Source organism: Trichechus manatus, unplaced genomic scaffold, assembly GCF_000243295.1.
Source record: "Trichechus manatus latirostris isolate Lorelei unplaced genomic scaffold, TriManLat1.0 scaffold00202, whole genome shotgun sequence".
In the NCBI taxonomy this organism is placed as follows: domain Eukaryota; kingdom Metazoa; phylum Chordata; class Mammalia; order Sirenia; family Trichechidae; genus Trichechus; species Trichechus manatus.
In genome coordinates, this window is record NW_004444138.1 from 387,775 (window position 1) to 459,863 (window position 72,089).

Genomic DNA, 72,089 nt, shown 5'->3' on the forward strand with positions numbered 1-72,089 from the left:
ATCCTCCAGGAAGACTCCTCATTCCTCATCTGGGAGGAGGGAAAGACAGATCCAGGGCCCAAGGATAAGCATATAGGGGCCTCAGTTGCTTGCTGCTAGCAGTAAAGTTTGCAGATATTGGGGAATGGTCACAGACAACTGGGTAAGGGATACCAGGAGATCTGAGTGATTTGTAAACAGTGTCTACTACAGTATATCAGCCTTTCAAGGAAGCTATGAGGAATAAGGAGCCCTGGTGGCACAGTGGTTAACAGATCAGCTGCTAACCAAAAAGTTAGCAGTTTGAATCCAACAGCCACTCCTTGGAAACTCTATGGGGCAGTTCTACTCTGTCCCATGGTGTCACTATGAGTTGGAATTGACTCCATGGCAATGGGTTTCGGTTTCGGTTTTATGAAGAATAAGCAGTGAGGGCAGTGGCGGTTCAATAGTAGAATTCTCTCTTTCACGCGGGAGACCCTGGTTCAATTCTGGACCAATGCACTTCACGTACAGCCACAGTCTGTCAGTAGAGGCTTGTGTGTTGCTGAACAGGTTTCAGTGGAGCTTCCAGACTAAGATGGACATGAACACGAAAGGAAGGCCTGGGGATCTACTTACAGATATCAGCCAATGAAAACACTATGGATCCTAATGGTCCAATCTGCTACTGATCATGGGGATGGCACAGGACTGGACAGAGTTTCTGTTCCATTGTGCATTGGGTCACCATGGGTCAGGGGCTACCAACAACAGGAGAAGAAAGTTTCTGAAGGGGAAGGTTGTTGAGCACAAGAACAGATTAGTAATGAAGACGGGACTAAACTGGAGTGACAAGGAATCTACATGTGATTTTACCCTCAGGCAGGGGACTGGACCAGTTGACCTCTTAGAACTCTCACATGTCTACGAGTCTCCTTTTGTAAGTTTAGAATCCATTAGGAGTTTTTGGGTTCTATGTGGAAGGTCAACCACCAGAGAAGCTGATCCAAGAGAACATTGGCCAAGCCCACTTCCCAGTGGAGAACAAAATGGCTTAAAAAAGAGCGTGTGCAGCTTCCTGGACGTCCCATTGCTCTTACCAAAGAGCACTTTGGTGAGCTAAGTGAATGAGAAACAGATGGATTTAATTTCCCTTGAAATTAAGGGTGGGTGAGCCCAGCCACAGTTTGGAATTGCTGAATGTCTCAAACTATTTTTTTCAAGTGCTTTTGGTTCAGAAAAACTGAAACCATGGCTTTGCAAAGCACGTTTCCCTTCATTTGTATGAACCTTCGTGTATTTTAAAGGATACTTGATCTGCATATTTCAACTTATTTACACTTCACTTATCAAAATGTTTAATAAAATGTCCTGCAATTCTGAGCAATATTTCTTAACTTTTTTCAATTCTTTTTTTATTTAGGAAAAAGAAACAATGCAGAAGCCTGGAAAATTTGTACACCAGAAAATGTGGGTTCAGGTGAAAGTTCATACTTTTAGAGTCTTCTAGTCCCAGAATGACATACATGTTGGGTGCTCAGTCACAATGTACTAAAGGAATATAATCAAAAAAAAAAAACTCTTGAAAAGTGTGGGGAAAGGTGGGTAAATTCAGTAAAAATCAGTACTTGGGCAAGGCTGGAAAATACAACATAGTGTTGAACAGTTCCAGGTTATCTCATCTCTAATTATTAAGCAGTACATTCCTAGTAGCCGTAACACAGCATAGCAAAACTATAGCAACCTTGCACCATCTACCAGCATGATTCTCCACCATTCTCCATGTATCTCTTCGCTTTATAAGACGTGTGATAACGAGTTGCTTATAGAATGCTAGGAGAAGACTGATGACTACGGGGAAAGAGAATGAGGAGATGGTGGAAGAAATGTGCCTCAAGGGCGAGGGGAGCATGCAGCACCATCTTTGTTTTAGAGGATGGCTCAGACCACAGATTTATTTATGAGTCCTAAAGAGCTGTTTTCACTTAAAGCTCAGCTTTAGGTTCCAGGGAACCAAGTGAGACACAAAGGTGGGAGGGGCATTCATCCCACCCCTCATGGAACACAGTGTGTGTTGCGCTAGGAAACAGTTCTTGTTGAGCACCTAACAGGCTGCCTTCCCTTCATAGTGGCATTGCCAGAGAATGGAATAATGGATGCTGTCCAACAGGAGAAAGGAAGGAAATGGCAGACTCCTTTTTATCTATAAAATTTGTCTCAGGAGCCTGGGAGACAACCCCTGGAGATGCCACACCCACAACCAAAAAAAAAAAAAAAATCATAATTTGTGGTAGGGATTGTCTACAGGAAGCTATATATGTTACAATAACAGTTATGGATTAAATACATAGAAAGAAGGGAGGCTGTGGTGGTACAAAGCATTTGACAATTAGCCCCTACACCCTGCAGTGGTTTACTTTCATGGCCAACTAACAGCGCAGAAATTGGCTCACCAGGTTATGGTTGTCTTAGTCTGCAATTGCCTTTGCCATTTTATTTCTCCTAACTAGCCTGGATGGGAGAAGTATAGGGAAATATCACTGGATCAGAAGACCTGGGTTCTAGACTGTGACATCAAACTGGCTGCATGACTCCGGTCTAGTCATTCGACTCATCTAATGTTTTGATCTCCTCCCGCATGTCTCTTAACACTCAGATATTCTAAGATTTCATGACTTTGATTTTCAGGGTAGCCCTCAAACATGTAGCTGTCATTGCCCCATAGTCATATATTAATGTATCCATATATTAGCTAAAGAGGGAAAGAACACCCCAGAAAAGCTCTCTAGAAGAGCCTGGGACTAACACTACAAGCTAAACGAACTTCATTTGAAAGAAAACCAAACCGTTTATTCTCTTCCTCCAAAATAATATTAACAACAACAGCAATAGCTAACATTTTCTGGGCTCTAAATATGTGTCTTAAAGTATCTAAGGATTTCACACATTCTTTTAGTCTTTTCTATTCACCCCTTTGGTTAGAGAGGGAGTTTCACGTTAGGATTCTGGGGATGGTTGAACATACAACAGATGACACTGGACAAATGAGATTCGTATCAGTTTATTAGTCACATACACTCACAGCCTTGGGGAGGAGGACACCTCATGCCATGCCAGGCCACACATGGGTCACACTTGCGAAGAGAGTGAACAAGCAGGGGCTGTGGGAGGCAGGCATTGTAGTAACCAGAGGGTGAGGTGCCCCCTGGTTCTCACAGAGGATGTGATTGGCTTGTTTGAATAATTCCACAGGTTGGCAGGGAGCTGACACCCTCTATTCAGTGGTAAGCAGGAACTGCACCTGGTCCCTTTGATAAAGAGTGTTGGTTGGCTAGGAGGCCTTATCCTTAGGAGCTGAATAGGGAGGGGAACTTGCAGTTAGGCCATTAGAGGACCTCCCAATATTACCAGATGTCAAGTTAGCACATGATATTGAGTCTTAATTTTAGCTCTTATACTACACATATACTGTTATGTATTGAATTATGTCCCCCCAAAAATGTGTGTCAACTTGACTAGGCCATGATTTCCAGTATTTTGTGATTGTCCACCATTTTGTGATCTGATGTGATTATCCTATGCTTTGTAAATCCTAACCTCTATGATGCTAACGTGGCAGCATTAGAGGCAGTTGCATTATGAGGCAGGACTCAGTCTACAGGATCAGGTTGTATCTTGAGTCAATCTCTTGAGATATAAAAGAGAGAAGTGAGCAGAGAGACAGAAGGACCACCTACCACCAAGAATGAAGAACCGGGAGGGGAGTGCATCATTTGGACTCGGGTCCCTGCACTGAGAAGCTCCTAGACCACAGTTAGATTGATGACAAGGACCTTCTCCCAGAGCAGATAGAGAGAGAAAACTGTTCCCTGGAGTTGGCACCCTGAATTTGGACTTCTAGCCTCCTAAACTGTGAGAGAATAAACTTCTGTTTGTTAAAGGCATTCATTTGTGGTATTTCTATTATAGCAACACTAGATACCTAAGACATACACTGCATTACTTCATCATCAAAACCTATCTATGAAATATTATTATACCATTTTACAGATGATGAAATAGAGGCTTAATAAGGTAAGCAGCTTGCCCAGTGTTGCCCATTTGGTAGATGGCTGAGGTGGTAGTCAACCCCAGTTTTGTTAATTCCAGAGCCTGACTCGGTAAGTCATCATTTCCAGGGACAATTGGACAGTCCAGTCCTAGAAATGGATTTATTAGTAAAGAAGAAGCAGAAACACTTCCCACCACGCAGTAGCCAGAAAGCTCAATTTAAAAAAAGACAGTCTCTCTCTTCACCATTTGACCTTCTGAGTCCTCCCACAACCTTCCCCAAGGCAGCCAGGTTAATAATGTAGCCCCACTCACCACTAGCAGTGGGGGCTCTGCCTTAGATGTCCAACCTTGTACTTTAATCAATGGCCCCTGAAATGCCTACAAGCCCTGTTGCTCCAGACACGCTTCTGATTATACAGCCAGGAGGAAGAGAAACCATCCAAGCTCAACCAGCTCCCTGGTGCTTCAAAATCCTAAGGCCTGGGACTGCTCCAAATTAGTCATCCTTTTGCACTCACACGTGGAGCACTCCAAGGGGGCTTGGATTTATAGAATAAATTCCTTTGTACTGAAGGAAGCCCTAGATCTTGTCCAGTAGAACCCCTGCATTTCACAGTTAAAAAACTAAGGTTAGGTGGCATCCCAAGTTCACAAAGCCAGTTAGGGAAGAACCTGCTAGGGTCCCTTTCCTAATCCCTTTCCTACTCTCTCCTCCCATGCACAGCTCCACTATAAAGGTGGAAGAAGGCAGATGGTATCTGGCAGTTAAGATGACCATATGATTCAGTTCCAGGGTTTGTGTTATGAGGGAAGTCTGCTCGGAGAGCCTGGAGGGATTTATAGAAGGAAAGAGGCGTAAGATGAGACGGCCTCTCACTGCCCTAGCCACTCCTTGCGCCCAGCTCCTGTTATGGTCTGGGGAGGACAAGATGTTTGAAACTAGAGAAGGTGGCTTTCAACCATGAGGGAATCAGAGATGCTGACACAGTGAGGGGGCAGCCTGTGGCTGCTAAATCAACCCCTGAATAACCTTTCCCAATCTCCTTGTTCAGTAGCAATTAATACAAACTGTTTAAACCACATGTCTGTTCTTCTTTGCAGCCAAACACTGTCCTCTCAGAAGCAGTCACTGGAGTCAGACCATGCGTTCATGTCCAGCAGTGACACTCACTAGCATTGTGACCCAGGGCATTTAACTTTTTTCTGCCTCAGTTTCCTTTTCTGCAAAATGGGCAAACTGTGTTGAGTGCCTTATCGTGATGCTGAAAAGATTCAATGAGCAAGTATTTATAAAGAGTGTAAAAGATTTTCTAGCACACAGTAAACTGTTAGCTGGTGTTCTTTTCTTGTTCTGCCACTCTACCTTCGAAACAAGGACTCCCCAAGGCAGAACTCCTCAAAGCTTTTGACCCTGAGGATGAATCACATGGCGATCTTGTTTAAATGCGATTTTCGTTTAGAAGGTCTCTGATGGGCCTGGGACTCTGCGTTTCTGAATGCTCCCAGAGGATGTCCGGGGTGCTGGTACACAGGCTGCACTTTGGGAAGTGAGGCTGTAAGGCCCGCCAGGTCTGTTCCCTTCTTGTTCAGCCTTCTAGCTGGTGGATCCACTCTGACATCATACCCAGACCTTTTCATTTGACTCACGGGCTGTCATCCCTGCAGTTGGAATGTCCTTCCATCCCAGGACCACCACCATCAAACCTCAATGCCCACACTGCACCACGACTCCCAGTCTACTTCTTCAGGTCTCGGGATGGTCATTGTCAAAATCGACGTCGGCCTCAATGGGCCATAGTTTAGCCAAGTCACAGGGAGTTGGACTAAAAACAAGACACACATTTGGAGGCAATGTGGGTGTCTATGGGGACATAGTTCAAAGTGTGGCACAGTGGTTCATGCATTCCATGGTTCCTGAAGCTCCCAGGAGGACCTAGGGGACTCCCGGCAGGACCCTGATCTCCAGGACCATACATGTTGTATCAGCGCCTGGGATCAGCATCAATCAGTCCCTTTGCTCCATCACTGTGCCACCTGCTCAAAGCCTGCCCAGACCAGTTCACCAGGCTCACACACGGTACACCACTGTCAGCTACCTATGCCAGGCACCCTACTCCCACGCTTCCACCTATGGAGGAGCCCAGGGCTGCTGAGAGTCCACCCCCTTCAAATGCAGCCTGGACCCTCACAACACCTCTCATTCTCTCCCTCCTGCCTCAGCCCACCTGCCCACCCCTCCCTGCATGCCCCTGGCCCCACCCTTTTACTCTCCACCCTACTGCAATTCACCTCTTTCCTTCCAGATTTCCCCTTCCAACCTCCCTCATTGCCTTCTATGGGCCTCTGTTTTAGAGCATGCCAAATGCCTTGCCACTTCTTGTTTAAAACATGTTTCTTTCCCTCCCAATAACTGAGCTCCTTGAGGTCAGGAACCACCATTCACCTCTGAATCCCCCTCCACATTCATCCTCCTTGATCCTACCCCACTTAAACATGCCTCATACAGGCATGTGGGACCCAAGAGGCTAAAGAACAGAGGAACTCACTTGTGCTGCATATTTTTCCTTACTTAAGTCTTTGCCTCCATCAACCCTCTGATCCAGGTAGCCAGGTGACCAAGTACAAACTAAAATCTCAGACTTATTGCTCACTTCCACTATGCACAACACTCTGATAAGTGATTTACACGTGCTCGTTTAATTCTCAGAGCAACTATCGTGATTATTTTTATTCATATGATCCCATTTTACAGATGTAGAAACCGAGGCTCAGAGTGGTACTATAGATATTGCCCAAGATGGCACAGCCAGGAAGCAGTGGATCCAGGAGCCCAGCTGGTTTTTACTTCTGGAAAAGGGGTTCTGAGAAATATCAGCCCACCCCTGATTCTTGGCTGGCTTCTCCTGGTTAAAAGTAGAAGTTCTTGGTTAAAAGAGAGGAGATTACTTAAATCTCTGAGCTCAGTCTCCAGCTACCTCTGTGAATTTGCACTGCAAGATCCATGAGTTCATGCCAGTCTTCTAGGTTCTGTGATTTTAAATATGCTTGGCAGCAGCACCCAGTTACACGGTTTGCTATGCTTAGAGGTATCTACATATGCAAATCTTATGCAGTATATTCTTCTAGGGTTGCATTTTCTGTATGTAATTGAGAATGTATTTTAGATGATGTGTTGATCAGAGAACATGCTTTAGCTCAGGACTTGGCTAGGATAAAAAACAAGGCAGGGGCATTGGCAAGAACCAAATGTCAGAGGGCCAACTCCAGGGCCCATATTGTGCTGAAGGCCCCTAGACAGATACCAGAGTGGACAGGATGGCCAGAGGCCAGCCTAGGATCCAGGTCAGCCTCAGGTGGAAAGTCTGCACCAGTGGGAGCCCTCTTGGTCTGGTCTGCCATACAACAGTGTCCTGGAAACCAAGGTCTTGCTAGGAGGCCTCCAGGTGGCTTCTAAAATTCCTGCTACCATCAAGTAGATTCCAACTCATGGCAACCCTATGTGTGTCAGAGTAGAACTGTGCTCCATAGGGTTTTCAGTGACTGATTTTTCAGAAGTAGATCACCAGACCTTTCTTCCAAGGTGCCTCTGGGTGGACTCAAACCTACAACCTTTTGGTTAGTAGTCAAGAACATTAACCGTTTGCACCATCCAGGGACTTCCAGGTGGCTCCAGGAGTCTGGAAATGCATGAACCCCTGTATCCTTCTTTGAACTAAATCCCATATAGCCTCAAATACCTGTCTCATTGCAGTTCAGCTCCCTGTGACCTGGCTAAGCCATAGGCCATCGAGAGGAGGCAATGTTTTGCAAGGCCCTTAGTGCTAAGTAGGGCAACGCTCCTCAGAAATTTCTGCTGAAGTACCAATAACTGCAGGGGGGTGAACATGCAGCCCTGAGTTCTGGGGGTTAGCCTAAAACAGTCTCATAAGTAACAAGGAATGGCTTTGAAGTCTTGTCTTTATCTTAATAATTCATGAGAATTTTGCATTCCACTCCATAATGTAACTGTGTCTAGTTTATATTAAAGAGAAAAATAAACTTTAGGAAAAATGGATGACCTTGGAAGCTGTGCCACTGGCCCTCTGCGGCTTCCTGCTGTGGCCTCTGGTGCAGGGCTGTGCCCTTGGGTGTAAATGCCCCAGTTGGTAAGGCCTTACTCCACTGAGGAGTCACTGGCTAGTGCTGACAGCTGAGTGCTAGACTACTAGCTGAACGGCTGGCGGTTCTAATCACCCAGAGGCACCTCAGGAGACAGGCTTGACGATCCACTTCCAAAAGGTCACAGCCTTGAAAACCCTATGCTGCAGTTCTACTGTGCATACATGGGGACGCCAAGATAGAAAAACCGGGAGCTTCAACTTAAGCTACACGCACATAAGGTAAGCCCCAACTACAGGGTGGGATTTTGGGGGGAGTCCCTGTGTGGGGTAACCTGTTAAGGCACTCAGCTGCTAACTGAAAGGTTGGTGGTTCAAATCCACCCAGAGACTTCTCAGGAGAAATGGCCGGCAATCTACTTCACTCATTTAAAACTCTCTGGAGCACATTTCTATTCTGACACACATGGGGTCGCCATCCATGGCAACTGCTACTGATACTTGCACATACGTCTAATAAGCTGTTATGGATTAAATTTTGCAGAAATTGATATGTGGAAGTCCTAACCCCTGGACCTGTGAATGTGGTTTTGTTTAGAAATAAGGTTTTTCCTTTCTTAACAGTGTCATACCAGAGTGGTGTGGGTCCTAATCCCCTCTGAGGGGTATCTTATAAAAGGGGAGAACAGACAGGGAGATAGAGACACTTACAAAGGGAAGACACCATGTGAGGATCCACCCGCAAGCCAGAGAAAGCCAAAATGCTCAGGGCAACCAGAAGCTGAGAGACTAGGAAGGGTCTTCTCTTAGAGCCAACAGAAAGCGTAGTGTAACGGACACCCAGAATTCAGAGTCCTAGCCTCCAAAACTATCATTGTATGACTCTCTAAACACTGATGTAACCTATAGGGACAATTTGTAGGAAAAAAAATGCAAATTCTCAGGAAGCCATCCACGGGTACCAAAGAATGAAGGGAACCCCCTTGAGATCCTTTGTCCCAAGGTAGATGGGGGCATACTTTTTTTTTAATGTTTTGAGTTGACATTTAATAACTGAGAAAGTTCACATTAAAGTCTGATAATGGATGATTAGACAGCTCTGGGCCTGCAGTTCCTTGTGGCTCCATGGAGGTAAGGATCAGAGGCTGCCCCTCCTCTACCCCAAGCCCCATCAAGCCACCTCCCTCCTTCACAGAACCTGCCTGACCCTGTGGCACCAGCACTTGGGGCCACCAGGGAATTGCTGTGGACAGCAGCCTTTGACAGCAGAAAAGGACCACCTGGAGTCCATGCTAAGGTCCTTGGGTGGCGTAAACAGTTTGCACTCAACTACTAGTCTAAAGGTTGGTGGTTCAAAGCCACCCAGCAGTGTTGTGGAAGAAAAGCCTGGCTATCTGCTTCTGTAAAGATTACAGCCAAGAAAACCCTGTGGAGCAGTTCCACTCTGTAACACATGGGGTTCAGGACTTGAAGAGGCCGTGACTCAACAGCAAAGGGTTTGGTTTTTTGGTTTGGAGTCCAGTGTTAAAATGAAAATCATATTAAGCCAATAATAGAGATTTATTGAAATTTATTTAATATACGATTTGCAAATCGAGGTAACATTTCAACTAACCACCCATTGCTGTCAAATCAATTCCAACTCATAGTGACCACATAGGATAGAGTAGAACTGCCCCATAGGGTTTCCAAGGAGCAGCTGGTGGATTTGAACTGCTAACCTTTTGGTTAGCAGCCAAGCTCTTAACCACTACACCACCTCAAAAATGTTCCAAAGATGAGAAAAGCTCCGAAGACTCATACCCCACCCTATCAAAGTTGTCATGGAAATGGGGCCAGAACAGTGTTTTTATAATAATAATTTACCCTAGAACACAACTTCCAGTCAGACCCTGGAGTTTTTGCTTGTCTAAATTGACTGAACATAAATAATTCTTCAAGAGCCCAAACGCTAAGGCAAAGCATCTTCACTAAGCTACTCACAAAGGTGTTGTTTGACTTAATGTTAGGAAACCGGTTTCTTCAAAGCTCAAGGTTCAAAAGGACACCTAAGGACAAATAGCCTGGGTGAGTCACCCCAATTCCAGGGACCCCAGAAATCTGTATTCCAGGAGAAATGAAATGGTTTTTCACCAAGCTGTTCCTAATCTACCCTCCTTCCCCAGCCCCTCCTCCCTCCCCAGCTCTGTGGCTGCAGAGTGTAACAAAGTATTCAAAAAATCTGCAAATTCAGAGAGGCACTGGGGGCCCCAGGTGCAGAGGGGTGCAATGCTCACAGAGAGGGCTGTCTCCACTTCCTTTGGGAGTGAGTCCATGAAGGTGAATGAAGGTCAGAACCTGCTGTGGTCACAGGAGACACGGCCCCTGCACTGCCATCAGCATCCTCCACTAGGCCGGTGTTGGCTCCTTGGCAGTGATCAGCAGATGTCACAGGCAGTGGCCATCCCTGTAACAGAGGCCAAGCATGTAGTGGCTTTTCCAGCCCCCAACATTGTCTCCTGCAGGGAGAAGGAGGTTGACAGAACCACATGAGGATGATGATGGAAACCCTTGTGAATGAGCATCGGGACTCAACCTGACAACCCAGAAAAAGTCAGGAGGGTCAGGGGTGCCTTGGAGGGTCTCTAAGAATCCATAAGGGCTTAGGCAGGTGAGAAAAAGCTGTGACCCTACCTCAGTTTCCCAGTGCTGCTGTAACAGAAATACCACAAGTGGGCGGCTTTAAAGAACAGAAATGGGGCACATAAGCAGTTGAGAACCTCAGACTCAAAGTCCCAATGACCAAAAGAAAGGACTGTAACCTGTATGGACCAGTGACCAAAGGGTCAACCCCCACTTCCATACCTGCTCCCTTATGCAATCCTGTGACCTACATAAATCCCTGAAACCTTAACACAGTCAGAGGGAGAAAACAAGAACTTTCAGGAAATGCTGAGGTTGATAGTGGAACAAGGTCTTGAAATAAAATGTAAGTAGGTGAAAAATAAATGTATTTATATTGTATAGACACCTCAGTGTATGGATTGATCCATGCCTACAGGCCGCTACAAATGCCATTCCCCAGCCAGGAAAGTACATATCCTGGGAGGGACGTGTTAGTGTATTTTGAAAAAGAAAAATCTCCAGGTGATTCTGAGCCCCTCCCATGCAGGCCCACTGCTTTGCCAATTGGGCACAAAGCAAACCCCAAGGCTTTTGCTCGTTAGTAAGACAAATAGTAAGTAGGTTCCTTCTGGACCTGAAACATTGTGCAGGGCACCTGTAGGAAGACAAATGTATGGGGCCTGTCCTTACCTGTTCTAAGTAGTAAGGCACTTGATCAAAGCGAGGACAGCCCAAAGGAATTCTCAAGCTTGATTCTCCAGACACCCTAACTACTCACACTCCCCACACTCCTTGCACTCACCCCAGGCTAAACCTTCCTCCTTAGGGCTGCTAAAAAGTGATACTATTGATTGGTTTATTTTTTCAAAGGTAGGAAAAGTTACCCTGGTAGCTATAAGGGCAAGTAGTCACTCCTATTCCAATCTGAGCTTGTTAAGGATGTTTACCCGGTATAGGTGTTTGTGCCCTCACCCTTACCCCTTACCTCACCTGCCACATAAGACTCCCATCAGGAGTGACCCAACTTTTCTTCTTCCACTAGCTGGAAACCCATAAATAGTCAGGATCCAGACTATTAGAAAACAGATGTTGGGATTTTTATTTTATTTTTGGAGGTGGGAGTATTTAGTAAGTCTTTATTTCCCTCAATTCTTTTCCCAAACTCTTCTATTAGATAAGCCATTTCATCTTCCCCAGGCAGGAAGGAGTGCAGGGATGGGGGCTTAAGAGTTTTCATAGTGGGAAAAACCAAGTAAAAGCTTCTAATACTTCCCCCTATCCCTGGCCCTGAAAAAACTAGTAAATTAAAAAGACAAAAACAAAAGCATATGCCTGGGGAAATGGTAGAGCTTAGTGCCACAATTAAAATTTTTTAAAATAAGGAGTGATGCCACCATTTATATCCCCATTTGATCCATCAGTTTGATCCCTACAAAAAAAAAAAATGAGCCATGAGATCAAAGACATCAAAGACAATTCTGGTGAGAACTCAAAAGGAAGTAAGGAGAACTGTAACACTGGAGACGGCGCAGACAGAGAGAAGCAGTGGCAGAGAAATGGCGGCAGCAGAACCAGGAGATCAGTAAGAGATGGCGTGGGAGCCAACCAACAGAGCCAGAGAGCTGAGTACATTTGTGCAGGAAGCTTCCTGGCAGAGTGAGGTGCGCCTGGGCACTTATCAGCAGAGCTAAGTTTGTAGATCCACAGAGTGAGAGAGCTAAGTGCCTTCAGGCCAAGAGGCCAAGGAACCAGGAAGCAGAAGCTGAAGAGATAAGGAACGCCAGAAGCAGAGCTGTCTCAGTTTCAAAGGGTGGGGTCACAACCTCTCAGGTCTCAAAGTGTGGGGCCACAGCCTCCTAGGTTTCAAAGAGTCAAATCTTCACAAACTAGGTTCTGGAGTGTGGGGCTGCCTTTCACGAGTGCCAGTGGTATGGGGCCAGATCTGCTGCCCAAAGCAGAGGGGTTGGGATTCCATGCCCAAGGGGCAGAAGAATGGGGTCTTTCAGGGCTGAGGGGGTGGGGACGCCACTGAGATGGGCTAGGAGAATGGGGCCACCCAAAGCCGAGGGAGCAGAGTTGCCATTCCAGTTTTCCTGGAAGGCAGAGCTGAAGCCCAGGGCTGAGGGACCTCCACCCAGAATCCAGACAGCATGGCCAACACCCAGAGTCTGGAGGGCAGGGACACTGCCTAGATGGTCTCAGAGAACAGAGGATTATTTTCAAGCCTTAAGAGCTAATGTAAATGTTCTGCTGTGTTTTTAACTTGCTTAGTGTCCGTTATTCCTTTTTTCCCTCCAATTTCCCCCATTTGGAAATGGCTACCTTCTGTCTATTCCACCACTGTACTTTGGAAGCAGATAACTTGAATTCTAGATCTCACAGATAAAGAAGAATTTTGCTCCAGGTGGAACTTGGACTTGGAGTCAGTTTTAGACTTTTGGGATGATATGAGGAGATGAAAGTGTTTTACATGTGGAAAGGACATGAATTTTAGGGGGCCAAAGGGTGCAATGTTATGGATTGAATTGTGTCCCCCGAAAATGTGTGTCAACTTGGCTAAGCATGATTACCAGTATTGTGTGGTTGTCCTCCATTTTGTCATCTGATGTAATTTTCCTAACCTCTGTCTTGTAAACTCTAACCTCTATGATGTTAATTAGGCACGATTAGAGACAGTTATGTTAATGAGGCAGGAAACAATCTACAAAATTAGGTTAATCTCTTTTGAGATATAAAAGACAGAAGTGAGCAGAGAGGAGAGGGACCTCCTACCACCAAGAAAGAAGAGCCAGGAGTGGATCATGTCCTTTGGACCTGCGGTCCCTGCACTAAGAAACTCCTAGACTCAGGGGAAGATTGATGACAAGGACCTTCCCCCAGAGCCAACAGAAAGAGAAAGACTTCCCCTGGAGCTGGTGCCCTGAATTCAGACTTCTAGCCTCCTAAACTGTAAGGGAATAAATTTCTATTTGTTAAAGCTCTCCACTTGTGTTATTTCTGTTATAGAAGTGCTAGATAACTAAGACAGCATGTTAGTGCCCACCAAAAAGCATCTACCATGGAAGAGGCACGAAGTCACAAGTAGACAGAATGACTCAGCCAGTTGATCATCAGCCACCTCAATTGTGATACAGTGGGTCATGACAGAGTAGCAATGGTGGCAGGGTAGGAGGCTATGCAACAGTAGGGTTCCCACTCTCCAAGGCTTATCTAGCTACTATTGCTGCCGAATGTCCAACCTGTCAGTAACAGAGGTTAACAGTGAAACCCTATATAGACAATTCCTTGAGCTGACCAACCAGCCACTTTGTGGCCAGTTGACTACATTGGATCCATTCCCTCCTGGATGTATTTTGAAGGAATTTATTTTGAAGGAACAAACATATATAAACATATATTCCAAGTATGAGTGTTTCTATCCTGCCTACAAGCCTCAGTCAGCACCATTGTCTAAGGATTTACAGAATGTGTGGTCCATCAACAGAGAATTTCAAAACAAGGCAGTGGGGTCCACTGATCCCATCGCATACAGCACCCACTAAGAAGTCACTGACTCAATAAACAGTGAAATGGTCTCCTATAGGCACAGCTGAGGCACTAGATCACAGATCTAGTAAGGAGGGGGTGCATTATGCAGGATGTGGTACACCCTAAATAATGGTCATCATAGGGGGCTGAATCCCCAACAGGTATAATAAAAAGGTCTGAGAATCAGAGTTTGAAAGTAGAAGTAGCCTTGCTCACCGTCACTCCTAGCGACTCACTTGAGGAATTTGTGTTCATGTTCCTGCAATTTTAAAATGTCTGTCTAGAGATCCTTGTTTCCACGGGGGAAACATTTACACAGGGACACATCAAGGCTCTCATTAAAATTTAAGCTCTAGCTACTGCCCAGTTACTTCAGTCTCCTTGTGCCAAGAGACCAGCAGGCAAGGAGAAGGATAACAGACCTGACTTTAGGGAGTGGTAATGCTGCTGCCACACATGGACCTAGGAAAGAATACAGTTGGCATTTGGCTGATACACTGGGGCATGTCTTGGTGCTCCTATGTTGTTAGGTGCCTTCGAGTTGGTTCCAGCTCATAGCGACGCTATGTACAACAGAACTAAACACTGTGAGGTCCTGTGCCATCCTCACAATCATTGCTAAGCTTGAGCCCATTGTTGCAGCCACTGTGTCAATCCATCTCCCACGCCCAGTTTAAATTATTAATGTGAAAATACAGCAACTGAGGCCTAAGAAGGGCATGGTAGCTGTTATGAATTGAATTGTGTCCCCCAAAAATGCGTATTATAAATTCTAACCCCTATACCTGTGGATAGGAGCCATGGTGGCACAAGGGTTAAAGCACTTGGCTGCTAACTTAAAGGTCATCAGTTCAAACCCACCAGCCGCTCTGCTGGAGAAAGATATGGACATCTGCTTCTGTAAAGATTTACAGCCTTGGAAGCCCTGTGGGGCAGTTCTCCTCTGTCTTATAGGGTTGCTATGAGTCAGAATTAATTCACCGGCAGTGGGTTTTTTCGGTATACCTGTGGATATAATCCCATTTTGGAATAGGGTTTCCTTTGTAATGTTAATGAGGCCATATCAGAGGAGGATGTGCTTTAAGTCAATCACTTCTGAGATATAAAAGAGCAGATTAGGCACAGATGCAAGCAAGTACAGATGGGGGAAGATAGATGCCACACCACATGAAGATCACCAAGGAACCAAGGAGCAGAAGCTGAAAAAAGACAAGGACCTTCCCCCAGAGTCGATAGAGAGAAAAAGCCTTCCCTTAGGATCAGAATTTGGACTTCTAGCCTCCTAAACTGTGAAAAAATAAATTTCTGTTTGTTACAGCCACCCACTTGTGGTATTTCTCTATAGCAGCACCAGGTAACTAAGCTAGTAGCCAAGGGCTCAGACTCCTCAGAGATGAGGATCATGCCACAAGGCGAGCTGCCTACAGCAGCAGGGATGCTAGCCAAAGGTTAGACAATCTTGACTAAATGATGGAGAAAGGGAATGATACGTATTAGTTATGACTACAAGACCAACTGCAGCAATGGGAATGTTAATTCTTCTAACAACACTTCTAATATAGTTTTCCCAGGAAAAAAGCACCATATAGAATCCTGGAGAAATTTTTTTTCCAGATAGGGAAAACTTTATGAGATTCCTTTAGAGTTGGTGTGTTTATTCAATAAAATAGATAAAAGCTATTTTATTGAATCACATAACATTTATTCTAATTGTAGTCAATCCTCATCTTACAGAGTTTTGTATAGTTTTCTTAATTGTTACCAAGAAATAAACTTCTTAAAACTTATGATGAGAAAGTTAAAATGTTAAATTACAAATGTGCATTCTTTTAAGGTGTATGTGAACAAAGATGCGTGAAGGTCAATGGAAAACTAATACCCCTCATACCTGGCCATGTGTTCAAGCAACAAAGAAAGAAGAGAAAAGAGTTAAGTAAATAGAGGACCTAGATATATAATGGATGTCCTCTCATGTGGAAGGAAACATGAGGGCCACGCATTCTAGTTTTCCTGGTGTCATGGATTGAATTATGTCCCCTAAAAATTTGTGTCAACTTGGCTAGGCCATAATTTCCAGTATTGTGTGATTGGCCACTATTTTGTCATCTGATGTGATTTCCCTGTGTGTTGCAAATCCTACCTCTACAATATTAATGAGGCAGAATTAGAGGCAGTTATGTTAATGAGGCAGGACTCACTCTACAATATTAGGTTGTGTCTTAAGTCAGTCTCTTTGGAGATATAAAAGAGAGAAGCAAGTAGAGAGATGAGGGAGGGACCTCATACCACCAAGAAACAAGAGCCAGGAGAATAGCACATCCGTTGGACGTGGGGTCTCTATGCTGAGAAGCTCCTCGACCAGGGAGGATTGATGACAAGGACCTTCCCCTAGAGCCGACAGAGAAAGAAAGCCTTCCCCAGGAGCTGGCACCCTGAATTTGGACTTCTAGCCTCCTAGACTGTGAGAGAATAAATTTCTCTTTGTTAAAGCCATCCACTTGTGGTATTTCTGTAATAGCATCACTAGATAACTAAGACACCTTGGTAGATCCAAATTCCCAATATTCTGATGTGTTGTCCTCAGATAACTTGTCCTTTTGTGGAGGGCATGAGACACACACTCCTGTAACTACACATCTTCTTGCCCAGGCTGCCATGCCTTTAAAGCATAGAGGATGCAGTGTCCTCAGCTTCCTAACCAGGTGCTCCCGGTTGGCTTTTTCCCCAGCAATTCCCAGCAGACCTGGTTCCTGGCAGTTATTCCTTTGCTTGCTTCCAGGTCTGTTTTTGCCCAGAGCTGCAGATTCCCCACCACAAGTCTCCATTCTTTTTCCACAAGGACCTATCAGCTTTCATAAAGGAGGGTTTTCCCTGCCCACTCCCATTGCCTTTAAGTCATATCCAGTGCCCTTGCCAATGGGCTACCAGCCCACTCTGCTCACTGACCAACAACACTGTGTTGGCCTCTGAGGAAAAATGCCTCATGTGATCATGAAAACTTTAGCCAGAGGGCACATGTGGGCAGGGCCTAGATCAAAGGTTAAAGGCAACAAGCCCCAGGGTAGGGCAGAGCCAGAGCAGTGAAGTCATCAACAGACACTGCTCCTCCAGACATAGCCCTGGTAGAGCCCCAGGTGCCTCTGGAGTGACCCAGAGGTCCCATTCCCCTGATAGAATGAAGCTGAGAATCTCAGCCTTGGGCAAGTCAAGAAGCTTGATTGGACACTACTGAGGTTGGATTCTTCACCATTGTGTCTTGACCCTTGAGGTTAAACAAGCAGTTAAGCATGAAGTCTCACTCTCAGTTCTCATATGTTCTCCACCAAAAGGTTTGAAACCTGGTAGGGTTTCAGAAAAATGCACATCTTTATTTGTGGTTGCCATTTCTTCAATTAGCTACTGTCTGTGGAGTAATATTTTAACTCAGGAAAATCAGAGATCTCCCTCTCTTATTTGTTGTCCTATTCTAATGCTTAGCTCACTGCTGGCAGAGAGTAACTGCTAAAAAATATTGATGGAATGAATGATAAATCTGATTTGAAAGGGCATTTACTGAGATTTCTATTCTGTTCAACTCGGAACACATTGATTATTGGCCCTTTTGCTCTAACTTCTCAGTGCTTGAAAAGATTTCTTTGCACGGTGTTGTGGGTTGAATAGTGTCCCCCCAAAATTTGTCCACCCAGAACCTCAGAATATGGCCCCATTTGGAAATAGTCTTTTCAGATGTAATCAAATTAAGATGAAGTCATCCTGGATAAGAGTGGACCCTAAATCCAAAGACTAACACCCTTACAAGAAGAGAAATTTGAAGACACAGAAGAGACACAGAGAAAAATATCATGTGAAGACAGAGGCAGAGATTGGAGTTTTGCTGCCACAAGTCAAGGATCATTAAGGATCGCTGGCAAATACCAGAAGCTAGGAAGAGACACGGAACAGATTACTTTCTAGAACCTCAGAGGAAGCATCAGCCTACTGACACCTTGATTTCCAACTTTTGGCCTTCAGAACAGTGAAAGTATAGATTTACGTTGTTTTAAGCTATCCAAAAAAAAACCCAAAAAGCCAAACCCACTGTGGCTGAGTCAATTCTGACTCATAGTGACCCTACAGGAAAGAGTAGAGCTGCCCATTAGGGTTTCCAAGGAGTGGCTGCTGGATTTAACTGCCAACCTTTTGGTTAGCAGCCAAGCTGTTAACCACTGTGTCACCAGGGCTCCTTAAGTTACCCAGTTTGTGGTAATTTGTTATGGCAGCAGCAGGAAACTAAGACACAGGCCTTCATCACCACTTGAACAAAATATGACCATTACCCTGATCCTTTATCCCTTTGATCCCATGCAGTCATGCTCACCAACACTTCTAAATGAAAACCCTCCTCTAATCATAGTCAAGTAGACTAGAAGGATCTGAAAAGTCCACATTCTGGTGGGTGAACTTATTTCTACTGTGATCACAAAAGAACAAAGTCAAGATTATCCTAAATTTCTTGACTGGCTCCCCACTTGCTGATGGGACAGCTATGGAATATCTCCAAGAGCAGACATAGTCAAATCTTTTACCTCAGGAGAAAACTTTATCTCCTTATTACTGGGGTTATGTCTCCAAAGACGTTACTCATTAACCACTTAACTTTTTCTTACCTGTTCCTATGACATGAGTTGAATCTCCTCTATTACCTTCTCTTCCCCAGTTGATCTTCTAGTGGGATCAGGAACATACGGAGAGGTTCACCCCAGGAGTTTCTGGCCTGGCAGGGAGGGAACATTCCCTCCACAACCATCTTCTCTAACTCTTTCTCATTTCCCCCACCTCAACCTCCCCATAAAATGGAAACACAATTCAGGATTAAAAATCTCCTTGAAGCACTCAGGTTGCCTGTTACAACACTTGCTGGGTCCATTGTCACCAACCAATTTATAACCATATTTTTAATTGAAGAGTTTTGGTCTTGCATTGTCTTGAGATACACTGATTTCATACTTGCCTCCAAAGCATTATAAAGACAAGAAGAGGGGACATCTTCTGAGAATGGTAGGAACTGGGTGTTGACTAAAGAATCAGCCCTTTTAAGTTGACAGTCTAAATCACTTGGGCTATAAGATTGAACTTTTGTTCAGTCTTTCTCACTTCAAAATAATCAAATAGTCCCCTCCTCCACTTCAGTGAAGTCAAATGCAACAGTTTCACATGGTGAAATAGACTAGGGTTGAATTGGTTGATAAATGCTCTTTCCCACCCATGAAAGTGGCCCAGCAGTGAGTATAAGCTCTGGTGAGCATGCATCCTGCCACAGATGAGGCCAGAACAGCTATTTCTGCTGACACTGCTATCACGCTCTCTCCCCAGAACACTTTCTCTGTTATCAAGTAGACCAAGTTAGGAAAAAGTAAATAAGTCAAGTGTTTACTTGGTTGTTAAGTGTTGATAAAATGTTGGCCATCATGTGGTTCTGGACCAGGCACACACTACACAACTCAGCCAACCCCGGGCTACAGGGTGATTCAAAGAGCACGTGATAGTTCTTAAACAATACCAAGTTCCTTGTTTTCAGCCCAGTCCTTGTTCACATTACCCAGACTCTTGACTCACGATGGACTGTGTTTATGCTGAGTCCGTCACAGAGTCACTTTGGTTGTGTGGTATTCAGTTGTGTGGGGCCCACAGCAAGCTGCTAATTCCCAATGCCAAGAAAGATGAGGAGCCCGCTGACAGGAAAGAAAAGGACAAGGCAAAAAAGTAGCAGTCCAAGTCGAGGGAGCTGCCAAGTTGCTGAGCTGATGTGATCTTGCTTCTACTTGTAGAAAATTAAAACCAATCTCAGTTCCAAGTGAGATAATCTTCAGACTGTCTGAAAGCCGTAGACTGTGGCATGGATTTGTAGACATGCTTTCAGATTGCAACTAAGGATAAGAGAGAGAGTCTAAGTTGGATAATACAAGGGCCAATGTAAACTCACTCAATTGAAACTAGAATCCATCCTTCCAGAGATGCAAAAAATGGGATAATAATCATAATAGTAGTAGTTATGATGATGATGATAATGATGATTATAAATTAAATCAAATTTAATTATTAATTAAATTAAATTACTGGGCTGTCTTCTCACTTCTACTGGTGCTTGGACTTTCGGACTACCTTGAGGTTCACTAAGCAATGTGGCAAAAAGTAGACATCTTGTAATTCTCACCCCAAAAGGAAAGAAAATTATCCCAAATTTTCCAGCCTGAATAATCTAGTTGACCAATGAAAGGTCTCTAGATATTTGCACAAAAATTAAACTATCAAGCAGACGGGTATTCTCCCTCTGACTGACTTCCTTCCCCTTAAACACCAGAAGAGTGAAAAGACCAGAGTGTTGCGAGATCTATGTTTTCTTTCTGGACCTGCCATGAGTTGGCACCATGACCTTGAGCATGGTACCGACCTCTCTATGTCCTCTGGGGTTTAGGGTGGGGTGGGGCGATATCTGCTGTGCCTGCCTTGTTATAAGAAATCAAGAGTATGTGAAAGTGCTTTGAGAAGAACAAAGTGCCAAACAGAGGCAAGGTCCATGACAGGTGGGTACTGTCACTGTGGGGCACTGTGCAAAGATTCCCATTAATAATTAAGTTTTTTAGAAACTTTTCTTACAAGAATAGAACCAGAGGGTTGGAAAATTAAAACTCTAATGGAAAAGGGACAGATAAGGTCTGCTATGGATTGAATTGTGTCCCTCAATAATGTGTGTAAATATGTACCTGTAAATATGACCCTGTTTGGAAATAGGAGTTTTCTTTTGTTATATTAATGAGGTTGTACTGGAGTAGAGTGGGTCCTAAACCTAATCACTTCTGAGTTATAAAAAGAGCATAATAGATGCAAACACACACACAGGGGAAGCGGAAGACAAGTGATGGAGATAGAAGCATCTACAAGCCCAGGAACACCAAGGATTGCTGGCAGCTACTGGCAATTGAAAGAGACCTGGAAGGATCTCCCCATAGAGCCACGCTCTGTATTCCAACCTCTGACCTCCTGAAACAGTGGGAATATAAATTTCTGTCTTTTAAAGTTGCTTTCTTGTGGTATTTCTGTTATGGCTCTAGGAAACTAAGATAAGATCCTTTTACTTTTTATTACTTAGGTCCCATAATCACCCTGGTGTCAGGCACTGCAGATCAATAATCCCACACACCCAGACACCCAAGCCATCCTTAAACTATCAGGCCACATGACACCAAAGTCTCATCCAGGAAAACTCTTTCCAGACTGATCAATGATGGAAAAATCAGGAGAAGAGGTGGGAGAAAGGACATAACCAGATATTAGGCAGAGAAAGCAGGAATCCAGGACTAGTGTGGTGAACACAATGATGCATTGCCCAGATTGTCCTTCCGTGAAGGACTTAATGTGCCAGCTGTCAGGAGTGCTATGGTCTCAGCTGCAGAGAGATACCTGAGTGGTGCAGATCACAGTCAATGATGGATTGAAGAGGGAGTATGAAGGCCTAGCAATTCTGACCATATTGGTCTAACACAGGACAATTCTGGCAGGCTAGTTTAGCTTCAGAGTTCCCCATGGGATCAATGAGGCTTCCTGTCTGTCTTCCCATCTCAACTTCTCCCTCTGCCCACTCCTACTTTCTTCCTCTCTCTTCCACGGCCACTGATCTCAAGGGCATTCTTTAATAAACATCCTACACTCTGAACTCTATCTCAGGATCTGTCCCCTAGAGAACTCAACTTCAAACAACTAGGAAATGGGGCAGATGGACATTCTCAAAGATGGAGGGAGAAGAATGGGAGGGGAAAGGAGAGATCTGCCTTTTTTTGCATTGTCGTCATCTTTCCTTGTTGGGTTTCTGCTGTTGCCAGACATTGGAGCACAGTGGAAAGGCTCTAGGACTTAGGTTCCTGAGCCTTCATAGTCTGTCACTTGCAAGCCACGTGGCCTTGGGTAAGTCAACCTCTCATGGCCTTTGTTTACTCATTACATAAAGGGGGGAATAATCATCCTACCTGCCAGATGAGTCATTGTGAGTATCAATTAAGAAAATAGATGTGAATCTGCTAGTGACTATTTCTCTCCTCTCTAACCAAAGTGACCTGGCATGTGAAACTTGCCTCCAAAAATGGAGGGCGCTGAGAGACTGAAGAAAGAGGCTGGCAACTCCAGAGTGGCAGCAGAGGAGTTTATTAGGGAATGTCTTAGTCATCTAGTGCTGCTCTTACAGAAATACCACAGGTGGATGGCTTTAACAAGGACAAATTTATTCTCTCACAGTCCGGTAGGCTAGAAGTCTGAATTCAGGGCACTGGCTCCAGGGGAAGGCTTTTTCTCTCTGTCAGCTCTGGAGGAAGGTCCTTGTCATCAGTCTCCCCTTGCATTTCAGCACAGGAACCTTAGATCCAAAGAATGCACTCTGCTCCCAGTGCTGCTTTCTTGGTGGTATGAGGTCCCCACTTCCCTCTGCTCACTTCTGTCTTTTATACCTCAAAAGAGATTGGCTTAAGACACTATCTAATCTTGTATCTCTCATCAACATAACTGCTGATAATCCATCTCACTAACATCATAGTGATAGGATTTACAAAACATAGGGCAATCGCATCAGACGACAAAATGGTAGACAATCATACCATACTGGGAATTATGACCTAGCCAAGTTGACAGATATTTTTGAGGGACACAATTCAATCCATGACAGGGAGATTTACATATGAGGCAAGTCCTGGGCAGCAGCAGGACTGAGCAGATCTCCACTCCCCACAGTGGGAGGGCAGAGGTTTTACAGTGGTGGTGAACAATAGTGGCTACATGCTAGGGACTTACATAAGGCGGCCTCAGCAAGAGTTCATAAGAATGACTTAAAAAATGGCAGCGAGCTAGCAGAAAGCATGAGGGTGTTCATATTCGGCCTTGAAAAGTCTGTTTCCCCTTCAGTCCACCCCTCAAGGCTGGTTCTTACAATCTAGCATGCTCCCCCTCTTCTGTAAGGTCCCTGAGGGCTCTGAGAGGAGGTGTTACACCTTTGCAGGTAGGGCAGACAGTATTGCTGTAGTTGAAGGCATAGATCACACGAGCAATACAGATAAACACAGCAGAAAAACCCTATACCCAGGTGTCTTAGTTAACTAGTACTAACAGAAATATCACCAGTGGTATTTAACAGAGATATTTATTCTCTCATGGTCTAGGAGGCTAGAGGTCCAAATTCAGGGTGCCAGCTCCAGGGGAAGGATTTCTCTGTCATCTCTGGAGGGAGGTCCTTGTCATCAATTTTCCCCTGGTCTAGGAGCTTTTCAACTCAGGGACCCTGGGTCCAAGGGATGAGCTCCCCTCCTGGTTCTTCATTCTTGGTGGTAGGAATTCCCTCTCCTCTGCTCCCTTGTATCTTTTATATCTCAAAAGAGATTGACTCAAGCTACAACCTAATCCTGTAGATTGAGTCCTGCCTCATTAACATAATTGCCTGTAATCCGGCCTCATTAATATCATAGACGTTAGGATTTACAACACATAGGATAATCACATCAGATCACAAAATGTGGACAACCACGCAATGCGGGGAATCATGGCCTAGCCAACTTGACATAAAATTTGGGGGGACACAATTCAATACATAACATCAGGAAAAGACCAAGACCCAACAAAAAACCTTGCCTTCCAGAGGGGAAAGAGGAAAACCAGGTGGCCACAACAGACCAGCCATCAGGTGTGTCCAAGTCTTCTGTTTCTTCGTATGATGTAACAAATCAGTTATGATCTAGTGGTAGTCTGGTATATAAGCACAACATTCAATTTTTACTATGGCACATGTCCCACCTTGACAGGCTGTTAGAATACCTAAAGCCATTTGGTTCAAAAGAACTACCTTCCTCATTTGGGTGGTTTTGGCAGTTAATAGCCACAAGCTTTTTCTGCTATCATTCAGGACCTGTTTAGTACAATTAGTTAGAGCTTTAATTTGTCCCCTTATTTCTAAGGAGCCAATGGAGGGAACCAAAACAGTTCAAAGGAAATCAGACCAGTGGAAAGGACTATGCTTGGTCTACCTGGTAGGGGCCATATATGATCTACCTGCCTGTCCATCACAGGCTGTGTTCCCTTATGTATCTTCCCATGATCAAGTGGCAGACACCTTGGGTGTTGGCATGAGCACATAGGGAAATTTTGTACAGCAACCACAAAATCACTATACTTACTGCTATGCCTGCCTCTCTATTTTCCAACCAACACAGGCACTACAGTGTCCACTTTTCTGGTGAATCCAGTGGGCGGCTTCTCCTTCTGGATGCACTATTCTAACTTGTGCTATGGTGTCTGTTTCTTGGTTTGCTGTTGGGGAAAGAGATGAATGGGCTGCTATATGAAAGACAGTTAGGTTGACGTCCAAGGTTTGGACGGGATCCCAGATGTCCTGTTACAAGGCTTTCCCCCACAGAATTTTACCCATTATTGTCCACTGCTCCTTATGCCATTGGCCTCTCCACATAGTTAACCCACAGGCTACCACCCAACTGTCCATCCACAGGGTTAAGGGCCAAGGTTAATAGGTGATGACCATCCATGCAGCTCTTAATTCAACCCACTGACTGCTTTGCACTGAGCCAGTTTAAAACCAAATTGTATCACTGGAGGCTTGCACAGACACTGCCATCCACAGTGGTGGCATGACTCAGCTAGAGCCAGCTGTGTATCAGGTGACTGCTGGCAACAGATCTTCCCCTCTCTTAGAAGAGAGGGGATGTTGCTCTGGCACAGTGATAGCCTGTGCTAGGGAGTCATCTTGGTATGTCACTGGACCAAGTACAGCCTGTAACTCTTGGGACAACAGACTGGTAGAAAGGGCACTGCACTGTTGCAAGTATGCATGCCATTTGGTCAGCATAGCTGTTTGGACAATAGCTGATGATGGCTTGGAAAAAAAGCCTGTTGACCCACTCATGTATGGGCAGAGCTGTGTGAAGGGTTATAGCTCCTGCCCCATTAAGGGCTCTACCTGGCAAAGAGCGTTATAGGCCACCATCAAATGTTTCTTCATGAGACTGTATTGATTTTTTGCCGTCCTCCACAGCTGGGATCAAAAAATTAGGGGGACTTTAGTTCCATTCTGATCTTGCCACAAAGCACAGCCAAAGCCATCCTTGGTGCTGCTTACGTCTAACTGGAAAGGTAACCCTTCCTTTATTGTACCTAGCACTTTCACTTGTACAACCAACAACTTTGCCTTCTAGAAAGCTTGCTGCTGTTCATTACCCTAATCTCAAGAGGCACCCTTTTTGACCATTTGATAAAGTGGTCTCAAACACTAGGCCAAATGGGGGAATAAATACTCTCCAATACCCCAAAAGACTCACAAATGTCTGCACTTCTTCTGGCAACCTAGGGGTGGGGTAAGCTTGTATCTTACCAACTATGGATTCAGGCAACATATGGGTCTTGCCCAACCAGATGACCCCTAGGAATTTTACCAATGATCACGGCCTCTGCACCATTTGAGAATTCTTGGCCTGTCCTCTCCCCTGTATGCAGATGATTAAGGTGTCTTGGCACTCCTGTAACAGAGAAATATCTTCAACACTTAACATGATATCACCAATGTAATGAAACTAAAGCACAGTAGCAGGGAAAAGGAAGAGTCAGATCCCTAGCAACCATACCATGGCAAATGGTGGGACTATGCAGATAAATCTGCGGTAGCACCTGGAATATCCATTGCTGTCCCTCCCAGGTGAAGGCAAACTGATCCTGAGTGGATAGGGCTAGAGGGATGCTAAAGAACGCATCGACTGGGTCTAGCACAGCATGATACCTGCCTAAGTCTCTACTAAGGGTTTCCAACAAGTTAGTTATGTTCAGAACTGTGGCATGTATAGGAGGGATCACCTTGTTAAGTTCTCTATAGTCCACAATCATACTCCAGGACCCATCTGGTTTCTTCACAGGTCACACAAGGCTATTAAAAGCACTGTGGGCTTCCCAGAGGATGCCTATCCTTTTCAATTTCAAAATGGTTTCAGCGATTTTCTTATGTCCTCTGGGAAACTTATATTGCCTGATGTCTACCATTCTTCATGGTGGGGGCAGGGTCAATTGTTCCCATGCCATGTTCTCCCCCAAGACTCCTTTTATCACCCTCATCCACAGTCAGAATTCCCCTACAGACTTGGTCAAAATCCGTCCCATGAGAAAATTTACTTCTAGAATATATTCCAATATTAGGAAAATATAAACTTAATACAGTTTAGGGGGAGTACATCCTATTTGTAGGGTCAGAAGTAGCTGACATATGTGGATAGACTTTCTGCCATACTTATCAATTTCCAAGGAGGGTCCTCAAAACCATTCAAGGTTTCTAAAGATAAGGGTGCACTCAGTCCTGGTATCAATCAGACATAGCACCCACTGCTCGTTTGTTCTTGACCAATGTATTGTGACCTCTATGTGGGGTCTCTGGTCCCCCTGCAGGGCCCTGACCTGTGGGTGACTTCAGCCCCACCCTAGTCACTAGGGATTGGCAGGGTCCACCCAGTGGTAAAGGGCACTTCGTCGTGGGGAACAGTGGGTCCCAGCAGGCGGTATTGTTCCTCTGGCTTCAGATTCTTCCAAAAGCTGACCAAAACTGCATTTGGTTGTTTTTTTTTTTTCTTTACTGCTGTTCCAGAAGCCACTAAGTTCACCCACATCTGCTTTTGGGTTACTTTAAAAGGGCCTTGGATGGTCATCTTACAGGGTTTTCTCTCTTCCCATGGCTCACATTCCCTTCTCTCTAGCCCTTTCAGTTTCGCTCAAGTTAGCTACAGCTTGTCCCACCTGGTAGACTATCTGACCCACTAAGGGAATAACTATAGCCACCAGCGTCTCACACCAGGAGGGCACAGACACCTGTACGATCTTTGCTTTCATTTCTACAGTAAAGTTTGTTGTTTGGTCCCAGGAAGTGCTTGGCATAAATGGCATGGTGCATACCTAGCTCCCATATTAGTGCTGTAACTCTTCTACAGAAGATCACTTCCCAACCATACCAGAAAGATCCCTCTCATTTGGCCACACCCTTCTACAACACAAGATTATCCAATCCATGATGGCTTGTATGCCCTCTGTATTCCGAGCTGCATGTAAATGCTGTCAGTGGGGGGAATGGGTAGTTATACTAATTTTTTCTGCCTTGGCTCCATTTAAAGAGAAACCATCTCCCCTGATATCCCACAGACATAATAACCAAGCCACAATGGTTTTCTTTCCTTTCTGCTGGAATTTCCCACACAATTAAATCAACTCAGTGGGGGTGTATTCAACTCAGCGGGAATGTATTTCCATTATCATGGAAATAGCGGGAAGAATTTCTTGTCCATGGTCATCAGATTCATGGATAGCTTTCAACTTATGGGTAATGAGTGGCCATGCCCAGAGGGGCCACTCTGCAAAGCCAGGATTCTCCTCAGCTATCACTTCCACGTCTAAGTCACTACTAGATTTGCTGTCCCAAGGATTCCACTTTTTCATGTCCCAGTCACCTTTCATCAACACTGTCCTGGTTTTTGCCTTTGACACTTTCCTTCCCCCATCTCTACAAACCTGCAGGCAAGCATTTCTAGATGCACATCTTGTTTGTGGACACAGCTGCTCAATACGTCAGTTATGGCCACACATGACTGTCCCACATCCCTTTCCAACTGTAACTCTTACATGTGCTTCAGCAGCTAGCTGGGCATCAGTAGTCAGCCAAACAGCTCAGAGCAGCAACAATCCTATGACCACTACTGCTTTCCTAGCTTCCTTTCCACACTTACGAAGGCACATGTCTTCCCACAACTGTACTATTCCACTTGGTGTTTTTGGGGTATCCCCATACTCACGTGGCAGTCCACATGCATCAAGAATATGGGCCAGACCTCCCCACAATGATGTTGCTGGCCAACTCGGGATTTTCCCCACAGACACCTCACTCCCACTCACCGTTTCCTCAGTCTCCTGGCTGGTTTGCCAGTTGTCCTGGCATGGACTTGTAATATGAAACTTGCCTCCAAAAATGGAGAATGCTAAGAGACTGAAGAAAGAGGCAGGCAACTCCAGGGTGTCAGCAAAGGAGTTTATTAGGGGGGTTTACATATGAGTCGAGTCCTGGGCAGCAGCAGGAACAAGCAGATCTCCACATCCTGCAGTGGAAGGGCAGAAGTTTTATAGTGGTAGTGAACAACAGTGGTTACATTCCAGGGACTTACATAGGCCTCCTCAGGAAAAATTACATAAGAATGACTTGCCAAATGGCAATGAACTAGTGGAAAGCATGAGGGCATTCATGTTCAGCCTCGCAAAACCTATTTCCCCTTCAAAAATCTTGGAAAGCTGGTGGGTGCTTGAAAACAACATCCGGAGGGGCAGCACTTCCTACCCTGTCCTTTAATACCAGCCTGGCAGAATCAACAATAAGGGGGAATTGGGAGTTAGAGGTGATATGTGAGGGGAGGGTGATGTCTCATTAAACTCTCATGCAATAGATAATATTGAGTACCTGCTACATACCAGGCACTGCACCAGTCTGCCCTCATGGAGCTCACATGGCAGTGATGGATATTAACTAAAAAAATCCTGCAAACAAATATAAACTCCCAGTGGGATATCAGCCAAGTAAGAGGAGTCACAGAAGGCCTCCCTGAGGAAGTGACATTCAAACTGAGACCTAAATGATGAGTAGGAGTTATGTCTGCAAAAAAAGAGGAAGATTATCCATAAACCTAAAAAATTGCAAGTGCAAAAAAGCCCCTGTGGTGAGGGAAGCAGTGAGCACAAGGCCTGGGGAATAAGAGTGGAACCTGGAGAAGCTGGGGTGGGAGATGTGGGATGGGGCTGCAAAGGTGGCTGAGGACCACATTGGATTATTCTGGGTAGGTCACTTACTTTTACCCTAAAACAAGGAGGAGCCATGGAATGATTTTAAGCAGAGCAGTCAGATGCTTATTCTGGCAGCATAGGGAAGGACAGAAAGGAGGCAGGTAGGAGTGGGTAATATTAACAGCTAGCATTGATTGAGCCCTCGTTATGCACCCAGAGCTGTTCTAAGTGTTTAAATGAAGTACAGCACCCTATGAAACAGGTACTATTATAATCCTCATTTTAAAGATGAAGAAACTAAAGCACAGAGAGAACCAATAATCAGGATTCCACCAGGCAGTCTGGCTGCAAAGCCATACAATTAAATTAACCATTACTCCATACTACAGCTGTATCTACTATAAGTAGACCAAATAGATGGTTATTTTAGTAATCCAAGTTTGGATGATAGCAATGGAGCTGGGGAGGAGTGGAAGTATTTTGAAAATATGTAGAAAGTCAAAGAAAAGCCAGAACTTGGTTATAGATGGGTCATAAAGGTGGGGGGAGGAGATGGAAGGGGTAGTGCTGAGGGGCAGTGAGAAAGGAGGTGCCACTTGCTGAGAAGAGAACAAGGGTTATGGTGAGTCGGGGTTGGGGTGGGAAGGCAGGAGATAGCATGAGTGAGTCCACTCAAACCTAGAGGGGTCCTTAGTGACATATTTAGCAGTGCCAATTTCTTGTAAGTGGACATGGTCATATCCTCACACAAGATTCTGGCTCTTCCTACTTGGTTATGACCCACCTGGCATATTCATTCATTTAACATATATGCAGTAAGCACACAGGGGAAGGGGCCACCACCTGCCTTTACATCTTTTTGGAAGCAAGGGCATCCCTACCCCTCCTCAGCCTTGGATATGAGCACCAAATCATCACGTTAAGCATGAAAGCAGCTGTCATGCAATGACAGGGCAGTCCAGTGTGAGGGATAGTTAAGAGCATAGGTTTTGAGTCAGACTCCAAGCCCCACCATTTATGAGTTGTGAGACTACGTGTATGTCTTAGGCTGGGTTCTCTAGAGAAGCAAAACCAGTAACGCATATAAATATATATATAGAGAGATTTATATCAAGGAAATAGCTCATCCAATTGTAGAGGCTAAAACGTCCCAAGTTCACAGATCAGAGTAGAGGCCTCTCCCAGTTCACAGAGCCGCAGAAGCTGGTGAACCCAAGGTCGGCAGGTTGGAGAGGGGCTCCTGCTCACAGACTGTGAAGGTCAGTGAATTCCAAGATAAGCAGACAAGACTGCAAAGTTTCTCCAGATTCTCATAGCTGCAGGGGCTGGCAAACCCAAGGTCAGCAGGTCAGGGAACCGGACTCTTGCTCGCAGGCTGAGAAGTTCAACAAATTCCAAGATCAACAAGTAAGCTGCTAGCTCAAGTCCCAAGAACCAGAGGTGAGACAACAAGAGGCAGCTGCTGAGTCAGGAACAAGCCAAAAACCTTGGCAAGGCAAGCAGGCAGAAAGTAACCAGCAGAAGGCAGAGAGATGAACTGAGGGGGCAGTGAGCTGCCACAGGCCCCGTCTTCACCAGTACCACTCAGCAGATTCCATCATGGGGGTGATCACAACATTATACTATGGCTAAAACACTGAGAATAATGGCCTAGCCAAGTTGACATGCAATCTTAACCATCACAGTCCACCCCTTGTCAACTTGGCACCTGTACACATCTCCTGAAACCATACATAATCTCTGAATAAAGATGATTACAAAGTCACACTTGCGCCTAACAGGATACAACTAACATGCGTACAATCGAAAATGCACTAGCCCTGTTTACGTATTATATTTTATAAGTGAAGGAAACAAAAATATTAGATGCACACATACAAAACAGAAATACTCATAGCAATTACAGTCCCTGTTTCTGCAACTGGTCACGTGGCCATAACTGGTATTTAGAACTGCCTTTTTCCACCACCCATTCCGTATTCCCTTTGCTCTCAGCAAGCACCTCAGCTGGTCTTGGTTCTTTGCCTGGTGGGGTGACTCAAACCTTCATTCCTGAAGGGTCTGGGTCATTAGTAGTCATGTCGGAATTAGGTTGCTGTAGTTTTCCATTGACTTTAATCACAGGGCATGGTAGTACTAAGAGATGTCCTAAGGAATCTCCTGCATTCCAGACTTACTCTTCTTTACCTCCATTATGTAATATCAATCTGATTTCCTCTTGGTAATCAGGATCAATCACACCAGCCTGTATGGTAACTCCCTTCTTTGCCTGTTGATCCAAAGGCATAAGGAGCCCAAAGTGGCCAGGTGGCTTTCTTAACTTCCAGTTCAATGGAATAAGTGATGTGTCTCCAGGTGGGAGCATTCCTCCCTTTGGAACTAAGACCTCTAGGCCTGCAGAGCATAAAGTCGAGGGGACAGGAAGCAAAAATCTTGCAAGTGGGTCACTAGTGGTAATAGTGAGTGATGCCACTCCCATTTCCATGCCTTGATTCCTGGACCCATGAACCCTGGCTATGGGAGAAACAGCACCATATATTGGACACTGGTTTAAAGCATATACAGCCTCCTGGAGAACATTGCCCCAACCCTGCAAGGTATTGCCACCTAGCTGGCACCGTAATTGGGTCTTTAGAAGGCCATTCCATCGTTCTATCAAGCCAGCTGCTTCAGGATGATGGAGAACATGGTAAGACCAGTGAACTCCATGAGCATGAGCCCACTGCAACACTTCATTGGCTGTGAAGTGAGTCACTTCATCTGAGACAATGCTGTGTGGGATACCATGATAGTGGATAAGGCATTCTGTAAGTCCACGGGTGGTAGTTTTGGCAGAAGCATTGTGTGCAGGGAAGGCAAATTCATATCCAGAGTAAGTGTCTATTCCGGTAAGGACAAAACGCTGCCCTTTCCATGACGGAAGTGGTCCAATGTAATCAACTTGCCACCAGGTTGCTGGCTGATCACCTCAAGGGATGGTGCCATACCAGGGACTCAGTGTTGGTCTCTGCTGCTGGCAGATTAGGCACTCAGTGGTGGCTGCAGCCAAGTCAGCCTTGGTTAGCAGAAGTCCATGCTGCTGAGCCCGTGCATAACCTCCATCCCTGCCACCATGGCCACTTTGTTCATGAGCCCATTGAGCAATGACAGGAGTAGCTGGGGAAAGAGGATGACTGGTTTCCACAGAATGCGTCATCCTACCCACTTGATTGTTAAAATCATCCTCTGCTGAGGTCACCCTTTGGTGAGCATTCACATGAGACACAAATATCTTCACTTCTTTGGCCCATTTGGAGAGGTCTATCCACATACCTCTTCCCTGTAAATCCTTGTCTCCCATTTTCCAATATGTTCTTTCCAAGTCCCTGACCATTCAGCCAAACCATTTGCCACAGCCCATGAATCAGTATATAATTGCACATCTGGCCATTTCTGCTTCCAAGCAAAGTGAACAACCAGGTACACTGCTTGAAGTTCTGCCCATTGAGAGGATTTCCCTTCACCACTGTCCTTCAGGGAGGTCCCAGAAAGGGGCTGTAGTGCTGCCGCAGTCCACTTTCAAGTGGCACGTGCATATTGCGCAGAACCATCTGTATACCAGGCACGAGTTTTCTCTTCCTCAGTCAACTGATCATAAGGAACTCCCCATGAGGCCATAGGTGCAGACTGGGAGATGGAAGGTAATGTGACAGGAGTGGAGACCATGGGCATTTGGGCCACTTTCTCATGCAACTTACTTATGCCTTCGGGTCCTGCTCGGGCCCAATTTCAAATATACCACTTCCATTTAATGATGGATTGCTGCTGTGCATGTTCAACTTTATGGTTCTGTGGGTCAGATAACACTCAGTTCATGATGGGCATCTCAGGCCTCATGGTGAATCGGTGTCCCATGGTTAAGCGTTCAGTCTCTACTAAGGCCCTGTAACAAGCCAAAATTTGTTTCTCAAAAGGAGAGTAGTTATTTGCAGAGGATGGCAGAATTCGTCCAACTTCTCAGCCTGCGAGCAAGAGTCTGGTTCCCGGACCTGCTGACCGTGGTTTCACCAGCCCCTGCAGCTACGTGAATCAGGAGAAACCTTGCAGTTTTTTCTGCTGATCTTGGAATTCATTGACCTTCACAGCCTGTGAGCGGGAGCCCCTCTCTGACCTGCCGACCTTGGGTTCACCAGCTTCTGCGGCTCTGTGAACTGGGAGAGGCCTCTACTCTAATCCATGGACTTGGGAAGTTTTAGCCTCTACAATTGTGTGAGCTATTTCTTTGATATAAATCTCTCTCTATATATATTTATACGCTTTACTGGTTTTGCTTCTCTAGAGAACCCAGTCTAAGACATTTGGTACCAGGAGTGGATTGCTGTTCTAACAGATACCTAAAATGTGGAAGTGGTTTTGAAACTGAATAGATAGAGGAGCAGCAGTGGCAAAGGACAACAACAGCAGAGAACCTGTAGCAGCAGAGAAGTGGCAACAGCAGAGAACCTGCAGCAGCAGAGAAGCGGCAGTGGCAGAGAACCAACAGCAGCAGAACCAGGAGAGCAGCGCGAGATAGTGCTGGAGCCGACCCACAGAGCAAGAGAGCTGAGTGCCTGTGCGCCGGAGGCTTCCTGGCAGAGTGGGGTGCCTCCAGGTACTTATCAGTGGAGCCAGGCTTGCTGACCGGCAGAGCAAGAGAGCCGAGTGCCTGTGTGCAGGAGGCTTCCTGGCAGAGTGAGGTGCTTCTGGGCACTTATTGGTGGAGCTACCCAGCTTTGGAACACTTGCCCCAGCAGGGCAGGTGCGGGCTTGCAGGCTGAAGGCCAACAGGTCACAGGAAGCAGAAGCTGAAGAGAGAAGGAACACAAGAAGCCGAGCTGCCTCAGTCTCAAAATGTAGGCCATGACCTCAGGGGTTTCAAAGGGTGGAACCATGGCCTCTGGTGTTTCTAAGGGTGGCGTTGTCACTCCGGTGGACTAGGAGAATGGTGCACCTGCAGCCAAGGGAGCAGACTTACTGTCCCAGTGGGCCTGGAAGGCGGAGCTGAAGCCCAGGGCCGAGAGGCTTCCACTCAGAATCCAGAGACTTTGGCCAATACCTAGAGTCTGGAGGGCAGGGCTATTGTGTAAATTGTCTCAGTGAAAAGAGGTTTATTTTCAAAGCCTTGAGGGCTAATGTAATATATTCTGCTGACTTGCTTGGTGCCTGTTATCCCTTCTTTCCCTCCAGTTTCTCCTGTTTATAATGGAAATATCTAGCCTGTGCCTGTTCTGCCGTTGTACCTTTCGAAGCGAATAACTTGTAGTCTAGATTTCACAGATAAAGAGGAATTTTTGGATTTTGGACTTGGAGTTAAGACTTTTGCTATGATATGATGGGGTGAATATGTTTTCCATGTTGCAAGGGTGTGATTTTTGGGGGGCCAAATGGTGGAATGTCATGGATTGAATTGTGTCCCCCCCCAAAATGTGTGTATCAATTTGTCTAGGCCATGATTCCCAGTGTTATATGGCTGTCCTCCATTTTGTGATTGTAATTTTACACTAAAGAGGATTACGGTGGGATTGTAACACCACCCTAACCCAGATCACATCCCTGATCCAATGTAAAGGGAGTTTCCCTGGGGTCTGGCCCGCACCACCATCTTGTAAGAGATAAAAGGAAAGGGAAGCAAGTGGAGAATGGGGGACCTCATACCACTAAGAAAGCAGTGCCAGGAGCAGAGCATGTCCTTTGGACCCAGGGTCCCTGCGTGGAGAAGCTCCTAGTCCAGGGGAACATTGATGAGAAGGCTGACAGAGAGAGAAAGCCTTCCCCTGGAGCTGACGCCCTGAATTTGGACTTTTAGCCTACTTTACTCTGAAAAAATAAATGTCTCTTTGTTAAAGCCATCCACTCATGGTATTTCTGTTAGAGCAGCACTAGATGACTGAGACACCGTATGTCTTTGCACAACTTACATAACCTTTCTAAACCTCAGTTTTCCCATCTGTAAAGTACTGTTGCTCATAGGATGCAATGAGATCATATATACAAGATATACCCTAGAGCCTGATATGGAGGACTCAAGCAATTGTAGCAATTATCGTCACTAGTGGTGATTGGAGTAGATGATCACTCTTGGATTGTTATCTGGTTTTGGAGCTTGGATCTCTGGAACCTTAATAGTCCCTTCCAGTTACCTTCTGTCCTTGCTTTTCCCATCCTGGGTCCTGGCTTGCAAGGATAGTGGTGATGAACCACAAGGACATTCTAAGAGGTCTTCCCAGACAGGATTGCTCATCATCTCGAAGATAGACACTTTGTCCCTATTCAGTCACAAAAATGTTTTCCACTTGCTTTCTTATATGAAAAGGAAGCCCCACCAATGAAGTCTTCTCCGCGAGAGCAGGGGTTTAGGGGAGAAGAGAAAGGAGTTCATTTGAAGAGAGAGTCTCAGAAACTGGAAGATAATTGTTTCAAGTAGACCATGGATGGAGCAATCCTTTTTGTGATTAATCGTCCTTTTTCTTCACAGTTGGTCAAAGGGGCAAATTCCAGTACCTACTATGGCCTCTGAGGGGTCTTTGCTTCAGAAATAGCCAGTACTGGTATTTGCTTCCATTTAGGAGTGTTCTTTGCTGAGGCCTCCCAAAATTCAACCTGTCTCAGGGGGCTAATTTCTGTTTTACTTGGTGGATTCCACATATTGTGGGTCCTCGTGGGGCAATTACAAAGCAGGCAACTGAGTCTCACATTTTGTTGCTGCTCAGGACACATGAGACCTCTTGTCTTGAGGGTAGGAGATGAATTGGGGCAGGTGAATCCTTTCAGCTTGATTTCTTAGTCCGATGATTTGAAGGAAAAAAGGATTTCTAGATACACCAGAGCCTGGAAGAGAAAAGATCTCTGCTTGTGAAACCACAGGGAACCCAGTGATGCCTGGTTGGAAGGTAGCATTTCACAGGGGAGGGAGACAACCACAGATAGATCTGTCCTGCTGTCCAGGGCACGAGCAACCAACAGGGAAGAGTACGGTGTCTTTGCTAAAGTGCTTCAAGACTCTATCTTTGCATTAGAAACAAGTAGCTAACTTTCCCAGTAATTATCCAAAATGTTGGAGGTTTGAGTTCACTGTGAGGGGACTGAAGATACACTTGGCAATCAACTTCTGAAAAATCAGCTACCGAAAACCCTGTGGAGCACAGTTCTGCTTTGACGCACTTGGGGTCGCCATGAGTCAGAATCGACTCGATGGCAACTGGTGGTCTCACCAAAGATGGAGGAAAATGTCATATATGAGCAATTTTATATAAATAATAGTTTTCTGGAAACAAAAAAACCCCTAAAATTAGACTCTTGTGTGTATTAGGAGATGGGGGGTGGGGGGCGGGGACATGCACCTGACCCCTAGCTACCCTTTTTCAGGGTGGGAGGGTCATGTCTGGAATCTCACAAGTTTGGGCTTCATAAGTCACCCCTGCATCCCTGTTTCCTGGAATCTGCTAAAAGAAAATGGCAAACCAGCCAAGATATTTCACTGAGGTTTTTTAAGAAAACATAATCTCAGTTTGGGTTGTTTGCTGAGGGGAGGGTCGGAGAGATGTGGTTTAAGTAAGAAAATTATTCGCGGACAGTTATGGAAATAATGACTCTCTTGACTGTTTCTTGTGTCTCTGGCTATAGTTACAGGAAGCAAAGTGGATCAGTGTTTGCAAATTACCTGGGGAACGCAGGCAGTGTGGACAACCGATCTAGAAGACCCGAGCCAAGAAAACATCATTTTGTGTCAGTTATCAGGGTAATTCCATAGACGGAGCATGTATTTAGTTACTTAAGTGAAAGGTGGCAAGAGTCTTATTTCTAGAGCCTGGCTAGACTTCTAAATGAAATCAGAGATTCTATTTCATGTGATTTGTTGCCCACACTCCCTAGAGAAGAATGTGCCTTTAAGTTTCTGACGTCTACCCATAGCGAACCTCAAAGGATTCATTTTGAAGTTCTCTTAATAAGGTCGGTATATTACACGCCAAGCAAAGTCTAAACTGTTTGATTTGACCTTGAAGATGGATTTAGACAGTTACAGTCCATAGTATAAAAGCATGAAGTTTCCAAAACTCTGAATAAACCCAGTAAATAATAATAACAATTCCAAGACACAAAATCATTTTAATGATTTGATCCTTATTATCAGTGTTTTATCTCCAGTGTATCTTTGTGGTTACCTTTTATAGCACCATGTTTTTGTTACCTTCTATCTACTCATGGGAAGATAAACTGAGAACATTGTTTTTTAAAAAAATGTTTTGGGTGAAAGACTCAAAAATTTTACCTATCTACCTTCACTAATCATTGGAAGACCCTAAAGTCATGGAGGTTATGAAGCTCAAAGGGATGATCAGTGTTAGGGATTGAATTGTGCCCCCTCCCCCAAAATATGTGCTGGAATCCTAACCCCTATACCTCTGAAGGAAATCCTGGTGGCATAGTGGTGAAGAGCTCAGGCTGCTAACCAAAAGGTCGGCAGTTTGAATTCACCAGGCACTCCTTGGAAACCCTATGGGGCAGTTCTACTCTGTCCTATAGGGTTGCTATGAGTTGGAATTGACTCAGTGGCAATGGGTTCGGTATACCTCTGAATGTAATCCTATTCTTTGTTATGTTAATGAGGCCACATCAGTGTAGGGTGTGTCCTAAACCTAATCACTTCTGAGTTATATAAAAAACAATATAGATACAGAAAACTTAACCCCTCATGTCTCTTAACGCTCATACATTCTAAGATACCATGACTTTGATTTTCAGTGTAGCCCTCAAACCTGTAGCTGTCATTTGCCCCATACTCATACATTAATGCTTCCATATATTAGCTAAAGAGGGAAAGAACACTCCAGAAAAGCTCTCTAGAAGAGTCTGGGACTAACACTACAAGCTAAAAAAACTTCATTTGAAAGAAAACCAAACTATTTGTTATTTTCCTCCAAAATAGTGTCAACATCTAGCTCAATTGACATAACATAGTTTGTAAAGAAAATGTTCTATATCTGACTGTGGTGAGTACAGACTAGGGTCTTAAAAGCCTGCGAGTGGCCATCTAAGGCACATCTACTAGTCCTATCCTTGCTGGAGCAAAGAAGAATGAAGAAGACCAAAGACACGAGGGAAAGATTAGTCCAAAGGACTAATGGACCACAACTACTACAGCCTCCATCAGACTGAGCCCAGAACAACTAGATGGTGCCCAGTTACCACCACCAATTGCTCTGGTAGGGATAGCAATAGAGGGTCCCAGGCAGAGCTGGAGAAAAATGCAGAACAAAATCAAAATTCACAAAACAAAACAAAAAGACCAGCCTTGCTGGTCTGACAGAGACTGGAGAAACTCAGAGAATATGGCCCCTGGACGCCCTTTTAACTCAGTATTGAAGTCACGCCTGAGGTTCACCCTCCAGCCAAAGATTAGACAGGTCCACAGGGCCAACAATAACACACATGAGAGATGTGCTTCATAGTTCAGTCATGTATATGAAACTAAAGGGCACACCAGCCCAAAAGCAAAGACAAGAAAGCAGAAAGGACAGGAAAACTGTATGAATAGAAAACAGAACCCAGGGTGGAGAAGGGGAGAGTGTTGACACATTACAGGGTGGGCAACCAATGTCACAAAACAATTTGTGTATTAACTGCTTAATAAGAAAGTAATTTGCTATGTAAACTTCCACCTAAATCACAATTAAAATAATAATCATATTAACAACATTTTCTGGGTTCTAAATATGTGTCTTATAGTATCTATGGATTTCACACATTATTTTAGTCTCTTCTATTCACCGCTTTGGTTAAAGAGGGAGTTCTACCTTAGGGTTCTGGGGATGGTTGAACACACATCTGACACTTGACAAATGAGACTGTCAGCAGTTTATTAGTCACATATGCTCACATCCTTGGGGAGGAGGACACCTCATGCCATGCCAGGCCACACAGGGGTCACACTTGTGAAGAGAGTGAACAAGCAGGGGCTGTGGGAGGCAGGCATTGTAGTAACAAGAGGGTGATGTGCCCCCTGGTTCTCACAGAGGATGTGATTGGCTTGTTTGAATAATTCCACAGGTTGGCAGGGAGCTGACACCCTCTATTCAGTGGTAAGCAGGAACTCCACCTGGTCCTTTTGATAAGGAGGGTTATTTGGCTAGGAAGCCTTATCCTTAGGAGCTCAGTGGGGAGAGGAACTTGCAGTTAGGCCATTATACACCACCCCCCCCAAAAAAAACCCAAACTCCTTGCCATCAAATTGATTCCAACTCATAGCGACCCTATAACACAGAGTAGAATTGCCCCAAAGGGTTTCCAAGAAGCGGCTGGTGGGGTCAAACTGCCGACCTTTTGGTTAGCAGCCAAATGCTTAACCACTGTGCCAGCAGGGCTCCAGATACAGAAAACCAAAACCGTTGCCGTTGAGTCAATTCTGACTCATAGCAACCATATACGAGCAAAAACAAATGGAGGAAGATAGCTGCCACAGGGAGATTGCCAAGGAATCAAGGAGCGCAGGGGCTACCAAGGTTAAGACAAGACAGAGCCAACAGAGAGCCTTCCCCTAGAGCCTGTGCCCTCAATTCAGACTTCTGGCTCCTGAACTGTGAGAAAAAAATTCCTCTTCTTTAAAGCCACCCACTTGTGGTATTTCTGTTACAGCAGCACTAGGAAACTAGGACAATCTGGATGGGTCATTTATATACAGTCCCTCAGTCAATAAATCATTCATTCTCTCAACCAATCAGCATGTATTGAATACCTGCAAGGTGCTGGCACTGGCTTAGACTAAGGGCATTGTGAGGTGTAAGACACCATCCCTGAATGCAAAGAGCTTTCCAATTACACAGTAGCATTTTTAATCCCATGGGTAGTCAAATGGGAGAGTGATTACTTCCCAGAAGAAACAGAAAGGGGAACTAGAGACTTGAGCAACAGCTCAAGGGAGAAGTAGTGAGATGCTAAAATAGGACATTGTTGGGGGAAAGGAAAGAAGGAGGTAGATATGAGAACAGTGCTCTAGACTGGGAGTCCAAACATCTAGGGTAGGTCCTGGCTCTCTTGGAGGCTGTGAGATCATGATCAAGTTATTTACCTGACCCCAACTTCCTCTAATGTTAGGGGAAGGGACTGGTGAACTTGAAAGTCCTGTACAGCAGTACCTTCAACGAAACTATTCAAACATTATAAGGAAGAGAGTTTAACTAATTTGGAAAAGAGAAACTTTTAAACTAGAGATGACCTTGGTGATGGTAGTTCTCAAACAGCGTAGGTCAGAATAACCTGGGCAGTTTGTCAAGATGTACATCAGCCTGGGACCCACCCCCAGAAATTCAGATGCAGTCTAGGTTTGTCTTTCTAGCAGCACAACACTATGAGAATCCCTAGTCTCACGTTTGGATTGTTGTCCAAGCCTCTCAGAATTGGAGGAATTTGAAGCCCAGAGGGGCTGAGTTGGTGTGCAGTTCACCTCCCCTCCCGGACCTCCTCGTGTAGTAAGGGGACTCCCAACAAGATGGCTGCCACTTCTCTCCCTTTCCACTTATATTATTAGCCCATACAGTCTGATGAGAGGCCTATTGAGCTCAAAGAAACCCCAAGAGCTGGGATGCAAAACTGCAGATTTCAGAGCAGCTATTCTGAGGTGGCAACACGTGCTGGCTGTCCTGGTGCCCCTGGGACATTGGCTGGGCCATATCACAAGCAGGCAGCAGATCCTGTCAGTCTCTCATCAGAGCAGCATCAGGCTTGACCAGCGTGCATCACTTCATTCACTGACACTTCCTCATGCTCTGGCTGCCCAAAGAGTCACCCAGCAGAAGAAGTATTAAGTGCAAGCTTATTAGGAATACAGAAATTGCTCCAGATCCATGACGCAGAATCCATATTTAACAGGATCCTGTAGTGATACGGTGTGCCCATTAAAATCTGAGGCTCTCTGGTCTCTGCCACCTCAGCCTGCTGTTAATAGTCCTCCTCCCACCCCACACCCAGGGTGAAGAAAAAGGGAAAAGAAAAGAGGGAAGGGAAGGAAAAGGAAAAAAAAAAAAAAGGAAGGAAGGTACAGAGGGAGAGAGGGTGGGGGGAAGGAGGCAGAAAGGAAGGAATGAAGGAAAGTGATAAAGACGGAGATAGGGAGAGAGCTGTCACCTTGAAAACTAAGGTGCACCTGACCCAAGCCATGGTGTTTTTAATCACCTCATATGCATGCAAATCTGGACAATGAATAAGGAAGACAAAGAAGAATTGACGGCTTTGAATTATGGTGTTGGCGAAGAATATTGAATACCATGGACTGCCAAAAGAAGGAACAGATCTGTCTTGGAAGAAGTACAACCAGAATGCTCCTTAGAAGCAAGAAGAGGAAAACTTGGCTCACACACTTTGGACATGTAATCAGGAGGGATCAGTCTCTGGAGAAGGACATCATGCTTGGTAGTCAAGTGTCAGTGAAAGACAGGAAGACTCTCAACAAGGTGGATTGACACAGTGTCTGTAACAATGGGCTCAAGCATAACAATGATTGTGAGGATGGCGGAGGACCAGGCAGTGTTTCATTCTGTTGTACACAGGGAACTAACTCGATGCCACCTAACAACAACAGAGAGAGAGCTAGAGACAAGGATGGGGGAGGGAAGGAGAGGGAAGAGAGATAAAGAGAGAGGGAGGGAGGGAGGAAAGGATGGAGAGAGAGAAAGAGGGAGAAGAAAGGAATTATTAGATCAAGACTCCTAACTTCAGCCTAGAAGAAAACACACCTTTTCTTCTTCTTCTTCTTCCTTTTTTTTTTGTTTGCATTTAAACTTTGACTATGTAAAATAGGACCAGAGGGTGGGGAATTTAAGAACCTTGAAATACAAGACTTATGTTTGCTTTCCATTTCCTAAAAAAGGAAGGCCTTATTCACCGTTCCTCTGCGGATTATGGGTGATTCGTCACGCAGCAATTCGGAGCGGGAAGTACACTAAACCCTAGAGTTAGTCGGCACACAATTAATTGAAACCCTCAATTAATCGGATTGGTTTCCACCTTTAGGAGAAAAGCAAATGCTGAGAAAACAAATCAGCCCCTGGAATTTATCCTCTTTTTTTTTTTGTAATGCGCAGAGCACACTGGGAGCTCAGTACTGCGCAGGTACAGACATCTCCGAAGCCATCCTCTGAGGCAGCTGGTGTCATGGAAAGGGAGTTGCCCAACCTCAGACTCATGGAGCTCCCATCCCAGCGTTACCACAGACAGGCTGTGTCAGCTTGGCAAGCCCTGAGCTTCCATTTCTTGGCCCATACCTTGGGGATTTAAAAAAATAATAAGCTATTCAGTGGTTGTCTTTAAGAGGATTATGTGTTTCTGGAACTGCTCGCCTGGTAGCTACTCAACATGAATGAGTCCTCTTTCTCAGTTCCTGCGTACAATTGTCCTTAAGAGTCCCCAGGTAGTGCAAATAGTTAATGTGCTCGGCTAATAACCAAAAGCTTAGAGGTTTCAGTCCACTCAGAGGTGCCTCATAAGAAAGGCCTGGCAATCTACTTCCAAAAAATCAACCACCGAAAACCCAGTGGAACACAGTTCTACTCTGACATACATGGGGTCACGAACAGTCACCGTCGACTCGACGGCAACCGGTACTGGTTAGGTCGTCCTTGTACAAGTCAAATGGGGGCTCTGGGCTGGCTCCTAGACCCTACGGACCCTCACTCAGTTACGAAATCTTCGATTATGGTCTAGCTAACTCCAGCAGAGAGGATGACTTGCCTGCTGTAGGGAATCCCTGTAAAGGTTTTCTGTGTTTTGAAACGATACAATACAAATGGGAGCCTAAGGACTTCATGGGGAGCCTTGGAACGAGAAATGCAGCTACTGACAGTTCTCGTTTAGGAAGCATTAGTGCCATCTCTTGGAGAAGAGCGGTATTGACGCCATGGGCTGGGAAAGCACCCACAGGGGTCTTCTGTAATTTTTTCTGGTCTTCTCATCCTCAGGGGTGGTTTCAAATTAGAATCCCAGGGCTTCTTCCCAGATAAATGCTCTTTATTATTTCTTGTTATTCACATCCTTTCTAAGAGTTTTGTTTATCCTTGTTCTCTTCTCTCCAAACCATTCTTTCTCCTTGGTTCCATTGGGTCTTTGACCAGTACCTCCAGGTTTTGGTCCTAGTTTCTACATTTGGAACTCAGCCCAAACCTTCAAATAATTGTAATTATGTTTATCTCTCCACCACAAAGGACCTTCCTTCTTAGATCTAACAGAGGCAATGCAGTGTAGTAGTTAAGATCTTGGACTCTGAAGTCAGGCTCCCGGGGTTAGGATTCCACCTCCACTAATCCTTCCAGTTGTGTGACCTTGGGCAAGTTACTTACCCTCTCTGTGTCTCCGTTTCCTTGTCTGCAAAATGAGGCTGATTAGAGAGACCATCTGAGATGATTTCTGTGAACATGAAGTCTGTTAACACCTAAAGCACTTAGGACCGAGGTAAGTTAAGAGTTAAGTGAGTGGTGCAAATGGTTAATGAGCTTGCCTGCTAACCAAAAGGTTGAAAGTTCTAGTCCACCCAGAGGCATCTCAGAAGAAAGGCCTGGCAATCTACTTCCAAATAATCAGCCATTGAAAACCCTATGGAGCACAGTTTTTCTCTGACACACCTGGGAATCACCATGAGTCAGAGTCAACTTGAAGGCAACTGATTGGGTTTGCCATTGGTGGCTGTTCTCCTCTCTGGCAGGACTTACCATGCTAGGTTATGATTTCACGTGGCTTGTCTGGGTATCACACTATGCCAGGGTGCCATTAGTGTGTGCAATAAAAGCAGAGTAGGTCTGGGTCACACCCAGGAACTTACACTCTTAACATGTGACATGGCGATTCTGATGCAGATGGTCTGTGGGGCTCGTTTATAGAACTGTCGCACTCCACCGTGAATTTCATGGGTAGTGACAAGCCCCGTGACCCTCGGACCCCCAGCCAGCTCAGAGTGAGCACTGGACCCTGCAGAAGTGCTTGGCAACTATTGGTTTCCTTCTCTTTTAATAAATGTTTGTTGAATGAATAAATAACCAACTGACAGAATGTTGTGTTTAACTGGCTATATCAGGGCAACTTATGATCTGAATTGTCTCTGTTTTTCTATTTACTCCATTAGGAAAATACACGCATACATCCCCCTATTCACTCTGAGCTATTTTTATAAACTCTACCTAAAAAGGGCATGAAAAAAATAAATGGTTCTCTCACTACACAAACACATTGTTGTCTTGTTAGCTGCCATTCCATTGGACCCAACTCAAGGTGACCCCACGCACAATGGAACAAAATGCCTGTTCCTGCACCATCCGCATGATGGGTTGCAAACCAGGCTGTTGTGATTCATAGGGTTTTCACTGACTGATTTTCAGAAATAGATCTCCAGGCCTTTCTTCCTTGACTGTCTTAGTCTGGAAGTTCCACTGAAGCCTGTCCAGCATGATAGCATGACAACACCACGCAAGCCTCCACTGACAGACAGGTGGTGGACGCACATGAGGTGCACTGGCCGGGAATATTACAGCATGTTACAATGGGGAGATCACATCTGTGCTCTCACCGAGGATCAGCAAGGGACCCGCTTCTCCATCTTTATTTGGAACCATGACTGCAGCCCTCAGCCAATAATCCTGGCCAACTCTGGCTCTTCCCTTGGCACCTAACACCTCTGTCCTGTGATTGAGGCCAACAGCACAGCCCACAGACAGGAAGAGATGCTAAGGCAACCAAGAGGGACCAGGCAGGCAGAGCTAGAGGGGAGGAGACCCAGCCTGGGTCCTGAAAGACCCAGCCAATGCTGGATCCACAGGAGGCTCAGTGTGTCAATGACCACCATGTTCCCGCACCCCAAGGGCCTGCAGGAGACTGCTGATCCCAAGCTTCTAAGATTGCTTCTCCTCGGGGGACAATCTCCAGTAGAGGGGAACCAACTCCAAACTCTTCTACCTCAAAATGAACTGAGATGATATTTCAAGGGAATTAGAGACTGCAGCTCACAAAACACACGTGTATGCATGTGCACACATACACACATGCTCACACATGCACACACTATATACAGATAGACATGTGCACATCATGCACCACACGCACAGACATGCACAGACACACAACACACGTGTGCACACACTTATGCACATAGACATGTGCAAGCAAACACGTGTACATACATGCATGCACCACATGCACATACAAGCACATGTGCACACAAAAATACACAGACATGCATCACACAAGGACATGCACAGATATATACATGCACACACATGCACAGGCACACACATGCATGGCACACACATGCACGGGCACACATAGGGTCACAAAAGAGAGAGGAATGTGTGTCACAGATTCAATCTCAAGATTTCTCTCCAGGCCCAGGCCAGGAACAGGGAGAGCCTAACCACAGTCCCTTGCCTCCCCAAATCTTGCTGCATCTCAGAGTAGATGAGAGGCATTAAAACTGATGATTCCTGATGGTCAAAGCTGCATTATCAAAGTCCTGCCCCTGCTTAAAAAAAGGAAGCCCCTTTTCTGCCAGCTTCAGATAAGGATGGAGAGAGAGAAGGGGGCGGGGGAAGAAGCAGCGAGGGCTTCTGTAGGGGAAGAGAGAGTGCGCGCTGGGACATGAAATGTATTTTACAAATATTTATCATAGCTTTGTTGTGGACCAGGTTTGTCATAGGAGCCTGAGGGCTGATGGAAGGAATCCAAAGGTCTTTAGGGTGCTGTCTCTCCCTTCTCCTGGGAATTTGCAATCAGGCAGGGAGAGAGGAAATGGTGTGCATGACCCCGGTGAAGACAGGCAAACTGAGAACCCAAGGGCAGGGCCTCTCAGGACACCAGGCATAGAGGGGGGACTCTTTAAGTTAAGGTGGTCAAGGGAGGCTTAACTGGAGAAAGAGTCAGTTGAGCTGCACTGGAAAACATAGGAGTCTGATGGGCAGTGGTGGGAAGGGGTGTCTGGAGGTGCATGGATGGTTGGAGTGATGACGTCTCGTTGACTGTGACTCCGGCTGGAGTGCTGAAAGAGACTGCCCAAGTCCCAAATCAGGGGCATTCCTTTGTCCCAGAGGTGGGCCCTGGAGCCTGGAGCTGCCACTGCTGAGCTGGTGAGGCTGGCAGGAGAGGGGAACAGGCCCTGGCTAGGTGCCACCAGACCCAGGTGCTAGGTTACTCTCTTAGGATACCAGGGCCCTGGAGTGAGTCACTGAAGCTCCTGTACACAGTAGACTGTAAGGCATCAAGGAGTCCTGGGTGGGGCAAACAGGGAAGCACTCAGCTGCCAACTGAAAGGTTGGTGGTTTGAATCCACCCAGAGGCTCTTTGGAAGAAAGGCCTGGTGATCTAGTTCCAAAAGGTCATAGCTTTGAAAACCCCACAGAGCACAGTTCTAGTCTGACACACGTGGGATCGCCATGAGTCGGAATCAACTCAATGGCAACTGGTTTGTTGTTGCTGTTGGGGCGTTAGCGCTGAAGCCCCTTTGTTCTTAGTTCCTGGAGTGGGGACAACGGGTCCCCAGTCAGCAGCAGGAGGCCATGAAACTTTTTTTTTTAATTTATTTTTTCAGTTTGTCTCCCAGGTCCCAACAGCTTTAAGTTGGGTTTCTGTGACTGGCACCCACTTACTCAGAAGCTAGTTCCTGTAGACAGCCAGTCTAATCCCTACTTTGACAAATGAAGCATCCATGACCTCAGATTCCCCAGGTTAAATAGTACAGAATATCCAACGTGGGGAAAGCTGACTCAGGGAACAGGAATAGCATCACAAAATGCTTTTAAGAAACTCTAGAATATGTTCTCATCAAGGTCATCACACTGCTATTTGTATTTCATAATCCGGAGCTAGGGGCCAGGACACACACATTTCCTGCCTGACCCTCTCTGCCCCAGGCACTGGGGAGCTGGACCTTAGTTTAAATGTCCTTAACATGCGGCTCGTGGTCCTTAGGAAGTTACCAGCCCTTAGATAACAACTGGTCTTTAAAGTGTTCTAGAGGGATGCCTTAAGAATGAAATGATTCATGTTCAGAAGGCAAATGATTAGCGTCATAAACCTGGTCGTTTCCTGTTGAAGAGGCAGGTGGATGGAGTCCCAGCACCACCTAGTGGAGCGATGGGATTGTTTCCAGCACCTGCGTTGCCCAGGTCAGGAGATCTGGCATCTCTTCCGTGGCCCAGAACCCCTCTCGGGCGGTGGCTCTTCAGGCTTGGTGGACACAAGGTATGTTTTAGAAACTCTTCTGACAGTGGTTCTTATTTGGAGACATTCTCCAGTATAAAGCAGGGGGAACAGCTCCAAACTTCTCCACATCGGTACAAACTGAGATGATGTTTTCAAGGGAATTAGTGCTGAGAGGGCAGCCCACAAAACACGTGCACACATAAGCACACACACACACGCATGCACACACAGACATGCACACAGCGACGCGCATTCACACACATGCACAAGGACACACACAGGGACACATACACACACAGGGACACAACACATCCACACACACAGACACACATACTCACATACACACACAGAGACACACAAAAAGAGAGGAATGTGTTCCAAACATTCAACCTGAAGATCCCTCTCCAGGCTCAGAGTGGGTGAGAAACATTAAAGCTGAAGATCCCTTTCGGCCAAAGCTGCCTTATCAAGGTTCAGCCCCTGGTTTAACAACAACAAAAAAAGTCTCTTTTCTGCCAACTTCAGATAAGGATGCAGCTCTGGCAGTCCCAGGAGAAGGAACAATAGCACAAGTAGGGGTCTTCCGGTGTGAGGCTGCCAGGGTTAACATTCACATTCCCAGCAGACCAGGCCCTTATCAGGGCCCGGAAGGTCCTGGGGTCAGGTCACACACACCGCTCCTACACCCCTATCAGAGGGCTGCTGCCCCCCAGGCTGTGAGGACCTTCCTGCTGTGGGCCAGTGAAATGTGGAGGCTGGTAAGACAACAGTCCCCGGGAGAGAAAAAGAAGGCCAGGATCAGTCTACATTTCACTACTGACTAGGTTACCCTGGGGGCAGGGATGCTGACTGAAGAGAAGAAAGTTGCAGGGATGGCAGAGATTGGTGATGGTGGCACAACATGGTTAATATAACTGGTTTTTATTGAATCATACATGTGAAAAATGTTGCACTGGCAAATGTCATGTTATCTGTGTTTTTACAACAATAAACAAGAAGAAGAAAGTACAGGGATGGCTAGGGAAAGGGAGGAGTTAAAGGAAATGAAGGAACAGGGGGCTGAGAGGACAAATGGTAAACACAATGTGCAAAATACCTGCAAGTCCTTTCAGCTGTGGGAAGGAAATCAGCTCCCATCTGGCAGGAAACCAGTTTTCGGGGCTTTCAGCTTTCAAGCCTGGCTGTGAATCTTGTTCTTCCAAGTTGTGTGACCTTGGGCAGGCTACTTCACCTCTCTGAGCCCCAGCATTCTCATCTGCAAAATAAAGATTGTAACAGCACAGACCTCACGTACCTGTGATGGAGCCCCACCAAGTCAACCATACGTGTTTATCTGTCCCATCTTACATATGATACATCCAAAAGATGAGGAAACAGACCTACACCCCTTGAAAAGTAATGTGGGACTTTATTCACTGTGACTTGGAGGGGCTGTGGGGGCAGAGCCACATCTTACAAACCACAGCTAAACGTCCTAACACGCCCCTTCACCCACTCATCTTGCTCAAGTCCCTCACAGCAAGGGAGCTGTCCCTACAGGCTTTGGCTCCTCTCTCCAATCTCACCTCTCTCCCCCAAATCTCCTCCAAAATTTTGTCTTTCTTTCCATATGTTGTGGATTGAATTGCGTCCCTCCCAAAATATGGATTGAAGTCCTGGCCCCTGTACCTATAAATATGATCCTGTTTGGAAACAGGTTTTTGTTACGTTAATGAGGTCCTAGGTGGGCAAATGGTTTTGGTCAGTGGTGAGAACCCACCAGAGGCTCCACAGGAGAAAAGACATAGCAGTCTGCTCCTGTAAAGATTATAGCCGTGGAAACCCTCTGGGGCAGTTCTACTCTGTCATGTAGGGTCACTATGAGTCCCAGTTGACTCAACAGCGTACAATAACAACAACTAACTGAAAGTTCAGATGTTTGCATCCACCCAGTGGCGCCATGAAAAGAAGGCCCGGTGATCCACCTCTGCAAGATCACAGACTTGAAAACCCTATGGAATGCAGTTCTACTCTGAACTCACGGGGTTGCCATGAGTCAGAACAGGCTTGAGGGCAATGCATTCAATTTGATTTAATGAGATCATACCAGAATGGGGTGAATCCTAAATCTAATCAATTCTAAGGGGTATCTTATTGAAAAAAAAAAAAAAAGCAGAATAGACACAGAGATACACATGGAGGGGGTACAGAGAGACAGAAATGAGGAAAGTCAAAGAACTCAGGGGCCTCCCTTCCCATAGAGCTGATGCCCTTGTTTGGACTCCTCACCTCCACAACTGTGAGACAATAAACTCCTGTTCTTTATAGCCACTCACTTGTGGAATTTTTGTTACATCAGCACTAGGAAACTAAGACCCCATCATTATCAGTTCCCCCCTCATGTTCATCATTCTCATCCCTGGCTGTCCAGTAGACTCACCTGAAGAACTTTTTAAAAGCCCTGACCACGTCTCAAAAGCCTGTGAGCAGCCATCTGAGATACTTCACTGGTCTCACCCCTTCGGGAGCAGGGGACAATGAAGAAAACAAGATACAAGGGAAAGATTAGTCCAAAGGACTAATGGACCACAACTACCACGGCCTCCACCAGACCGAGTCCAGTACAACTAGAAGGTGCCCAGCTACCACCACTGACTGCTCTGACTGGGATAACAACAGAGGGTCTGGGACCAAGCTGGAGAAAAATGTACAACAAAATTCTAACTCACAAAAAAAGACCAGACTTACTGGCCTGACAGAGACTGGAGAAACCCTGAGAGTATGGCTCCCGGACACCCTTTTAACTCAGTAATGAAGTCACTCCCGAGGTTCACCGTTCAGCCAAAGATTAGACAGCCCCATAAAACAAAATGAGACTAATGGGGCACAACAGTCCAGGGACAAGGACTAGAAGACAGGAGGGGACAAGAAAGCTGGTATTAGGGAACCCAAGGTTGAGAAGGGACAGTTTTGACATGTTGTGGGGTTGTTAACCAATGTCATAAAACAATATGTGTACTAACTGTTTAATGAAAAACTATTTGTTCTGTAAACCTTCATCTAAAGTACAATAAAAAAATAAAAAAGCCCTAACCTCTGTGTCCCTCCGTTAGATGAGTGAGGTCAGAAGTTCTAGAAGCCAGGTCAGGGCATCAGTCATTTTAGAAGCTCAGAGGTGACTTTACATGGATCCAAGGTCGAGATACACTGTTCTAAATGTTTTTTTTAACCATTCCTTTTAAATTGAATCAAGGTGCCACCTCTGAGTTCTGCTAATACTATTTGTATAATCAATAGACTGGGGGGCAAAAAGTCCATCAATAGAGGGCAAATTAAATAAGCCAGTATTATGGATTGAACTGCATCCCCCAAAAAGATAGGCTGAGGTCCTAACTCCTGATACCTGTGAATGTGACCTTGGTTGGACATAGCATCTTTGAAGATGTTGTCAGTTAACATGAGGTCATACCAGAGTAGAAAACACCAGTTGCCACTGAGTCGACTCTGACTCACGGTGATCCCATGAGTATTAGAGTAGAACTGTGATCCACAGGGTTTTCAATGGCTGATTTTCAGAAGTAGATCACCAGGTCTTTCTTTGGAGATGCCTCTGAGTGAACTTGAGCTGCCAACCTTTCAGTTATCAGCCAACCTTTCAGTGAGCAGCTGAGCACGTTAACCATTTGCAATACCCCAGGACTCCATACTAGAGTAGGATGGGTCCTAATTCAATGGGAGTGGTGTCCTTATCAGAAGAGGAGAAGGGAGCAGGGACACAGAGAAAGAAGATGGCCACGTGCAGACAGAGGCAGAGATTGGAGATTGGAATGATGCGTCTGTAAGCCCAGGAATACCAAAGATTGCCAGGAACCACCAGAAGCTAGGAAGAGGTAAGGAAGCATCTTTCCCTAGAGACTTCAGAGAGAGCATGGCTCTGCTGATACCTTGAATTTTCACTATATTGTTGTTGTTAGGTGCCGTTGAGTCAATTCTGACTCATAGCAACCCTATGTACCACAGAACGAAACACCGCCCAGTCGTGTGCCATGCTCACAATCGTTGTTATGCTTGAGCCCATTATTGTAGCCACCGTGTCAACCCATCTGGTTGAGGATCTTGCTCTTTCTTGCTGATCCTGTACTTTACCAAGCATGATGCCCTTCTCCAGGGACTGATCCCTGCTGATAACATGTCCAAAGTATATAAGATGTAGTCTAAGGAGCATTCTGGTTGTACTTCTTCCAAGACAGATTTGTTCATTCTTTTGGCAGTCCATGGTATGTTCAATATTCTTTGCCAACACCACAATTCAAAGGCATCAATTCTTCTGTCTTCCTTATTAATTGTCCAGCTTTCACATGCAGATGAGGTGATTGAAAACACCATGGCTTGGGGTCAGGTGCAACTTAGTCTTCAAGGTGACATCTTTGCTTTTCAACACTTTAAAGAGGTCTTTCGCAGCAGATTTGCCCAATGCACTGCATCTTTTGATTTCCTGACTGCTGCCTCTGTGGGTATTGATTATGGATCCAAGTAAAATGAAATCCGTGACAACTTCAATCAAGTTTCAAAAGTTGAAACCTCAACTTTCACCATATACTAGTTTATATTTCTAAAATTTTGAACCATGAGACTCATGTTACTCATTCAAAAATGTATTAACAAGTAAAAAGAATGAAAAAAAGAGAACAAAGCAGAGGAAGGGAAAAGTGTACAGCACTCACTTGGCTGCACAGTGTCCCTCTCAGATGTGCCTGTCACCTGTGCAGAGCAGAGAGTTGGTAAACATCCATGGCCTGAGCAGAGCATTTGTCCAGTCAATATCCATTTTACCCCCACCCTCCTGGTGGAATCCTCTGGCTCCATATTGAGATTATGGTCCCAGTCCTGGAGTTATTGGATGGTCCACTGTTTATGAGTCCAGAGGCTGCCTGACCTGGAAGCTCCACCAGTTCAGGAAGTGCTGGGGGTGCTGGCAGAGGTCTCTGGCCCCAGAGAACCCCTGCATACAGAGCCACAGCACCCCTTCAGCTGTTCTCTGCCCTCACTCTCCTACTCTAGGTCTCCAGTGCCAGCCACCACTTCCTTCTGCCCCTGCAAACAACTGTGAGCAATGGACCAGCACAAGGACTCAAAAGGAGAAGGGGTGATGGAAACCAGTGGAAAGGGGAAAAACAGAAGACCAGGAGAATCCAAAATCCTGGAGGATGGGAGGATGGAGGTCAAGGAGACAAATACGCTGCAGGCCCTGTTCTGGGAACGTACAGCTGTGCAGTAGACAGAGACTCTGCCCTCAACGAACTTTCTAGTGAGGGAGGCCGACAATAAACAAATGAGTAAATATAAGTGAGGTGGTGATAGGTGCTGTAGAGAAAATAATAAAGCAGGACATGGGGACAGGTGCCAGCTGAGGCTGCAGTTTTCAGGAGAGTGGACTTGAAGGCCTCTCGAAGGAGGTCATCTTTGAGCAGGGCCCTGAAGGAAATGTGGGAGTGACCCTTGAAGATATCCAGGCAGAAGGAACGGTATATGCAAAGGTCCTGAAGCAGGAGTGGATTGTGAGGGCTAGCAAGGAGTTCAGTGTGCCTCGAGTGGAATGACTGAGGAGGGGATAGCAGGTGATAAGGTCCCAGAAGCCATCAGAGCCTGGTGGCCATGTCACACAGGGCATTGCAGGTTACTGTGAGGACTTCAGCTTTTACTCCTATTCTGGGGGAGTGGGTACCATCGGAGGATATAAGCAGAGAGTGATGTGACCAGATGAAGATTTCAAAAGGATCACTCTGGCTGCTGTATTGAAAATGGAATGGGGGAAGGGGAGAGGGGAAGCTATTGACAAGGTAGGAGGGATGGAGATTGCACTATTGTCTCTTTATGGTTAGAGGATTTCACACCCTCAGCCTTTGCCACTTGCCTTCCTCCCGATGGGAACAGTGTGTATCCCCACCCTGCTGACATTGTATTTGGCCATGTGACTTGCTTTGGCACAAGGGGTGTGAGCAGAGGCCACATCTGAGCAAGATCTGTAAGGACCACTGCCCAGTTGGCTCTTGCTCTTTTCCATTCTTCCACAAGAATGGACATCCCTAACAGAGACTCTCCTTTAGCCTGGGTGCTAGAACTAAAAGACATGTAAAGCAGAGCCACAGAAGCTGATAACAGCCACTGACACAAAGCTGAGTGAGAAACAGATATTTGCTGTCATAAGTCTCCGACCGTTTCTTGAAAGGAAGTTTGATTCACTTGGTACCCACTATTGCTATGACTACTCACTACTCAGACTTCTTTAGCCTTTTCAGAACAAAACCAAGATCACAGGTCCTTATTGCCTTCCTAACCAGTTTTCTCTGCACAAACTAACATCTTCAGGAGCTGCTGATAGGAGAGAGTCACAAACATTAAGGTTAGTATCTCCTACTTTTAATTTCTTGGCTTCATCACAGACATTTGAGAATCTTGATTGATGCCCGCACAGAGAACACTTAGGTCTATTTCAACTAGTAATTCCATTATCTGCAAGAGTGTAGTCAGTTTAAACTAATGGGATTGTGAACCCAGACCAGCAAGATTTAGGTTATTTACTTAGGGTACTTTTCAATAAAGCACATATGGTTCTTTCTAGGTCTACACTTGATTCATCATGAAAAGGTTAGAAACTAGGAGGTCAGTCTCTAGAGCAGTTGTTTTTAATATTTTAGGGTCATAGAAAACTTTGGGAATTTGATGAAAGCAATGGGCTATCTCCCCAGAAAACTTCACAAATCCACAAAAATTTGCTATGCAATTTAGAGAGTGCCCAGACCTAGGTAAGAATCTCTGCTTTATGGATTAAAATGCTGAAAGAACCTGCATTTTCTTAGAGCATGATTACCTTGATGTTGGCATGAAGTGGGTCTAGTCCAGACCACTGCATGGGGCAAGTACAGCAATGTGGATTCTGCAGAAAAGGCTTCCTCCAGACCAATGGGATGATTCTTCCCTTCTGCTCACAATTCCTTCCTTTCACTTTGGGTAACAACTCTTCCCTGACCATCAATGGTTTGAGTGTTGGCTGAACCAAACCCTAACTCTAGGGGAGGGCACAAGACTCAGGCCTCGACAACCAGTGCCTTCTATTTCTTTGGCTAAAGGATGGGCATGTGAGCAAAGTCAGGTAGTGGGACTTCCCAGAACTCCTCCGGGAATTATTGGGAAAAAGGAAATGCTTTTTCTATTGCAGCAACAGAAAGGCCATGACGTGAGCCAGTGATTCCCAACCAGGAGTGATTTTACCACCAAGGGGACATTGGCAATGTCTGCAGATATTTATGGTTGTCATGGTTATTGGAGTATGTCTTAGTTTCCTAGTGCTGCTGTAACAGAAATATCAAAAGAGGGTGGCTTTGAAGAACAGAAATTTATTTTCTCAAAGTTTAGGCTGAAGTCCAAATTCAGGGCACAGGCTCTCTTTTGTCTCTAGGAGAAGAGATCTCTTTCAGTTTCTGTAGCCCCAGCATCTATCTCCTCTCCACCTCCCCAGCCCTCGTTTGTGCTTGCTACTCTCTCTGTGCCTAATTGCTCTTTTTAAGCCCAAAAGTGATTAGGTATAAGATACACCCTACATTGGCATTGCCTCGTTAACATAGCAAAGAAAGCCCTGTTCCCAAATGGGATTACATCCACAGGTATAAAGGTTAGGATTCCATCACATATTTTGGGGGGACATAATTTGATCCATCACAGGGTGCAACTAGAATCTAGTGAGTAGAGGCCAGGCATGGGGATAACCATCCTACAATGCACAGGACATTCACCACAAAAAAGAATTATCTGACTCGAAATGTCAATGGTGCAGAGGTTGACACATCTGGTTGTCAACTGGGGTAACTTGTTTGCTTGACTGTTAAGGAAAGAGACTTTCCGAGGAGTTAAATGTTAAACCCGAGTCAAACAACCAGCAAGTGGCGGGACTCAGTGCATGTCTGTGGGTTCAAAAGCCTACCTGATTTTCAGCTACAATCTACAAAGCCCACAGTTTCAGAGTCCTGGATTCTGCAGCATCCCTTTATCATCTGGGGGAAGAGTGTTTCTTTAAGCAATATTCATTGGCTTGAGAAAATTTAAAGGAGAGTCAACACTTACTTTGTCAATGGAATAGAGAGAAGAATCAACCAAAGATATTTCATAAACAAAGGGAGCAGCTTGCAGATCCAAGGTCAATCAAGGCTATATTAGCTTAGCCATTCTTGAAGTCTGAAGCAATATACTAGCATGGGCAGAACACATAGGCAGCATTCCAGAGACAGCAAGGCGTATTTGTTATCTACTGCTGTGTAACGATTTTCCCTGAAACTTAGTGACTAAAATTAACATGTATTATCTCACAGTTTCTCTGGGTCAGGAATTCACTAGCAGCTTGGCTGGGTGGTTCTGGCTCAGGGTCTTTTATGAGATTGCAATCAAACTGTGAAACAAGGCTGCAGTCATCTGAAGGCCTGACTGGGGCTGGAGGATCCACTTCCAACATGGCTGCTGGTTAGTGGCCTCAGTTCCTGACCATAGGGCTGCTTGAGAATCCTCATGACATCACAGTTGGCTTCCCCCAGAATGAGGGCTCCAAGAGAGAGGGCAAGGAGAAGATCACAATGCCCTTTATGACCTAGCCCCAGAAATCACACACTGTTACTTCTGCCATATTCTTTTCACTAGAAGCAAGTCACTGAGTCCAGCCTACACTTACGGAGAGGGGAATTACTCTGTACCTCTTGAAGGAAGGAAAATCATAGAGGCTCATTTTAGAGAGAGACAGAAATCTGCATAGACATGCATCAACAATAACTCACCAACAGAGGGCATCTGGCAGAGGAAGCAAAACCTTCTGGAGGATATTGAAACCCATTGTACTGAAAGTGAGCTCTTCAGCTCCCTTCCAAGAGGAAACAGGGCGGCCTCTGCAAAGAGCAACCAGGGTGCAGCCGATTGTGCAATGGTGCTAGAAAGCACTCCTGATGGGTGTGGAACTATGGCTTAGTCTGCGCTATCTTCTCTTTGCCATATCATGTAAAATTTTTTGTATTGGGAGAGACATCAAATGCACGGAAGAGCATTTAAAATGAATATACAGAGAAAATAAAGAAATTCCCACCATGCTGGGAAATAGAACATTGCCAGTTCCTTAAAAGGCCTGAGCATCATTCCATAACCCATCTCTCTTCTTCCTGCTCAGGGATAACCACTACTGTGTTGACTTGGAAATAGGCTGAGAATTTGCATTTCTTACAAGTTCCCAGGCGATGCTAATGCAGTTAGGGACCAATTCTGAGAACCACCAGTAGAGTGTGACTAAGGACACTTTGGTACATGTATCCTGGTGGACATGTATAAGAGTTTTCTATGGAATACCCCTAAAAGGATTGCGGGTATGCATTTCATCTGTTCTACAAGGTTAATGAACGCTAAACTGTTTTCCAAAAACATCACATCAACCTACACTCCCACCAGTAGCGTGCATGAGAATGTCCTTACCGTCACTGCTCCTGATCTGATGTGTTAATGCTTGCCACTATGATGGGTGTAAAATGGACACATGTAGTGCCCGACTTACAATGAGTTCTGTTCTGACGACTCCATTGTAAGTCAGTTTTGACATGTCAAATATGTCATTTTTTTTTAACTTTCATTATTATTGCCTTTTATTATCAGTATCTTTATAAATCCGATCTTTAATTTGGAATGTCATAGATTGAATTATATCCCCCCAAAAATGTATGTATCATTTGGCTGGGCCATGAGTCCCCGTATTGTGTGCTGTTCCTCCATTTTGTGATTGTAATTTTATGTTAAAAAGGATTAGGGTGGGATTGTAACATGCTTACTAAGGTCACATCCCTGATCCAATGTAAAGGGAGTTTCCCTGGGGTGTGGCCTACACCACCTTTTATCTTACAAGAGATGAAAGGAAAGCAAGCAGAGAATTGGAGACCTCGTACCACAAAGAAAGCACCACCAGGAGCAGAGCGCGTCCTTTGGGCCCTGGGTCCCTGCGTCTGAGAAGCTCCTCGACTGGGGGAAGATTGATGAGAAGGACCTTCCTCCAGAGCTGACAAGAGACAGAAAGTCTTCCCCTGGAGCTGATGCCCTAAATTTGGACCTTTAGCCTACTTCACTGTGAGGAAATAAATTTCTGTTTGTTAAAGCTATCCACTTGTGGTATTTCTGTTACGGCAGCACTAGATGACTACGACAGTACAGTGGGTGTGGAATGGATACATGTAGTCCCCAGTTTATGATGAGTTCTGTTCTGACGACTCCATTGTAAGTCAGTTCTGGCATTAGTTGAATACATCTTTTTTTTTTTTTTAAGTTTTCTTTATTATTGTCTTTTATTATCAGTATCTTTATAAATCCGATCTTTATTTGTCTTTGGGGGTTGGAAACATTACATATAAACTCACAGATATATTTGAACGTTGTATTTAGTGCATATTACTAATGATAAGATGTGCCAAAAAAAAAAAAAAAAAAAGCAGATGGTCTTAAGTGCTGTTGGTCATAACTCAAATACATTGTAACTCAGGGACTACCTGTATTGTTAAGTGCTGGACTACTCACCAAAAGGTTGGAAGTTAGAGTCCACCCAGAGGTGTCTTAGAAGAAAGACCTGGCAAACTACTTGCGAAAAACCAGCAATTGAAAACCTTATGGAGCCCAGTTCTATTGCTCTGACACACATGGGGTCACCATGAGTCAGAATTGACTCAACAACTTGTTAGTCTGAATTTCATGTCTGTAGAGTGGGTATAAAAATATCTAACAGTGTTATTGTGCAAGTTAAATTAAAAAGATATTGTATATAAATTGGCACTTAGTTTTTTAAATTTTATTTCAAAGTAGTAGCTATTAGTATTATTGTTTAGAGGAAGAATGGAGTTCATGGGAAGGCTCCTCTCCAGAACTGAAACCTGTAAATTAAACCTTAGCGTGTGGGACGCCAGCCTTCCCCGCCCCACCAGCGTCCTGCTTCTGATTACAATGAGGCAGCTGAGAAACCCTCACCCGGTGCCATGGAAGAAAAGGGAACACCTAGCATCTTCCTTTCCTTCCACTCTTAATAGAAAAAGACAGGAATGTTACCCATCCATCCACTTTCAACCTTTCAAACCAGTTGCAGTTAGAGTCCTGCCCTCCTGCCAAGTAAAAAACACAAATTAAAGAAGGAATTTATTTAAAATAAAAGGTTGCCAACTTTGGGGAATATCCTGGCCTTCTAGTCCAGAGGCTTTCCAAAATGACTTCATAACTTCTAACCCAAATCCTTTCTTACATTTTTAGCCCACACCCACTCCCCTTCCTTAGCCTCTGTTTCGGAGTGCAAATGGGAAGTCAGCCCTGGCTCCCAGCCACCCATGCCTACACAGAGGTGAAAATGGTTAGTCTGGAGATGGACTGATGGTCCCTGGAGCAGCCTGACACTGTTAGTTGAGCCATGACTAATGCTGAGCAGGCCATGACCAACAACCCCCACGGTGTGTGCCTTTATATAAGTGAGCTGCAGGGGGCGCTCTCCCTCCTGAGAAATGTTGATGGGAAATCTCATCAGCCGGCTGTTTCTTGCCATTCCCCTGGTAAAACATACAAATCTGATATGTTTTACCCTCCAAGCAGGATGGGCTCAAGTCGATCCGAGACACAAAGCCACACCGTAAGCGAATTAGGGGTGATTTTAGTGCCTATATAGTGTTTATCCACCACCTGTCAGTTTGCCATACTGTGGTGGCTTGTGTGTTGCTATGATGCTGACAGCTATGCCTCTAGTATTTCAAATATTAACAGAGTCACCCATTGTGGACAGGTTTCAGCAGAGCTTCTAGTCTTAAGACAGATTAGGAAGAAAGTCCTGGTGATGAACTTTCAAAAATTAGCCGATGAAAACTCTATCAATCACAACAGAATAGTGTCCAATATATTGGTAGAAAACGAGCCCTCTAGGTTGGAAGGCAGTACGCAATAGCTGCAACAATGGACTCAAACATGTCAATGATCATGAATAGAGTGCATACTGGGCAATATTTGATTCTATTGTACATGGAGACACCATGAGTGACAGCCAAGTCACTGGCAACTAATAACAATAATGTCTACACCTCAAATGTGCTCCTGCCCTGAGGACTAAGTGGTACTGATAAAGAATGAGTCTTCTAAGCCATTATGCACTTCAGACTCTCTTCCTGGACCTTCTATGTACATATAAATACGATCTTTAAACATTTTGCAGAACCGAGTTGCATAAGACTGCAAAAGACCTCAGCAGCAGTTAGTCCATGAGCTGTTGAAACTCCGGGTGAATAGTCACATGCTCCATACCTGAACACACCTGGTATTGAAGAACTCCTGGGCAAAGCGTGGCCATTCCATTTGAAGCTTCTTTGACTATTAAAAAGTTCTTCCTCAAGTCTGGCCAATAGGCATCCCTGCTGAGCCCACTTTTGGTCCAGACATTACCTTTCTGGTTGTTCGCTCATACATACAGCTGTAAATGTTTACTGACAGCTTATGGTCACCATGCACTGTGCATCAATGGACCATAAATGTAACCGCGCTTCCACTAGAGACACTGAACAGGCCCTCCAGCTATTGTTCCATGGCGTAGTCTTGAGTTCCCTCATCCCCTTTGTCCGTCCTAGAGTCTATGCCCAGAAATGATACTGGGATCTGTTCAATGCAGAGCAAAAGTCCTCTTCTGCAATCAGCAACATAAATGAAGAAGTCAGATCACCCTTCCATTGAATTTCCCATCCATTTGAGGCAATCTATCTTAGATTAAGAGTGGAGGTTTGGAGGACAGACAGTACCGTGATAAGCATCAGTTCTCCATCTTACCTTGGATACGCTGGGTAAATTGTTTAACCTGAGGCTCAGAATTTTTTTTTTTTTTTTATTTGTATCAGGGGAGCAATTGGAAGGAGCAGCGAGAAGATGCATGTGTAGCTTTCGGCACAGTGTCTGATACTGAGAACATTAAGTGGTGGCTACCCTATATTACATATCAGCGCTGTCATCTTCGAAACGCTCAACTCCTTTTCACATGTGCTGCTGCTGCTGTGCCTAACAGCACAGGTGTTTGGACGCTGGTGCAGTTCTGAATATCTGCTGTTGTTGTTAGGCGCTGTGGAGTTGATTTTGACTCATGGTGACCCTATATGAAAATACAACTGCCCCACAGGGTCTTCCTGGCTGTAATCTTTACGGGAGCAGATCGCCAGGTCTTTCTCCCACGGAGCAGCTGGGTGGATTCAAACCATTGACCTTTCGGTTAGCAGCCAAGTACTTAACCATTGTACCACCAGGGCTCCTTCCTAATATCTAGCTCCATTCAATTTGTTAAACTTGACCCATCACTTTCAGCCTGAATTTGTCTTGCAACCAATTGTTCTCCAGCCCCACAGCATCTGGAGATGTATTCTGTGTGCCTTCTACATCCTCATCTATGTCTCTCATCAATGTTGGATTGATAAGGTCACAGGCAGAGGCCGAGGTTCTACCCCCAAAATCTCGCTTCCAGATGGACATCAGCCTCTTGATTAGTACCCTTTGGCCATGATTATTTAACCAGTCATGACCTTGTGAAATCTCAAAACTATTTTATGAGTTCATGTCAGAATGAAAATCTGACTACTATTTTTGTATTTTCTTTAGGGAACACACTATGTTGCTATGAAACATGAAAATCCCCTATTTCTTTTTTCATTAAGTTCCTGTATGTAACATGCTTCCTGCATAATAAGACTATAATTCAACATGTTTTAGCACAAGTCATTATCCAATAGTATGGCTTGTTGGACAGAATAACATTTTTTTACATGATTTTTCATGAGAGAATGAGTGAAGGTATTTCACTTTGTAAAATCAGTTTAAAATTAAAATTGTTAATTTGGAAGAGAATGAGGTAGGTTTTCTATGTAGCATGAACCTGGGCCTCTCTTTACTAAGAGCCAAAGGAAAAGAACATGTAACTACTATTGACAATTTAGCATTAGCCCTTACATTTTGGGCAGAAACGTTTTCAGATTGATCAGGTGAAGACCAGCAGACTTGCCTGAAGACAGCCATGTGGCCATTGGAAGAGGGAGTCATAGAGCACAGGGCTTCAGGTATGTGGTGCTGCTGGGTTGTGGCTGGAGTTTTAGAGAACATGCAATTGAAGGAGGCTTGATTAGCCAGAGGATTTTAGAAATGCCAGAAAAACAGGCAGTATATTCTTGGTGTGGTAAAACAAAAAAAAAACCAAACTCATTGCCCTTGAGTCAATTCCGACTCATAGCAATGCTATAGAACAGAGTAGAACTGCTCCATAGTTTCTAAGGATCAGCTAGTGGATTCGAACTGCTGACCTTTTGGTTAGCAGATGAGATCTTAACCACTACACCACCAAGGCTCCCTTGGTGTGGTAGGCCCCCCAAATTTCTGCCCCCAGTGTACACACCCTGCATAATCCCCTCAACTTGAGAGTGAGTGGAACCGTCAGTATGGTAGGATATTACTCCAACGATTAGGTTATCATAATGGCAAAAGGGATTTTGCAGATGTAGTTAAGGTCTCTGTCAGTCTTAGTGGAAGCATAGTGAGAGTACTCTTTAGGAGCGAGAATGGCGAGACTTCATTGTGTTTACTTTGGACATGTCATCAGGAAGGACCAATCACTAGAAAAGGATATCATATTTGGTAAAGTAGAGGGTGAACAAAAATGAGGGCAACACTTAATGATAACCCTCAATGAGATGGATTGACACAGTGGCTGCAACAATGGGCTCAAACATACCAATGATCATAGAGATGGTGCAGGACCAGGCAGTGTTTCATTCTGTTGTCCATAAGGTTGCCATGAGTCAGAGGTGACTGGATGGCAATTAACAGCAACAACAATTAAGGTCCCTAATCAGTTGACTTTGAGTTAATCGAAAGGAAGATTATCCTGTGTGGGCCTGACTTAAGCAAGTGAGCCCTACAAAGGTCAGAGAGATTCCAGGTGAGAGAGATTCTCTTGCTGTGGAGATGGCCAAGTGGCAAGGACCTAAAGTGGCCTGTAAGAAAACCACCCCTGAGGTCTGGGGACCATGCTTCCAGGGGACATATAGGTCAATTGGCATAACAAAGTTTATTAAGAAAATTTTCTGCATCCTACTTTGGTGAGGGGCATCTGGAGTCCTAAAAGCTAGCGAACGGCCATCTAAGATGCATCAATTCATCCCAACTCACCTGGAGTAAAGGAGAATGAAGAACACCAGAGTCGCCAAGAGATAAAGGGCCACATAAACCAGAGACTCCATCAGCCTGAGACCAGAAGAACTGGATGGTGCCCGGTTACCACCAATAACCGCCCTGACAGGGAACACAACAGAGTCCCTGATGGAGCAGGGAAAGGGTGAGGTGCAGAACTCAAATTCTAGTAAAAAGACCAGACTTAATGGTCTGACTGAGACTGGAGGGACCCTGGAAGACATGGCCCCCGGACCTTCTGTCAGCCCAGAATTAAAATAATACTTGAGGCCAACTCTTCAGACAAAGATTGGACTGGACTGTGGGACATAAAATGATACTCGTGAAGAGTTTGCCTCTTAGCTCAAGTAGATCCATGAGACTAAATGGGTAGCTCCTGTCCAGAGGTAAGATGAGAAGGTAGAGAGGGTCAGGAGCTGGTTGAATGGACACAGGAAATCCGGGGTGGAAAGGAGGAGTGTGCTGTCACAGTTTAGGGAGAGCAATTAGGGTCACTAACAATGTATGTATAAATTTTTTTATGAGAGACTAAATTGAATTGTAAACTTTCACTTAAACTACAACAATAAAAAAAGAGACAGAGAGAGCCGCCCCTGGCTCACAGCCAGCAAAGCAGTGGGACTTTAGTCCTACAACCCCAAGGAACTGAATTCTGTCCAACGCCCGGTGAGCCTCAGTAAGCCTCAAATGAGATCACAGCCCAGGCTGACTCCTTCATTTCAGCCTAGTGACACCCAGAGCAGAGGACCTAGTTGTGCTGTGTCTGGATCCCGACCCACAGAAACTGAGATAATACATGTGTGTTATGTTAAGCTGCTGGGTTTGTGCTAATTGGTTGCACGGCAACAGATAACTAATACACATGGGCAGAAGTTAGCAGTAGGGAGGAGAGTTGCTTAAAAACCAAACCTATTGCCGTCGAGTTGATTCCAACTCATAGCGACCCTATAAGACAGGGTAGAACTGCCCCATAGCGTTTCCAAGGAGCACCTGGTGGATTCAAACTGCCAACTTCTTGGTTAGTAGCTGTAGCACTTACCCACTATGTCACCATAAGAGTTGCTTAGAATGAGCAGAATTCAGGATGATGGTTTTCCTGATGGTTGATTTTCACATAGCCACAGAAGGAAACTTACTGGGATGAGATTTCATACAGAACCTTCCACATGGAGACAGACTTTCTTTCCTTCCATTGCAGCTGTTCTCAAACTTCAGAGTGCGTCAGAATCACCTGGGGGACCTGTTAAAACGGAGGGCTGCCCCCCCCGACCCCGAGTTTCTGATTCACAGGTCTTGGGTGGGGCATGTCTAACAAGTTCCCAGGTGATGCTGATGTGATGCTGATGTTGCTGGTCCAGAGCCTCATTCTGAGAACCACCGCTCTTTTATAAATGAAGAGGTTCTAGTTACTTTCAACCATTTATGTATCCAGCTTTTTCCACATTTGATGCGACACATTTTGACAAGATATTGTGGACTCAGGTTAAGACAAAGGGAAGATATAGAACTTCATACACCTCTGAGTAGTCCACAATGCTTTTTATTCTTTAATCTATCATCTCACAGCTTTATTTGGGTGGGATGAAGAGAGATGAGTTAAACTAGCTTTTAAAAAACCATGTTGCTCTTTTCACAGGTCAATGGTCAGTTGCTAAAGGTCAGTCTGGAAGTGGATTGCCAAGTCTTTCTTCCCAGGCACCTCTGGGTGAACTCGAAGCATCAACTTTGTTAGTTCTATCACCTTCCCAGCTGCTGAGCATCAGCAATCTGCCAATGGAAAGCACCTGTAGGACTGTGCTCCAAGGTGCAGAGAGGTGCTTAGGAAGAGCAAAGATTCCTCTCACTCCTGGAAAATCACTTCATCATACACCCCTCTGAGACCTAGCAAAGGCATCCAGGGCTTCGAACTCGATCCTTCCGTTTCTAAGCCTTACTGACAATTTACATTTCTAACAAGGATATACTGAATCAGAATCTACATTTTTTTTATTGTGCCTTATGTGAAAGTTTACAGAGCAAATCAGTTTTTCATTCAAAAATTTATACACAAATTGTTTCATGACATTGGTTGCAATCCCCACAATGTGTCAGCACTCTCTCCCTTTCCACCTCGGCTTCTGTTTCCATTTTTCCAGTGTTCTTGTACTTTTCTCACTTCCCGGCTTTGCTGTTGAGCAGGTGTTGCCCATTTGGTTTCGTATACTTGATCTAAGAAGCATGTTCCTCACATGTGTTATTGTTTGTTTTATAGGCCTGTGTAATCTTTGGCTGAAAGGTGAGCTTGGGGAGTGACTTCAGTTCTAAGTCAGCAGGGTGTCCAGGGGTCAAGGAGTGCCTGACTCAAGCCATGAAATTTTCAATTGCTTCATATGCATGTGAAAGCTGTACAATGAATACGGAGGACCAAAGAAGAACTGACGCCTTTGAATTACAGTGTTGTGATGAATATTGAATATTACATGGACTGCCAGAAGAAAAAACAAGTCTGTCTTGGAAGAAATACAGCCAGAGTGCTACTTGGAAGCGAGGATGGTGAGACTTCATCTCACATACTTTGGACATGTTATCAGGAGGCATCAGTCCCTGGAGAAGGGCATCATGCTTGGTAGGGTAGAGGGTCAGGGAAAAAGAGGAAGACCCTTGACGAGATGGATTGACATAGTGGCTGCAACAATGAGCTCAAACATAGCAGCTATTGTGAGAATGGCTCAGGACTGGGCAGTGTTTTGTTCTGTTGTACATGGGGTTGCTACGAGTTGAAACTGGCTCGATGGTACCTAACAGCAACAAGAGGCCATAGTCTTGGGGGTTCCTCCAGTCTCTCTCAGACCAGTAAGTCTGGTCTGTTTTGTGAATTTGAATTTTGTTCACATTTTCCTTCTGCTCTGTCCAGGACTCTCTATTGTGATTCCTGTCAGAGTGGTCAGTGGTAGTAGCTGGGCACCATCTAATTCTTCTGGGCTCAGGCTGGTGGAGGCTGTGGTTCATGTGGTCAGTTAGTCCTCTGAGCTAATATTTTCCTTGTGTCTTTGGTTTTCTTCATTCTCCTTTGCTCTGGATGGGATGGGACCCACAGATGTATCTTAGATGGCTGTTTGAAAGCTTTTAAGACCCCAGATGCTACATTTTCTTTATGAAGTATGTTATGCCAATTGACCTAGATGTCCCCCAGCCCTCAGTGTCAGTACATACAAATATGTATATAAAAATATTCACAGATTAACCTCTATATAAATACATAGGTATACTCCTATACAGCTTCCTTCCCCTATTCAGCATATGTATCTGCCTATGTTAACTGCTTGCAAGTTACTATTTGTTTTCACTGTTGTTGTACGGTTGTATATGCTATAGTATTTACTGTGGTTGTCTCTTTTTTTATTTCAACTTTCTTGTGTTCCTCTAAATGTCTTCCTTTGTCTTGGTCAAGTTGTGCTGACTTCCCCTATATTGGTATTGTCTTTCCCTTCACCAAAGTTAACAAGTGTCTACTGTCTAGTTAGGGATTTCCCCTCCCCACCCCTCCCTTTCCTCATAAGCTTCAAAGACTGTTTTCTTTCCGTGTGTAAACATTTTCTTGAGTTTTTATAATAGTGGTCTCATACAACATTTGTGACTGACTTATTTCCCTCGGCATAATGCCCTCCAGATTCATCCATGATGTGAGATGTTTTTCGGATTCATCATTGTTCTTTATCATTGAGTAGTATTCCATTGTGTTTATGTACCATAATTTGTTTATCCACTCATCTGTTCGTGGGTGCCTAGGTTGTTTCCGTCTTTTTGCTATTGCGAATAATGCTACAAATAATATATGTGTGCATATGTCTGTTCATGTGTTGGCTCTTATTTCTCTAGGATATATTCCTAGGAGTAGGATTGCTGTATCGTATGCTATTTTTATTTCTAGTTTTTTAAGGAAGTACCACAATATCATATTCCATAGTGGTTGTACCATTTTACATTCCCACCAGCAGTGTATGAGCGTTCCAATCTCCCCACAACCTTGCCAGCATTTATTATTTTCTGAATTTTTGATCAGTGCCATTATGGCATCTCATCGTGGTTTTGATTTGCATCTTTCTAATCGCTAATGATCATGAGCATCTTTTCATGTATTTGTTTGCTGCTTGAATGTTCTCTTTGATGAAGTGTCTGTTCATATCCTTTCCCATTTTGTGATTGGGTTGCTTGTCTTTTTCTTGTGGAGTTGTTGAAGTTTTCTGTATATCTTAGAGATTTAACCTTCATCAGATATATCGTTGACAAAGATTTTTTCCCAGTCTTCAGGTTGTCTTTTTACTGTCTTGGAAAAGTCTTTTGATGAGCATAAGTATTTAGTTTTTAGGAGGTCCCAGACAGGTAGTTTATCTTCTGGAGTTCATGCAGTTTTAGTTATGCTTGATATTCTATTTATGCCATAAATTAGGGCCCCTAGCGTTGTACCTGTTTTCTTTCATGAACTTTATAGTTTTAGGTTTTACATTTAGGCCTTCAATCAATTTTGGTTTAGATTTGTGTATGGGGTGAGGTATGAATCCCGTTTCATTTTTCTGCAAATGGATATCCAGTTTTGCCAGCACCACTTGTTGAAAAGACTATCTCTTCCCCAATGAATGCACTTTGACTCCGTCAAAGATCAAGTGTCCGTACGTGGATGGATCGATGGATTTATTTCTGTGTTCTCAGTTCTGTTCTATAAGTTGGAATCAACTCGACGGCAACGGTTTTTTTTTTTGTTGTTGTTGTTGTTCTTTGTCTTTTGGTTTAATTCTGATCGGTTGGTCTATGTGTCTGTCGTTGTACCAGTATCAGGATGTTTTGACTACTGTAGCTGTGTAGTAGGTTCTGAGATCGGGTAGGGTGAGGCCTCCTTTGTTTTTTTTCAGTAATGTTTTACTTATCCAGGGGCTCTTTCCTTTTCCATATAAAGTTGTTGATTAGTTTTTCCATCTCTTAAAGAATGTTGTTGGAATTTGGATTGGGATTGTATTTTATCTATAGATTGCTTTGGGTAGTACTGACATTCTCACAATGTTAAATTTTCCTATCCATGAGCATGGTATGTTTTTCCATTTATGAAGGTTTCTTTTGGCTTCTTGCAGTAGTATTTTGTAATTTTCTTTGTATAAGTCTTTTATGCCCCTAGTTAGGTTTACTCTTAAGTATTTTATCTCTTGGGGGCTATTGTAAATGGTATTATTTTCCTAATTTCCTCTTTGGCATTCTCTTTGTTAGTGCAGAGGAATCCGACTGATTTTTTGTATGTTGAAATTGTACCCTGCCACTTTGCTGAATCCTTCTATTAGCTCCAGTAGCTTTCTTGTGGATTCTCAGGAATTTTCTATGCATAGGAACATGTCATCTGCAACTAGGGATAGTTTTACTGCTTCCTTACCAATTTTGATGCTTTTATGTCCCTTTTATGTCATTGCTCTAGCTAGGACTTCCAGTACAATATTGAATAAGAGAGGTGGTAAAGGTTATCCTTATCTGGTTCCTGTTCTCAGGGTGATGCATTCAGTCTCTCTCCATTGGCTGTTGGTTTTGTATATATGCCCTTAATTACGTTCAGGAATTTTTCTTTTATTTCTATTTTGCTGAGAGTTTTTATCAGGAATGGGTGTTGGACTTTATCAAGTGGCTTTTCTGCATTCAGTGAGATGATCATGCAATTCTTTTCCTTTATTTATGTGGTGGATTATGTTGATTTTCTAATGTTGAACAATCTTCCATCCTTGCATACCTGGTACGAATCTCACTTGGTCATGATGTATTATTTTTTTTATACGTTGTTGGATTCTATTGGCTAGAATTTTGTTCAGAATTTTTGTGTCAACCAATTATATTGGTCTATAATTTTTTTTTTTTTTTTTGGTGGTGTCTTTGCCTGGCTTTGGTATCAGGGTTATGCTGGCTTCATAGAATGAATCCAGGAGTAGTCCTTCCTTTTCTATGTTCTGGAATAGTTTGAATAGTACTGGTGTCAACTGTTCTCTGAATATTTGGTAGAATTCTCCAGTGAAACTGTCTGGGCCAGGGCTTTTTTTGTTGTTGTTGGTAGTTTTTTTATGACCTCTTTAATTTCCTCTTTCGTTATGGTTCTGTTCATATTTTCTACCTCAGTTTGTGTTAGTTAAGGTAGGTAGTATGTTTCTAGGAATTTGTCCATTTTCTCTAGGCTTTCAAATTTGTTGGAGTATAATTTCTCATGGTATTCTGTTACGACCTTTTTTTTATTTCAGTTGCTTCTACTGTGTTGTTGCTTATCTCATTTCTTATTTGGGTTATTCACATCTTCTCCTTTTTTTCTTTTTCAATTTGGCCAGTGGTTTGTTGATTTTATTGATGCTTTCAAAGAATCAGCCTCTAGTTTTGTTGTTTCAGTTGTTTTTCTGTTTCATTTATTTCCGCTCTAATCTTTATTACTTTCTTTCTTCTGGTGGCTGTGGACTTCTTTTGCTGCTCTTTTAATATTTGTTTGAGTTGTAGGATTAAGGTATTGATTTTGGCCCTTTCTTTTTTGATGTGTGCATTTATTGCTATAAATTGGCCTCTTAGCACTGCTTTTACTGTGTTCCAAAGGTTTTGGTATGTTGTATTTTCATTCTTGTTTTAATTCTAGGAATTTTTTAATTTTATTTTTAATTTCTTCTATTAGCCAGTGGTTTTTAAGCATAGTGTTGTTCAGTTTCCATGTATTTGATTTTTTTCCTTGTTCTTCCTGTTATTGATTTCCAATTTTATAGTGTTGATGATCTGAGAAGATGTTTTGAATTATTTCTATATTTTGGAATTTATTGAGGCTTGCTGGTGGCCTAGGATATGATCTATTTTAGAGAATGATCCATGTGCCCTGGAGAAGAATGTATACTGCACTACTGTTGGGTGGAGTGCTCTGTATATGTGTATGAGGTCAAGTTGGTGGATTATGTTATTTAGATCTTCTGTATCTTTGTTGAGTTTCTTTCATGTTGTTCTGTCCATCGTCGAAAGTGGTGTACTAAAGTCTCCTACTATTATTGTATAACTATCTATTTTCTTTCATTTCTGTTAGGGTTTGTTTTATGTATTTTGGTGCTTTGTCATTGGGTACATAGATATTTATTATGGCTATGTCCTCTTGGTGGATTGATCCCTTAATCATTATATAATGTCCTTCCTTGTCTCTTATGATGGAGTTTGATTTAAAGTCTATTTTATCAGAGATTAATCTTGTCACTGCTGTTCTTTTTTGGTTACTGTTTGCTTGACATATTTTTTTCCATCCTTTGATTTTTAACCTCTTTACATCTTTGTGTTTAAGGTGTGTCTCTTGTAGACAAAATATTGATGGGTCATTTTTTTTTTCCTCCATTCTGCCACTCTCTGTCTCTTGCCTGGTGCATTTAGCCCATTTATATTCAATGTGATTATCAGTAGATATGAATTTACTGCTGTCATTTTATTATGCTTTTTTGTGGTGTCAACAGTTTCTTTATTCTGCTTAATATTCTGTGCTGAGTTCTATTTGTTTATGGATTATCTTTTAATATCCTTCGTTTTTGTCAATTTTGTGTTTACTGATTCTTTTTGATTTTCGTCTTATTTTGGTGAGTACATTTGTTAATTTTCTTTGTGGTTACTGTGAGGTTTACCTTTATCATCCTATGTTAAAATGGCCTATTAGTTTAAGATATTGCCTTGACTTCCTCTACATATGGAAGTTCTGTTACTACACCACTCATTCCCCTTTTTGTTTTGAAGCTTTTGTCGATTTCAGATTGACATCTCTGGTTCCCTGTTTTCGGTTCTGTAGCTTCATTTTACTGTAGAGATTTCTGTATCCGGGTTGGCATCTTGGTGATGCTGTTGTGTGGCTTACTCTCAGATTGTTGTCTGCTGTTGTTGGTTCTCTATCCGAAGGACACCCTTCAATATTTCCTGTAAGGATGGTCTGGTTTTTACAAATTGTCTTTATTTGTTTATCTGGGAATGTCCGAATTTCACCATCATATATGAGAGCTAATTTTGCTTGGTATATGATTCTTAGTTGGTAGCTTTTATTCCTTCTGGGTTTTATATATGTCATCCCATTGCCTTCTTGCCTGCATGGTCTCTGACGAGAAATCGGAGCTTAGTCTTATTGGAATCCCTTTGTAGGTGATATTTCATTTTTCCCTAGCTGCTCTCAGAGTTCTTTCTTTATCTGTATACTTGGAAAGTTTGATTATGATATGTCTTGATGACTTTCTTTTGGGATATATCCTGTATGGGGTTCATTGAACTTCTTGGATGGAAATCTTCTCATCTTTCATGATATTGGGGAAGTTTTCTTGCAGCAAATCTTCAAAAGTTTTCTCTGGGCTTTTTTTTTTTTTTTTTTGTTTTTTTTTGAAGAATTCAGTCTGTTTTAGGAAACTAACTTCAAAGATCAGACTGAGAGTTATGTTTATTTTTTTTTTGGTCTCTTCCCGTTCTGGAATTCCCATCACATGTAAATTATTCCTTTTCATAGTATTTCACATAACTCTTACACTTTCTTCATTTTTTTCATATTTTTCCTCAAACAAGTTGGTATCAAGGGATTTTGCCCTCTATTTCACTCTTTCTTCAACTGTTTCTACTTCTGTGTCCTTCCATTGCATTATCTATTTCTGATATTTTATTGTTAATCTTCTGGATTTCCAGTTGCTGTTTTTGTATGATTTCAAATTGTCTATCATTTTGTTCTTGTATTGTTTTCTTGAATTCTTCTAGGCTTTTGTCTGTGTTTTCTTTGATCTTTTGAGGACCTATATATAAGCCTTTTGAATTCCTTACCACATATAAGCCTTTTGGATTCCTTATTAGGCTGTTCCATTACTGTCTCTTCTTCAGGAAGGTTTTCTGCCCCTTTTTTTTGGTCATTTGGTTGAGCCATCTTGGCTTGTTCCTTTATATGATTTAATGTTGTCTGCTGTCTCTGAGGCATTAAGGTGTTGTTTTATTTATGGTTTTTGTTTTGTTTTGTTTTTGATATATCAGTGTGGGTGAGTTGGATGTGCTTTGGTGATCACTTGTCTGGCAGCACAGGAATGTTCACCTTACAGTTGGAAGGTGCAATGACAGGCAGGACAAGCCTGTGTCGCTGTTCACTGTACATATGAGACAGCTGAGGGTATACAGGGCAGGCACTATCCGGTGGTATGGGAATGCTCACAGTCGCTGACCAGGTGGGTGGTTGACAGGCAAGAAGCAAGGTAGGCGTTTGGGTGGCACAGTGGCACTCCCTCCATCAGTGGGGGTGGGGCGGTAGGCCAGGGGGCCTGAAAGCGCTCTCCCTGGTGGGAAAGGGGTGGGGCAGTCAGCCAGGGGTCACTCTGGTGTTCTCTTTGGTGGCAAAGGGGCAAGGAAGTCAGCCTGAGTCACACAGGTGCTGTCTCTGGCAGAGGAGGGGTGGGACAGGTGGCCAGGGGTCACACAGGTGTTCCCTCCAGTGAGGGGTGGGGTGGGACAGGTGCAGGGGGTCACACAGGTGCTCCCTGTAGCAGTAGGGGTAGGGCATGCAGCCAGGGGTCGATAAGATGCTCTCCGTGGTGGGGTGTGTGGGGAATCAGGTGGCTGGGGGTCACGCAGTCA